This window comes from Pocillopora verrucosa, chromosome 1, assembly GCF_036669915.1.
Source record: "Pocillopora verrucosa isolate sample1 chromosome 1, ASM3666991v2, whole genome shotgun sequence".
NCBI lineage: Eukaryota > Metazoa > Cnidaria > Anthozoa > Scleractinia > Pocilloporidae > Pocillopora > Pocillopora verrucosa.
In genome coordinates this window covers 27,288,080-27,360,168 of record NC_089312.1, presented here as the reverse complement: position 1 = coordinate 27,360,168, position 72,089 = coordinate 27,288,080, and the positions used below count along the sequence as shown (strand labels likewise).

At 37.6% G+C, this 72,089-nt stretch overlaps 1 protein-coding gene across 1 annotated transcript; it reads right to left on the bottom strand.

The window, feature by feature from the left end:
• Nucleotides 1–33,164: 33,164 nt before the first annotated feature.
• Nucleotides 33,165–56,028, bottom strand: LOC136279061 (phospholipase A2 inhibitor beta-like). Its single transcript, XM_066162436.1, has 6 exons — nucleotides 55,963–56,028; nucleotides 49,057–49,128; nucleotides 47,807–47,878; nucleotides 41,308–41,379; nucleotides 40,275–40,346; nucleotides 33,165–33,252 (listed from the first exon to the last, which is right to left on the bottom strand). The coding sequence occupies exons 3-6, from the start codon at nucleotides 47,824–47,826 to the stop codon at nucleotides 33,165–33,167; spliced, it is 252 nt and encodes an 83-aa protein (XP_066018533.1). The 5' UTR covers nucleotides 47,827–47,878; nucleotides 49,057–49,128; nucleotides 55,963–56,028.
• Between the last annotated feature and the right edge of the window lie 16,061 nt (nucleotides 56,029–72,089).

Sequence of the window (72,089 nt, the reverse complement as noted above, 5' to 3'; positions counted from 1 at the left end):
GCCAGGAAGTATTTTTTCACAGGTATTCGACAATTTTTCATTGTATAAATTGTAACTCGTGAAATGAGGTTAGGAATCCTTTTGCGATAGAGGACCAGTCCTCTAACATCTTGAATTGAACGCGATGCTCAACGAATTTTCTGGAAATATGCTATTTCCGCAGTCCCAATTGTTCTCGCGGTTTAAAAATCTGGTGCCGAAATTGCGTCTCAAGAACGAGGCTAAGAGCGAAGTCGCTCTCGTCGTTAGAAAAAATGAAGTGCTGTGCTGGCGAAAATGAGCGACTGTTTCACGAAATTTAACGTGATGGAGTGAGTAATTATTAGTGAGAGAGAGGCTATCAGCTAAGTAATGGCGGCAAAAGAAAGAAAAAAAAAAGGTGTAACTGTCGTATTTCCGGGTGCCTCCGTTTGCACGAGTTTCTTAAGCTAGTTAACTCAACCAGTCCACAAACTAAATAATCTTAAATTTGTTAACGGGACTATGGTTAGCCTAACCTTGGCAGAGACGACATCCTAAGAAGTATTTTTTCACAGGTATTCGACAATTTTTCATTGTGTTAATTGTCACTCGTGACAATGAGGTTGGGAACCTTCTGCGATAGAGGGCCAGTCCGCTAACGTCTTGAACTGAACGCGATGCTCAACGGATTTGCTTGAAATGGGCCATTTCCGCAATTCCCAGTGTTCTCACGATATTTAAGAAATTTGGTGCTAAAATTACGTCGCGAGAACGAGGCTAAGTAGAAAGTCGCTCTCATCGGTAAAAAGAATAAAGTGCCGTGTGAGTGAAAATGAGCGAAACTTTTTAGAAATTCAATGTGGAAAAGAGAAAAGTAATTTGTGGGATGGAAGATATCAGTTGAGTGATGGTCGCAAAGGAAAGAAAAAAGGGAGAACTGTTCCATTTATGCATTACAGCAATAAAGCAAATAAAAGTAACCGCCTCTGGAAAAGACCACTAAACGTTGTTAGATGCTTAGACGTACGCCTTCTTTGACATTTCAAATTTCTTGTTTAGCGTCTGCATGCAGCCTTGCTTCAGTTGTTTTCATGTCATTATTTATCATATTATTACAATCAAACGAATTAAGGTACAGACAACAGGATAGTACTAAACAAAAGTAACTAAATGAGAATAAAAGAGTAACGATTTAAAAAGAAACCAAGACAATTTGTAAATAAGATCGTTTCGCTATAATACTGTAATAATAACACGAGAAGTTCTATGACCGAGACTATTGAAAAGGCTGATGATTCTGTGACTTAATTAAAACAAAGAAAAGACCTACGTACTTTGGTTGACGAATCGCACTAAAAAAATAGCAAAGACACTTGAGATAGCGGTAGCTTGGATCCCACTGATCGTAGCAAAGGTAGCGCTGTGGCCTCAACCAACTTCTCCTTTTTTTAAACGGTGCGCGTTGCACTTTTATAGTTTATGCTGCGTGAAGAAAGCTAAGGCGTTGCAAAAAGTAGCGCCCACAATACGAACTATTTCCTAGGCAGCAAAGATTCCAAAGTTGTGATACAATTCCAGGAAAGCTCGATTTCTACCGACGCCTTCATTGTAGATCACGTAATTGACTACATAATAACTAAATATAAATCAAAAGGAAGTTTGTAGGAAATTAGTAGAAATAAACGGCGTTTCGAAACTAACAGTCTTATGTACCCATCGTAATCAGAGTTTGCATACTCAACGACTGAGAAGCATTCCAAATGCAGCTCATTCGCAGTCCATTCGGAACTCATAAAAGAATACTCCTGTAACGCTAAGGGTTTGCTGCAATATCGTTTATCCGTCAATGATATAAATATTAATCAACTGGTTCTCAAAGATCTATTTTCTTTAAAAGACATGTATTTTTGTCTAACCAAATTGTCCCGTTACAGGGCGTTATCCATATCTTTCATCATTTTCGATTACATCGTAACTTCTAAGGCTGTTTTCATTGAGAGACGATAACTTTTCCCAGCAGGACCAGATGTAGATTCGAGTTTCCTTTGCATAGTTGCAACCATCTCCAACCTACGGAGCCGTTTGTGTTTCTCAGGCCCGTGAATGAAGCAGTCCGGTAAACCAGTTGTAGTTGGCAGTGCTCGAAAGGTACGAAATGGATGCTTAGTTTCTCTTATAGCAGCAGTTGTGTGCAACATACTGCTCGTTGAATTCTTAATAATAAGCATCACCTGAACTAAGTTGCGAAGTACGAGTGTGATTCTTAGTATGTGTTGTCACTAAGCCCAGGGTTAGGTTTTTTATCAAACTATAGGTGTCCAAATACAGCATGAGCCACTAGAGCTCAGATAAAAACATTGAAAGTTTTGTCGAACATGATTGGTTATTGATAAGCTGATCTTTAACACGAGTCCTATAATAAAATATGAAACGAGTCAAAAAGAAACCGCACTAAAGTCCAATGCAAATAATTGATTCGAAACAGTCATTTTTTTCCGACATGTGTCTCCTGGCATAAAACGCACCAGTCCAGTGCAGGTTTCGCCTCTACTGGTTTCATTAACTACGATGTATTTTTTCTAAATCATTGATCAGAATGTTTCATTTTCACTCGACTGTTCACTATGCTGCATCAAGCTTGATCAAAATGTACAGGGTCGAGAGAAATATCTTGACACGATATGAACAAAACTCCATAAAAAGCGTATTTTCCTCAGTTCTGGTCTTTTGTCCTTACAGTCTCAAAGTATGTATCGATATATCGATAACCCGCCATCCTTTTGCACGAGTTTCTTAAGCTAGTTAACTCCATCAGTCCAACAAACTAAATAATCTTAAATTCATTAACGAGACTCTTATAAGCCTAACCTTGGCCGAGACGACCAGCCAGGAAGTATTTTTTCACAGGTATTCGACAATTTTTCATTGTGTTAATTGTTACTCGTGAAAATAAGGTTGGGAATCCTTCTGCGATAGAGGGCCAGTCCTCTAACATCTTGGATTGAACACGATGCTCGACCACAAGACGTTGTTGGATGCTTAGACGTACGCCTTGCTTGAGTTGTTTTCATCTCACCATTTGAATGCTGCTTTTTTTTCCTTGTTGATTCTTACGAAGCGGGGGCCTACTGTAATTTTCGAAACGAAACAGGACGAAACGTTTTGGAAATCTATAATTTGCAAAATAAACATCTTGTTTTTTTCGAAATGAAGATCTGTATTTGCGAACAGAGAATACTCAGCCTAGCAGCATGACAAATGCAGCTTCTAAGCAACGCATTTAAAAAGGAGAAAATAATTCCCAGGTAACACTTAAAAACTTTCCGCAGATATTGCTGACTTTTCAGTGATGTTAATTCAATTTTTCTCGAATATTTACCTCCTTTGAAACTCATTTTTTTTACGCGACTAAGTTGTCCGATCCCTTGGCGCTATCAATTTCTATTCTGCAGTTTTAATTTAATCACGTAGGTAACAATCTCTTAGTCAGATTTCCAGCCTCAGATATAACAGTTTATTGGAGATATAGGAAGTTGGAGATGATGAGTTATCACCCAGGAGGAAAGTGCACATCGTTTCAGTTAAGTGTAATTGTAATTACATGATACATGTGGACTACGAATATTATGTGAGGTTTTCCATACATTTCACCTGTTTGTATTCTCCGACGTTGCAAATGTATTTAGGCAGAACGTCTCCCAATTGAAACAAAAAAATTGATTGCTGTAGTTATATATGGAAAGTTTTCGGTAACTCATAGTTTATTGCTTTTATTTCACAGGAGCTCACAATGTACCCTAATCATATCTTTTGATCTGCAAAGCTGGATCATGGTTTATATAGCATCGTACTGCTATCACGATCACGATTTTTAAGTCAAAGTAGAAATCTGCGTTCATGATTCCTGTAAATACTTAATCTTTTAATACTAGTGAACACGCATGTAACAAGAAAAGATGCTTACTCTCGTTCATCAATCAATTAATCAGTTGATGTATACTTACAGTCTATTTAAGCTGGTCAGGTTGTCAAATATTCCCTTCTGCAACGTCTGGAGCTCGTTTTCGTTGACGCCTCTATAGTTGGGTTAAAAAAAAAAGCTTCACAAGTCTCGATTAAAGCAATCTATACTCTCTCCAACAATAGGTAGACCAGCTTATTCTCAGTTAAGATCGACTCTAAAAGCTGCATGTATTTGTTCACTACCCGCTGGTAAGGTTATGACTGACGTCCTTGCTTCTACACATTATTCCAATAATTATTTCAAGAATTATTCAGTTGTTCATTGTCAGGCTTGAATGAAATGATATTTGGTCAATTTCCAAATGGAGTATGGAGACTACATGGCAATCCATTTCCCCATAGTTGCACACAAAAAGAAAGTGAGGAACAGGTAAGTATGAACGAGTACAATTTATTTGAATCAACTGTCATCAGATTCTTTTTACGACAATGAAGAGCCCTCTAAAATTTGCCGCGCTCTCGACACTTAACCCTTGTCTCTCAGTTGGTAGCAGCAACCAAGCTCTATCTGGTAGCACGAGTTTGATTCCTGTCGCAGTGTGAATATCTTTGAGAGCTTCTTTTTTGAAATTTCTTTGAGCGTACGGTCAACTTGCAAGGATCATATCGTAAGGTATTTCTTATCCATCAATCAAAATCAAATTCATTTCATTTAATTGTAACCAATTTAATAGACTGCTCAGTTAATTCAGTCCTACATAAGGCTACGAAAAACAACCGACATGTTACATTTGTTTGTTGACAATGATCAGCAGACTCACTCAAAGGATAAATGATAAGTTTAGTAAACAATACTTCACAATTTTTACCAAGGTTACAATTGAAAATATTTAAGTCAAGTCTTTCAGAGAGAAACAACAAAAACGCCATACGAAACGTTTATTATATATATGTAGTGTCGATTATTGTGACAGCTTGTTGAACTAAATAGTTTGCGTCATTCAAATTTCACTTGGAGAGTGTGTTGTTGATAAAATTTTTCGCGTTGTCTCTTTCTACCTCTCTCCGCCATTTTTGTTCTGAACAAATATTTGTTTTGAAGAATTAATCCTGAGGAGTCGTAACTCTTTCCCTTTAGCGGAGTCTTTCTTTGCTCCCTGTGGGTGACACGTTGTGTAGATAGTGAACTGGAATGTCTCTGTTGGTTTAAAGTGGTTTCTTAAATCGAGAACTGACTCCCTATTCAATCCTTCACCCCTGTAGATAGTTGTGTCTGAGAAAGTAGTTTCTGGTATTTCAGCCGTTTTGATTGATGGATGGTGTTTATTAACTTGGTCAATGAACTGGTGGATGACATCGTCAATCGCGAAAATTAAGACCCGCCAAAATGGCAAGGTAAGTTAAGTAAATTTCAAGCTAAAATCATTATCAAACATAGATACATATCAACAATGTCTGAAAAAATCTGAGAGAATCTTTCACATAAATCTAATACTGCAATCAAGGACAATTTAGAATTGGCTCTGTTCCTGATTTTAAGCAGCCAGAGAGTGCTACTCACAAGTGCTGCAGTCGAGTCAATCCATCAAAAACGTTTGGTGGTAGTTCTTTTAACTGATTACCATGTAACTGCCTGTAATAAAGGATGTCAATGGAAGGTTAGCAATAACTATGACGATAATTATGGCAATTTATTTGTTTATTTTTTTTTCCTTACTACTTTCCATTAAACATATTTGCTAACAGGGAAACGTTTCACATAATTGAAAGGCACTCGACATGTTTTTTGCTTTACTTTATTGTGCTCATCCAGTATTTTCTAATGAACTAAATAATAAAATGAGTAAATACCTACAGAGAAAGCACTTTGATATTGTGCTTATATAGATTCGGGGACTAAAATTTTAACGATCGCTTTCTATAATTTACAAAAAAAAAGTAAAAAAATATTCCCAGATGAAAGCTGCTTAGTTTGTTGTTGTAAAGGGACCTGTCATTTGAAAAGTTGTCAATCTTCTTTTCAAAAACGCATACGGCCACCTTTGTTATCTGTTATGAAGCAATGTCAAAAAACCTGGCTTTTCATTGTTATATTCAGCGCAATCAGAGTTTTAAAACTCAACGATTGAGTAGCATTACAGATGAGTAGCATTATAAACGTAGCCTATTTCTAACGACTGTTTACCATGCTGTCATCAAATTTGATCAAAATGTTCAAGGTGAAGAGAAATATCTTGACACTGTATGAACAAAAATCCATAAAAAGCCTATTTTCCTCAGTTCTGGTCATTTGGTCTCAAAACTTTGAAATATATATCGATATTTCAAGCTCTTTTTAAGTTTCCGTCACAAGTTTGAGTTATTGAAAGACGACAGTATTAGTGTCTTTTTTGCCATCCACACGACGAGGATACATTGCACAGAGACTACTCAGTGTAATTGCGCCCTATTTACAACGTCAGGTCTCCGACACGTTTCCGCCAACCTTCATACCATCTATGCGAACCTAATGTAGTCGAAGTTAAGGGACTTTAAATGAAGGACCTACTATAATGATATGCGTCACCCTTACTTTTTCTAATTGTTCTTTATTATTTCGATGACTCACTAGTCCATTTTGATAAACCGTTCGGTTATATACGAATACCTGGCCGAGTACCAAGCGTCCTTTATTCAAAATAGCTTCCAGGTCGCTCAGAGTTTTCTTTAAATTTCACTCTGATAAGATGAGTTTGTTTCTCGATAGAAAGGATACGACCACTTTTTCGAGTTAAATGGAGGCTGTTTTCCCAGAAAGAAACTTTCATTCAGCTCTCAGAGAGAAGAGAGAGAAAGAGAGTCTTGTTCGAGTAACTACAATGATCTGTACCAGGACTTGAACCCGATCTTTTCGATCCCCGGTCTAACGAGCTAATAATGATAAGGCCACAAGGTCACGCGTAAATATTCGTTGATTTTACCTTTCATATCTTGCATAATGATAAAATGCTTATCAATCAATTATAAATTGTGCAGTGTTCTACCAACTGAGCTAACGAGCCAACTGGGAGCTGGTCATCGTGTTTGTTCGTAATAAACCCGTAAAGTGATGAATCAATGAGTGTGAACATATGGAAATCATATATGTAAACTGCGGTTTAATTAATGGAATTGAAAGAGATCTTCGCAGTAACGAACACCACTTAAGCAGTGATAAAAACAAGGCCTGAAAAATAAATTCGGAATCGACCAAATTCAGAATGACCAGCTCCCAGTTGGCTTGTTAGTTCAGTTGGTAGAGCCTTGCACTGGTTAACTTCAGTCAAATAAGATTTCAGATACTTATTTTAATATCAATTATCACTGAACTCAAACGAATTTGTTTTTCTTCCGTGTAAAATAATAGAGATGGAAACAGATGCGTGTAAAAGTCATGAGCTGATGGAGATTGCCCTTTGGGAGGCGAATCCAGATATGTAAGTAAGTGAGTGACTGACTGATCATAAATAATTTAAAAAAATGCGATCTTCACCCGATTTTGACCCCATATCACTTATTCAGTATCTTCGTAGATCGACATTCGCACTATAAATATTGGGTCCTATTTATTTTTAGTAGAGAAGAAAGCCTTTGAAGCAAATTATTTTGTGCCTAAAGAAACCCAACATTTCACTTTTCAGTTCTTGGTGTCACAGAAGACTACAGAAGACGAGAAAAATCTCGCAGTCATTTTAGGATGGCTCATAATTAGAAACCAAACTTTTTCATGCAGAAATATCTAAATAGAGATGATGTGCATATCGCGTAAACTTTGAGGAAACTTTTTTTTTTGGAAGAGAGAGCATTTTACCGTTTGAATCAGCGACCCATGTTCCAAAGGGCGAGCAAGGTCCGAAGTTAAACAGACGAATGATGGAACGGAGGAATAATAGAATGGTGCAATAACCTTAAACACAGAATAACGGAGTATCCTAAAGCTTGGAATACCTTGTTATATGAAACAGAAGTCTCACAAAAATGGAATTGCAATGTAATAAGTAAACAATTTATAATTAACTGCAAACTTAAAGGAAGCATAGTTATAGTCGTTTTTGGAGCCTAGAGGAACCGTGAGATTCTCGAGCTAGCCCCTATAAATCATCACTTTTACTATTGTTTATTATTTTATATTATTATTAGCTTTATACTATTATTATTGTCGTTAATATCATTATTTGTTACCATTTAATCATTGGTTGAACTTCAAATAGTAACTTTTTTCTTGTATCATCTTTCACCCGTGGAACAGGGTTCTCACGAAAATGTGGGATCCGGTAGGTTTTCTGTTTTGCATTTTAGGTAAATCTTCTGAAACAACTACCTTCTAGTGTCTTCATAAAACCTCTAGTTCTTTTCAATGCCATAAAAATTGTGCTATGTTAGTAGCCACATGTAGTCTGAGACTGCTGATTTTTTCTTTATTGCTTTGCAAAAAATAATCTTAGCTCAAAAACGATTTTAGTGAAGCAAGTACCGAGTCAAGCATAGTTTTATATTAATATGTCTGATAGAATTTGAACAAATATCGCAATTTAAGGAAAAAATAGTATTGGCCTTATTCCGGATTTTACCTAGTCTTAATATCCATATCATTAGGAATCCAGAGAGTGCTACTCACAGTAAGTGCAGCCGAGTCAGTTTATCAAAAATCTTTGGTGGTAGTTCTTTTAACTGATTGCCATTTAACCACCTGTGATAAAAGATGTCAATTGCAAGTTAGTTATAACAATGACATAAAGTATTGAGATTTATGAAATCAACAATATTTAAACTTCCCATTTGTTTATTTTCTTTCCTTGCTGATTTACATAACGTATATTTGCTATCAGGGGAACGTTTCACTCAATTAAAACCCTTCCATTTGTTACATCCTTTCCTTTGATCTGATCATCCAGTATTTAAAAATGGCTACTATCTTACAGTGAAGCATTGTGCATACAATTATTTTTTGCACCGCTAATACAAGTTATTGAATGAGTTGCCAGTAATCGGAACTTGCGTTTTCGCAAAGATTTCTGGGATCGCCACGGGGCGAACATTGTAAGTTGCTAGAAGAAAATATATGGCGAAAGGTTGTTTCGACGTCCAAAAAACGATTTTGGAGAGAGATCAATGCTTTTTCGTCACAGTTTTATTATAGATCGATAAAGATGATGTCGATACGAGGGAAGAGTAAGTTTTTGATAGAGTTACCACAAAATATGTTATAAGATGCACCGAGAAATTAAACTTCTCTCCATGCGCAAGGTCTGTAGTGAAATCGTCATCGCTTAGCTGTCTCCAAATATTACAAAATCAGCCATAAATCGCTCGGAAATGACCCATATGACTAATATCTATGTACAGCATGCGTTCATACTTGTTAACGTTTGAAATACAGCAAATTCGAACGTCTGAAAATATACCTCCTTAAAGGAGAGAAGTCGTTGTCAGCAAGCTAGCCCACTAAGGTCTAAGAAGCTGTATAAAACTAATGCCAACTAATGCCCTCCACTTCAAGTTGTAACAATTCCTAGAATAAAATTGCTCACTAAAAAATTTACTCACTAAATGAGGCGATGTTTGCGACAAAGTTTGCTCTGTTGGCACTAATTGATAAGGTAATGCAAATTAATGAATAACCTGTGACTTCAAGCAAATCGTAGCTATTTCGTATTTCACCCCCATAACTCGGCGAACTGCTCCAACAGCAGAAGAACTTGGATTTAAGTATGAAAAATTATCTGAATCTTTTCAAATGCGAATCACTGAAACAGGAAGGGAATTGAATAAATCAAATTATCAAAGTCGCATTCAGTATGACATGCCTTTTTAGAGGTATATCAAAATCCCAAAGAGCTCCACTTTATGTAGACTAGATAAGCAAAGTGTTTATCGTCTCCTGTTATCGTCTATAGGTAAAATTAAAAATAAGAGTGCAAGAAAGCCCCCAAGCCCGTCTACAGCAACCATGTGCTTTTTCTAATCATTCATTCATCATTTCCTGTGGATCACTATTTAACAAGAAAAATCTTCCTGAGGCAAATTTTTACTTAACTTCGTAATGTTATGGCTAATTCACAGCTCTTTATTTTGGCGACTAAAAAATCATATTTACCAACGGCCTGTCGCCTTATTACGAATTTGTGTCATATTTTGTTTTGTAAACTACCACACTATTTCGCATAATTAAGGCAACGGGACGAGAAAAATGCGTTGCTTCGGATAGCCGAGTTAGCGCGATTCTCAAAAATCTAAAATTCTGGCAGAAATCGTCCTCCCCACTTACTCAAAGGGCGGATAGCGCTATCTAACAGATAAATCGTTATCGAGTGGATAAGTGATGAAAAAACGTTCTGCACTATCCAACGGACAAAGATTTATCAATTAACGCAGATTTTAGATGAAGAGGTAGATGTAAATGATGGGTTGGAAGATAGATAGATTGATACAGATAGATAGATAGATAGATAGATAGATAGATAGATAGATAGATAGATAGATAGATAGAGTTACAGATAAATAGATAGATGAACAATTTAATAGATATGATCGTTTCCCTCAATTACCCGTTCCTCTTATTTCTTTGGTAAAGAGGGGACGATTTCTTCATATATAATTCAGTGAATCGCATCAAGATTTTTTACCATCGTTACAACTGAGTTCATCTGACTTTGAGCGTTTCTATCAGACTTTAAGTATCTAGCATGCATAAATGAATACAATTATTTTCCAGTACTGGTAACCAACGATTCTCCGCCAAGTGACTAAATTTGCCTCTGGTATCAGTATGTTTACCGGGTTTTAATGTACATTTCGTACCTACCACTACTACCACTACTACTACTATACTACTACTAGTATATAAATAATCTAAAAAAATAATTATAATAATTATTGTAATGTGTTAGAGCCTTTTGAAATCCTTGTTAGACTAACATGGAGAATGATAAAGCCGATCAGAACAAACCAATGGAGCAATGAAGAGATGAGAACGAGCGGCAGGTGCTGACAAGACTACTGGAGATAAACCGGCAAGAATTTCGCAGTTTCCTCAATCAACAAGGAACGCTCAACCTACCAGGTGCTGCGAAGGAGCACAAAGAGCGCGAACTTCATCCGCGACGTGTTTTCTCCGATGCTATTCATGCGGCGGCCGACGAGCCAATATTTTCTACTCCTTACATTAAAACCGCGACCACTTAAAAAATTTTCAAGGGCTTTAAGATCTTGAATATTTCTGGATAAAGACTGTTAAGTTTGTTTTCGTAGATATACCTTTGATTTAATCGGAACGACTGTCAAAAACGCAAACAACACTCTTTTTTTACTGTTATGAAGCAATTAAAAAAAAAAAACCGGCTTCTTTTGGGTAATTTTGTGCACGAAAGGTAATCTGAGATTTAAAAGTTAACCCCTTAATAGCATCATGAGTTCAGCCTATAACAGCATGGTTGGAATTTAGAGGTATAGTGAATAAAAAGTTTATTAAGACTGGATAGCCCTTTCAGCTCGAAGGCTGGTATCCGTAGGTGCCATGTATCAAATTACAATTATGCTTACAATACATTAAAACTTAAATAATGTTTAAAATCGAATCTAGTTACCAGAAAAAGTCTTTAAAAATTAGATCCGCATAAAACACTATTTTGCGCGACGACAGAACGTCTGTACGTCCCCGGCTTTCCTAATGTTTGTAAGCATCTCATTGAGAGTTTTCAATCCATTGAAGAGAAGAGTCTTATACCCAAAATTTGTATTTGCCCTCGGTAACCATAATCCACTGCGCTGTCTCTTAGAATGGTTATGAATGTCAAAAAATCTACTGAAGAACGTTGACAAATCGGCTGAGCTAACGAGTTTAGACAGCAGAAAAGAAGTTTGGCACTGTGATGAGAGCGATTATTTGAAAGTCACGACCAGCAAGAAAGAGTCATTGCATCTGATCGAGTAGCGCGTACAAACCATAGTTGTTTGGGTGGATATATGTTTCATACGCCGTAGCCTATCCTGGTCTTGTAGAGAATTACCTCAGCGATATCGTAGAAATTGAATAAAGGGTAGGCTATTGTGTTGTAGACGGGTGTTGATACTTTTCATTTGTCACGAAACCTCTAATGCGGCTCCTGCACGAAGTACTTGCGTCCATGTGCCTAACATATTTTTTTAATGAAGTTCCCATATAATGCGTGCTGTTGTTGGTTGAAAGAGCTTGTTCTATCAGAGAACAAAGCATAGAGCTGAGCTAAAGCTGTCACGCCATCTGCCAAATTTTATCATTTCCGATCTTTTCCAGGACTTCCCTCTAGCTTTTTTTTCGTTAATTGAAGTGAAATTTTGGAACAAGAAAGCCGGAAAGTAGCAACAGAAAAACCAAAGAAGGGTTTGTAAACACGCCAAGCGCTGTAATTTACATCATTATAACGTCGGCAGAGACAAAAATCCTCAGCGAGAAAAAGAAATGAACAGTCCGAGTTTTAAAGATTTTCACCCTCAGTTAGATTGTAAGCTTACGTACAATAAGAAATATCAAACACAGCTAAAACTCTTATAGTATATATAGATTCGTGTTAAGAAAAAAAAAACAGAACAAACCAGAAGTGATGAAAAATACAGCGAAACTGGCATAACTGTTAGTATTTGTAATAATCATGACGGTGCCAGAGCGACTGCGATCATGCTGAGGTCCATCGCGGCTAGCTCATCATCCCGATCTCCGCTCATCGCAATGAAGAAAGCCTCAGATATTACATCGGCCGCCCTTCGAGTGAACAACTACGAGCTTGCTCTGATATCCTTTCCGATGCGTTGAGTTGAAGGCGCTGTCATCCCAAGCAATCTTCATGTTCCCGTCATTTGGGCTCTTTTTCATTCATAAAATACACGCCTTGAGCAGTTTGTTTTCTAATTGTCATGTGAAAAAACCTGCGTGTTTTTATGAGCCACAATTCGGCCAGATTTCACTGAACATTTCACTTTCAGATTCTGTATTAGAGACTAAAAGAAAATTCAGGCAAACGTGTTAAATTCGACCAGTCGAACTATTGCAGATTGTGAACTTTCATGGCTTTAAAATTGAAAGTAATGCGTGGGAAATTTGAAGGATTCTTTACTATGAGACAAATAGAGAAGCCTTATCTGTGCTCTGTTGTGTGGAAAACCACTCAGAGGTGCTACGTCTCATTTGATATCCGTAAGTAAATACAATTCCAAACAGTTTCAGGAATGTGGGTTATCGTGATAGTTATGTGTCAGAAATCCTTAATGTTGATTTTTTAATGCACGACGGACAAGATCAGAAATACTTTTTGAGCAAAACTGCTCTTAAAAAATTTGGTTTATCCCTTTCAATATACCGAAATATGGTCGGGATTAAACTCTTGACGCACGTTTTTTTCTCATTGGCTGCTCGGAGATGAATAGAATTTGCTATTCACCTCCGAACTAGCCAATCAGTACACGCGAAAAGCACTGTTTACTTGTGTGGTATATATTAACACTAATCAGCTTAAATCATTAGTTTGTCGGTACGCATCGTGGGGCTGGAGATAGTTGCGAGACGCGGAGATGGGATCGTAATTTGTATCTTTTAGTCGCTAAAAGGGTGAGGCATTCTACCCTCAGCCTTCGCCAAGTAAAACTTGTTACCTTTCGTTTTCTTTTAATTCATTACTTTTTTTATGTATTGTCATGTTGGCACCTTGTTTCAGTTTTATGTCTACTCATATCCTTCCTTGATAAAATTACTTTTTATCATGTGCACACCATGTTTTACATGGAACGCCTGAAGTCCTGACCGTGACACCACTCAGAACTACCTTGCTGAAGATGACACTACTACCTTGGTCGAGGTCACCCGTTCCCCTTTTTCACACCTGCTGGCTTTTGGGTATTTCGTGTCCGGCTTTGATGCATTTAGTCTTCCTCAATCTCAACATACATTTTGAGAATATGGAAGCTGCCGCAATGATTCGATTTGGCGCCCGGATATATATAGCATGGTGGCTTGGCTGGACAACACATTAGGACATCATTACTGTGTGTGACTGTAGAGTAGCAGAGACAAAATGGTCATAAAGGCATGTTAAATGTGTATTAGCCCTCGTTAGGCATGCTCTTGATCTCATACTCAATTCAGAATTGCGATCGATTTTTTTGTCCATCTTCGAAGGCTTTTACTATATTCATACTTGGATTCAGCCGGTGCGTCATTTGACAAGGTTTACGTATTATTTTATGGTTTCCTTCTTCTACAGACAGTACCCTTGAGCAGTTTCGACTAACCAAAGAAATAAAATATACAGTGCAATTAGCTTTTCAGTAAATGTATTGTTACATCGCCTAAAATATCATAACGTAGCTGGTTGCAATCTTAAAACAAAAAACCCGACTTTCTTTGTGTGGTCTCAAGCACGCAATCCAATCATAGTCTACAACCCCAACGCCTTAGTAGCATCATAAATTGCAGCACATTTGGAGCTTAGAAATAGGTAAATTAAAACTTAATTTAGATAGGATAGCCCTTTCAGCTCGAAAGCTGATATCCATTGGGGCCATGTATTGAAGAACAATTATGATTACAATATATTAAAACTTAAATTATGTTGAGAGCTATTGACCGTAAATACCGAGAATCCGCCGACAATTGAGAATTTCGTAATTCAGTTTATTTTTTCTAGAGGACCCTTTTCATGAAACTTTTTCTGATGAACTTTTTTTTGTCGATGAACCTTTAATCCACTGTTCGAACCTTTGATCTACTGTTCTGCCTTGTTCTGCCTTGCACAGTAGTTATGAATGTCAGAATGTACGAATGTTTTTTTCAGCAAGGCTGGAGTCATTGCTTTGGCGTTGCTGTAAAAATAAGATTTCATTTAGCTGATTCGTGAGTTTCACAGCTCACTGCCGCTAACTGAACACTGAAATGGCACCCTACGTAATTTGGCAACAGTGTCCATTTTTTGACCTTACTGGAATGAAACTTTGCCCTTTATATTATAAACGAGTAATCGCATGTTTCGTCGTTCAATATTAGGATCGATGAAACTAATGTTTTCAGAAGTTGACGAAGTCGCTGCATGGCTCGGGAAATTTCTGCACCTTCTGAAAACCACCGTAATATTAATCTTTTATTTTGTTCGGCCCTATTCGATTACCTTTACAGAGTGGGACTATAAATATTATGCAAGGTAAATTTTGAATTTAATACACTTCGCCAACATAGCAAATGAATTTTAGCTGCACGTCTGCGAATCGAAACAAAAGCTTAATCATTGCAATTATGGAGAGTTTTTTGTAAGTTAGTATTTACAATATTTACGCCACACAAGGTTGCACTCTACCCCCTTTCACAATCTTATCTGAGCTGTATGTTGGATGATTTGGCAGCGTAAAGCTATTGCGATCACACAGCTATCGGAATGATGTAATAAGTTTACATCTCTCTTTTGTCTCGGTCGAGACACTCAACTTCGTTCATTGCAGTTCAGTCAATGTTAAAAAAAGGACTCTGGACGGATTTCCACGAGCAGACCACGTAGAAAAAAAAAATGACTTGTCACAACCAAAAGTTCATTAAGTTAAGTTCATTCAAACAAACCAGTTCAGTGGCCTTGACGTCTCATCCCTCCATAAATAATTTTCTGAGTATTTGGCTGGCAGCCGCATTCATTTTAATTCTTCATCGCAAAGCAATTTAACACTAGAGTAACGTAAGCTTAGGTGATACCCAGCCAAGTCATTATAAAAGATAATTATATATCAACTACCTCTGATAGATAATTGATAGAACGTTTGCAGGTCAATTCAATTTTAATTGTCTGCATTGTTCGGAATATAGAGTGAACTACTATGAGTAAATTTAACAAAAACGTTTGGTGATAGTTCTTTGAACTGTTTGAAATCTAACCGCCTGTGATAAACAATGGCGATGGCAGGTTAGTACTAACAATGATATTATAACATTGAGATTTTTGAAAATTGACCGTAGTTACATTTATTTCCTATTTGTTTATTATTTTTCCCCGCTGCTTTCTATTGAGTATATTTGCTAAAAGGGCAGCGTTCACCCATTTTAAAGCACTCGACAAGTTATATTACATCTGCTCAGGCAGTATCTTCTAATGAACTTGTTATGAGCTACTAAAATTAGAAGTCTTTGGGAACTACTAAAATCGAGAATGTTCCCACTAAGTATTAGGGAATTGTTTAGGCCTGTTAGATGATCTTTAAATCCTTGTACGAGTCCCATGAGCTTTGGTTTTTTCTGTGCCGCAAGACCACACATTCATTTTTACCTTTTGAGTGTGTGTCTTTGACAGTTGAAATAGGGCTTAATTCTCGTACAATAATCGTCATTGCTGGTCATGTTTGGGTTAGTCCTTGACCTTGCTTAGGGTCCCCATCGGAAAGTTCTCTTTAGGGTTTCAGTTCTCGAATTTTAGTCGTTATTGAAGTACTTTGTTGTTCATTTCGAATGTCTAGTGAAATTATTTGGGTTAGCGTTTTAAAAATATGTTCACTCTGCCAAGGTCAGTTGTCGCGTAAGCCCAAACATACCTATAATGATAGGATATTTAAGAGCGTGTACTGAGGGCTAAATTTGACAAAAAGACTCAGTCTTTCAGATGAAGAGCCATTTAGAGTCATTGGGCAGAGAGGGAATGAAAGTTCTTGATCAAACTCCCGGTTCCTCCGTTTGCACGAGTTTCTTAAGCTAATTAACTCCATCAGTCCAACAAATCAAACAACCTTCAATTCGTTAACGGGACTCTGATTGGCCTAAGCTTGGCCGAGACGACCAGCCAGGAAGTATTTTTTCACAGATATTCGACAGTTTTTCCTTGTATAAATTGCAACTCGTGAAAATAAGGTTAGGAATCTTTCTGCGATAGAGGGCCAGTCCTCTAACATCTTGAATTGAACGCGATGCTCAACGAATTTTCTGGAAATATGCTATTTCCGCAGTCCCAATTGTTCTTGCGGTTTAAAAATCTGGTGCCGAAATTACGTCTCAAGAACGAGGCTAAGAGCGAAGTCGCTCTCATCGTTAGAAAAAATGAAGTGCTGTGCTGGCGAAAATGAGCGACTGTTTCACGAAATTTAACGTGATGGAGTAAGTAATTATTAGTGAGAGAGAGGCTATCAGCTAAGTAATGGCGGCAAAAGAAAGAAAAAAAAAGGTGTAACTGTCCCATTTCCGGGTGCCTCCGTTTGCACGAGTTTCTTAAGCTAGTTAACTCCACCAGTCCACAAACTAAATAATCTTAAATTTGTTAACGGGACTATGGTTAGCCTAACCTTGACAGAGACGACATCCCAAGAAGTATTTTTTCACAGGTATTCGACAATTTTTCATTGTGTTAATTGTCACTCGTGACAATGAGGCTAGGAACCTTCTGCGATAGAGGGCCAGTCCTCTAACGTCTTGAACTGAACGCGATGCTCAACGGATTTGCTTGAAATGGGCCATTTCCGCAATTCCCAGTGTTCTCACGATATTAAAGAAATCTGGTGCTAAAAATTGCGTCGCGAAAACGAGGCTAAGTAGGAAGTCGCTCTCATCGGTAAAAAGAATAAAGTGCCGTGTGAGTGAAAATGAGCGAAACTTTTTAGAAATTCAATGTGGAAAAGAGAAAAGTAATTTGTGGGATGGAAGATATCAGTAAAGTGATGGTCGCAAAGGAAAGAAAAAAGGGAGAACTGTTCCATTTATGCATTGCAGCAATAAAGCAAATAAAAGTAGCCGCCTCTGGAAAAGTACACTAAACGTCGTTGGATGCTTAGACGTACGCCTTCTTTGACATTTCAAATTTCTTGTTTAGCGTCTGCATGCAGCCTTGCTTCAGTTGTTTTCATGTCATTATTTATCATATTATTATAATCAAACGAATTAAGGTACAAACAACAGGAAAGTACTAAACAAAAGTAACTAAATGAGAATAAAAGAGTAACGATTTAAAAAGAAACCAAGACAATTTGTAAATAAGATCGTTTCGCTATAATACTGTAATAATAACACGAGAGGTTCTATGACCGAGACTATTGAAAAGGCTGATGATTCTGTGACTTAATTAAAACAAAGAAAAGACCTACGTACTTTAGTTGACGAATCGCACTAAAAAAATAGCAAAGACACTTGAGATAGCGGTAGCTTGGATCCCACTGATCGTAGCGAAGGTAGCGCTGTGGCCTCAACCAACTTCTTCTTTTTTTAAACGGTGCGCGTTGCACTTTTATAGTTTATGCTGCGTGAAGAAAGTTAAGGCGTTGCAAAAAGTAGCGCCCACAATACGAACTATTTCCTAGGCAGCAAAGATTCCAAAGTTGTGATACAATTCCAGGAAAGCTCGATTTCTACCGACGCCTTCATTGTAGATCACGTAATTGACTACATAATAACTAAATATAAATCAAAAGGAAGTTTGTAGGAAATTAGTAGAAATAAACGGCGTTTCGAAACTAACAGTCTTATGTACCCATCGTAATCAGAGTTTGCATACTCAACGACTGAGAAGCATTCCAAATGCAGCTCATTCGCAGTCCATTCGGAACTCATAAAAGAATACTCCTGTAACGCTAAGGGTTTGCTACGATATCGTTTATCCGTCAATGATATAAATATTAATCAACTGGTTCTCAAAGATCTATTTTCTTTAAAAGACAAGTATTTTTGTCTAACCAAATTGTCCCGTTACAGGGCGTTATCCATATCTTTCATCATTTTCGATTACATCGTAACTTCTAAGGCTGTTTTCATTGAGAGACGATAACTTTTCCCAGCAGGACCAGATGTAGGTTCGAGTTTCCTTTGCATAGTTGCAACCATCTCTAACCTATGGAGCCGTTTGTGTTTCTCAGGCCCGTGAATGAAGCAGTCCGGTAAACCAGTTGTAGTTGGCAGTGCTCGAAAGGTACGAAACGGATGCTTAGTTTCTCTTATAGCAGCAGTTGTGTGCAACATACTGCTCGTTGAATTCTTAATAATAAGCATCACCTGAACTAAGTTGCGATGTACGAGTGTGATTCTTAGTATGTGTTGTCACTAAGCCCAGGGTTAGGTTTTTTATCAAACTATAGGTGTCCAAATACAGCATGAGCCACTAGAGCTCAGATCAAAACATTGAAAGTTTTGTCGAACATGATTGGTTATTGACAAGCTGATCTTTAACACGAGTCCTATAATAAAATATGAAACGAGTCAAAAAGAAACCGCACTAAAGTCCAATGCAAATAATTGATTCGAAACAGTCATTTTTTCCGACATGTGTCTCCTGGCATAAAACGCACCAGTCCAGTGCAGGTTTCGCCTTTACTGGTTTCATTAACTACGATGCATTTTTTCTAAATCCTTGATCAGAATGTTTCATTTTCACTCGACTGTTCACTATGCTGCATCAAGCTTGATCAAAATGTACAGGGTCGAGAGAAATATCTTGACACGGTATGAACAAAACTCCATAAAAAGCGTATTTTCCTCAGTTCTGGTCTTTTGTCCTTACAGTCTCAAAGTATGTATCGATATATCGATAACCCGCCATCCTTTTGCACGAGTTTCTTAAGCTAGTTGACTCCAGCAGTCCAACAAACTAAATAATCTTAAATTCATTAACGAGACTCTGATAAGCCTAACCTTGGCCGAGACGACCAGCCAGGAAGTATTTTTCCACAGGTATTCGACAATTTTTCATTGTGTTAATTGTTACTCGTGAAAATAAGGTAGGGAATCCTTCTGCGATAGAGGGCCAGTCCTCTAACATCTTGGATTGAACACGATGCTCGACCACAAGACGTTGTTGGATGCTTAGACGTACGCCTTGCTTGAGTTGTTTTCATCTCACCATTTAAATGTTGCTTTTTTTTCCTTGTTGATTCTTACGAAGCGGGGGCCTACTGTAATTTTCGAAACGAAACAGGACGAAACGTTTTGGAAATCTATAATTTGCAAAATAAACATCTTGTTTTTTTCGAAATGAAGATCTGTATTTGCGAACAGAGAATACTCAGCCTAGCAGCATGACAAATGCAACTTCTAAGCAGCGCATTTAAAAAGGAGAAAATAATTCCCAGGTAACACTTAAAAACATTCAGCAGATATTGCTGGCTTTTCAGTGATTTTAATTCAATTTTTCTCGAATATTTACCTCCTTTGAAACTCATTTTTTTTACGCGACTAAGTTGTCCGATCACTCGGCACTATCAATTTCTATTCTGTAGTTTTAATTTAATCACTTAGGAAACGATCTCTTAGTCAGATTTCCAGCCTCAGATATAACAGTTTATTGGGGATATAGGAAGTTGGAGAAGATAAGTTATCACCCAAGAGGAAAGTGCACATCGTTTCAGTTAAGTGTAATTGTAATTACATGATACTTGGGGACTATAAATATTATGTGAGGTTTTCCATACATTTCACCTGTTTGTATTCTCCGACGTTGCAAATGTATTTAGGCAGAACGTCTCTACCCTCTTGTAAGGGCATGACTGACGTTCTTGCTTCTTCTCGTTATTCCAATACTTATTTCAAGAATTATTCAGTTGTTCATTGTCAGGCTTGAATGAAATGATATTTGGTCAATTTTCATATAGAATATGGAGAATACATAGCAATCCATTTCCCCATAGTTGCACAGATAAAAAGAAATTGAGGAACAGGTAAGTATGAACAAGTGCAATTTATTTGAATCAATTGTCATAAGATTCCTTTTACGATAATGAAGAGTCCACTAAAATTTGCCGCGCTCTCGACGCTTAACCCTTGTCTCTCAGTTGGTAGCAGCAACCAAGTACTATCCGGTAGCACGAGTTTGATTCCTGTCGCAGCGCAAATATTTTAGAAAGCTTCTTTTTTGAAATTTCTTTTAGCATACGGTCAACTTGCAAGGATCATATCGTAAGCTATTTCTTATCCATCGATCAAAATCAAATTTATTTCATTTAATTGTAACCAATTTAATAGACCGCTCAGTTAATTCAGTCCTGCATAAGGCTACGAAAAACAACCGACATTTTACTTTTGTTTGTTGACAATGATCAGCAGACTCACTCAAAGGATAAATGATAAGTTTAGTTAACAATACTTCACAATTTTTACCAAGGTTACAATTTAAAATACTTAAGTCAAGTCTATAAGAGAGAAACAACAAAAACGCCATACGAAACGTAACTGTCGATTATTGTGGCAGCTTGTTGAACTAAATAGTTTACGTCCTTCTAGTTAACTTCGGAGAGAATGTTTTTAATAAAATTTTTCGCGTTGTTTCTCTTTGCGTCTCTCCGCCAGTTTTGCTCTGAACAAATATTTGTTTTGAAGAATTAACCCTGAGGACTCGTAACTCTTTCCCTTTAGCGGAGTCTTTCCTTTCCCCCGCTGGGTGACACGTTGTGTAGAAAGTAGCTTCTGAAAATTCAGCCGTTTTGATTGATGGGTGGTGTTTATTAACTTGGTCCATGAACTGGTGGATGACATTTTCAATCGCCAAAATTAAAACCCGCCAAAATGGTAAGGTAAATTAAGCGAATTTCATTACCATCCTTATATCTAACGCACAATTGTGGACTGGCCGTTAACTATACGTACAACTGTACGTAAGTAACATGACATGTGTGCTGTAACAAACTGCATCTTAACCGTCAGTTTAGCTGCCAGTTCCTACAAACAAAATCCTACGAACACTTGGTCATGCGAGTTCAGTAAAAAAAACTAGATCATCCGGGTCCATCAAAATACCAGTGTTGTAGCCGCCCAAGAGAAGACCTTTGCCCCTCGAGTAACGCTTCTCTCGTGCTCTCCAAACCTTCTGCGTGTATTCATACTTCGATATATGCACAATTACCATCAAAAATTTTGCCCGTGAAGAAGGAGAATGTTGAATAAATTTTGATTTAGAACTAACCTAGGAATCCATCAAACACAATGTTGAGGGGGGCATTTCAAGTATATGTGGTTGTACATGCTCAACTAACATGATGTTGGACAAAAAATGTTTGATCAGGACTAGAGTATATAGTTGTGACTCAGGCGTAACTATCCCTTACTTGACTGAGCTCGGCCTTCACCCTAGACTCTTCAATTTCCATCCGATCATGTCAATGATCCTTAAAATAAAGAAATTTACACCCAGCTCCCAGGCAGAATAGAAAAGAGAGTCTCAGCTAGGTCCAACGCGCCAAAAATTAGCCATTAGCCATAATAACGATAAGACCGATGTCTCATCCCTCCACGATTCATTTTCTGAGGTTAGTGGCTTATAGAAACTTTAACTTTTTTCTTTATTGCTGCGCAAAAAATAATCTAGTAGTTTAGCTCGGAAACAATGCAAGGTCAGTGAATACCAAATGTTTTATTTGACCGAAGTTATAATTCCAATTGTTTTGGTTAGCTAGGCGTTACCATCCTTATATTAAACGCACGATCGTGGACCAGCTATTAACTATACGCACAACTGTACGTAAGTAACATGACGTTTGAGTTATAACAAACTACATCTTTACCGTCAGTTTAGCTGCCAGTTCCTTCTAACAAAATACTACAAACACTTCGTCATTTGAGTTAAAAAAAAACTAGCTCATCCGGGTCTTCCAAATTGGTATTACTGTCCATCAAAATACCAGTGTGGTAGCCACCCAAGAGAAGACCTTTGCTCCTCGAGCAACGCTTCTCTCGTGCTCTCCAAACCTTCTGCGTGTATTTATACTTCGATATATGCACAATTGCCACCAAAAATTTTGCCCGTGAAGAAGGAGAATGTTGAATAAATTAATGATTTAAAACAAACCTAGGAATCCATCAAACACAATGTTGAGAGGGGCATTTCAAGTATATGTGGTTGTACATACTCCACCAACATGATGTTGGACAAACATGATCAAGACTAGAATATACAGTTGTGACTCAGACGTAACTATCCCTTACTTGGCTGAGCTCAGCGTTCACCTTAGATTCTTTAATTTCCATCCGATCATGTCAATGATCTTTAAAATAAAGAAATTATTTTGCATCCAGCTCCCAGGCAGAATAGAAAATAGAGTCTCTGCCAGAACTCAAACCCGCACCCTTCTATCCCAGGTCCAACGTGCCAAACATTAGCCATAATAACGATAAGACCACATGGTCACGCGTAAATATTCGTTGATTTTACCGTCCCTATGTTGCATCATGATAAAATGTTTATCAACCGGTTTACAATTATTGGTAACCAAACTAACTGGAAGGTGGTCATCATATTGGTTTGTAATAATCCCGATAAGGGATGAACCGATGATTGCGATCATTTCTTAAACCACAGTTGCCAAAACCAGACACTCATTATCGATGTCTCCTCCCTCCACGATTTATTTTCTGAGGTTTCTGGCTCATAGCAACTCTAACTTTTTTCTTTATTGCTGCGCAAAAAATAATCTACTAGTTTAGCTCGGAAACAATGCAAGGTCAGCGAATACCAAGCTAAATCATCATCGAAAATTGTTATATATTAGTTATATCTGATAGGAACTTGAGAAAATGTTTCGTTTGAAATCAAGAAAAGATTTAGAATTGCCCCTTTTTCTGATTTTATCCAGCCTTGTGAATAACCGCATTATTCATAGAGCCAAAGAGTGCTACTCACAATTCCTGCAGCCTGGTCAGTTTATCAAAAATGTTTGGTGGTAGTTCTTTTAACTGATTACCATCTAACCACCTGTAATAAAGGATGTCGATGGCAGGTTAGTAATAACAATGACATAAATTATTGAAACTTGTGAAATCTACCATATTTACATTTTCTCTCAGTATCGTCATTTTTTCCTTGCTGATTTGCACGAAGCATATTTTGCTATAACAGGACAACGTTTCCTTCCATTGGAAAGCACTTTACATGTTTTATCCTTCCCTATGATCTGCTCACCCACTGTTTTCTAATGTTACTGTAATTTCTTTCCGCATAGCATGTTGGTGATGTCGATCTCACAGTCGTGTTTCTATCTGATTATGCACAGCTCATACAAGGTAATTCAGTGTAGACGTAAGAGCATTTATGACGATTACAATGAATAAAGGGAAATACATTTTAAAATTAATTATGTACTTAATTTATTTCATTGCACTCTCCCTATTACATATACCTGCTAAGAAAATAATTACGGTATTACGCGAATTCTAATCTGCTAACTCGATAATTATGTGGATCAACATTATTTGGCTCGTGATAACAAAAGCGAAGAAAATAAACAACACAAAAATGCAATATACTTGTTTTCGCAATATCCTGTGTAGGTTATTACGCCAGTAAACTGGTTGAACAAACAGTCTACTGCTAAACTGAGCTTTCAACCGCCGAAAAAACAAAAACGTAAATCTTTACCCTTCACTTAATTTTTTTAGAGACAATAGAAGAAAAGACGAACGCTTTGCTTCAGTAATTGGTCTCTTAAATGCTGATTACCATGCTTTAAATGGTTGCATTCAAGGTGAACTGAACAAGAGACATGCTTTTGAATACACAGTTGAAAAAGAAATTGCCACCCTTTGTGATTGATCTCGTAAACTATCCCTTCAAAGTAATAAATAGCGATCTATTGCCCACGAGTTGCACAGGATAAAAACGATCGAAGAATGAGTAACTATAAACAAGTACGATTTATTTCAATAAGTTGCGATCAGATTCACCTACGAGAATGAAGAGCCCACTAAAAGTTGCCTCGTTCCCAACACTTAGCTTCGTCGCTCAATTAGACTGATCAGCATAGTCACCTTAATACTGAGAAATGATGTAATAACTTTGCATCTTTTTTTTTGAGAAAGTCTCGGCCGGGCAGAGTCTCCCCTCCACGTCAATTTTGTTCATTTCACTCACTCGATGTTAAAAAAGTATACTGGATGGGCTTTGTGGGAGTACAACGCATTGATAAGCACGACTTGCCATAACCAAAACCAGTGGCCTCGAGTCTCATACCTACCTAATTTTGTAAATAAACCCTTTCGAGCGGCCGGTAAAGTCCACAGCTGAGATATTGACCGAAAAATGAATATTCGGCCGAGGAGTGAAGCTAGAAGGAAAACTTGAAATTTTGAGGACAATCTCTCAGCCAAGGACATTATCAGCCAACATATACCACAAAATCAGAAAGGGGTTATTCATTTTATAGCCCTCCCATTAACTTTCATCTCACACGAAAGCCACTCGTCTAAAGGCAAGTGTTTATCTTATTGCAGATACGTTTTGTAATGTTAATTATTGCTGGACTCAAAGGACTTTGTTTTTCGTCCGTGTAAAATAATAGAGATGGAAACGGATGCTTTAAAAGTCAGGAACCGGGAATGGGCAAGTAGAAACGGTAATCTAGGACCGCAGTAGAGTCGATCGTAATCTGCATATCAATTCGAAATGCAGTACTCTACCAACTGAGTCAACAAGCCAAGTGGGAGCTGGTCATCATGTTGGTTCGTAATAAAACCGTGTAGTGATGAATCAATGACTATGAGTATATGCAAATTATATATATGTAAACTGCGGTTTAAGAAATAACATTGAAAGCGATCGTCGGAGCAACATCTTTTTTCAGAAAGGAGTTCTTTCAGTGGTGAAAATAAGGCTCGAAAAAAAATTCAGAATTGACCAAATTCGGAATGACCAGCTCGCAGTTGGATTGTTACTTCAGTTGGAAGAGAGTTGCACCGGTAAACTTGACCTCCGTCAACACTGATTTTATTTCTGAATTGTGAGTACGGGACCATTAAGTTCATATATTTCCACATCAGGTTAAAATAACCACCGAACAAACGACCACTTAATTTTAAGCTGAACATTATCAACGAAGGAAAGTAGCGGGTCACTTGTGACGCCCTACTTTCCCTCAGCCGAGCAGAGTCTCCCCACCACGTCAACTTTGTTCATTCCACTCACACGATGTTAATAGAGAATACTTCATGGGCTTTGTGGGAGTATAACCCATTGATAAAACGCGACTTGTCATAAACATAACCAGTGGCCTTGAGTCTCACTACTCCAAAATTCAGTTCCTTAATGAGTTTGTAAATAAACCCCTTCAAGCGGTTAGTATGTCGGCGGATAAAGTCCACGGCTCGAAAATTGACTGAGAAATCAATATTAGGCCGAGAAGCGAAGCTTCGAGGGATACCTTGAAATTTTGAGGACACTATCTCATGCCCAGCAAAGGACATTGTCAGCCAACACATACTATAAAACCAGAAAGGAGTTATTCATTTTATAACCCTCCCATTAATTTTCATCTCGCGCGAAAGCCACCCGTAAAAAAGGCCAGTGTTTATCTGATTGCAGATGCGTATTTTAATATTAATTATCACTGGACTCAAACGACTCTGTTTTCCTTCCGTGTAAAATAATAGAGATGGAGAGAGGTGCTTTTAAAGTCAGGAACAGGGAACGGGCAACTAGGAAAGGTATTCTGGGACCGAAGTAGAGTCGTTACCCGCATGTAAATTCAAAATATTAGACGACGACGCGGAAAAGCAGTCTCAGCATCAGTTATAACTCTTTATGGTAGCGATCTTCGAACTTTATTCCACGTCAGGTGTCGAAGTCAGTAACCAGCATTAGGACTAGGAGGACCACCTTACTTGCCCTTGCATCATGTCATTCTTGAAATATGTCAATAAATGCCACAAATTCTCCCTGCTATCCTATTTTTCCTGATCCCTGTATAGCAAACGAAACATTAACTACAACTGTAATTAAGTTTAGTGAGAATTATAGTTTCACATACAGTTCTTGGAGAATGCTAAGGTTGGCAAGCAAGTCAGATGGTAGCTCCTCCAAATGGTTGCGACTCAGGTCTCTGAAAGAAACGAATACATTTACAACAGCGGGAAAAACCTATAAAAAACTCTGATTAATTTCAGAAGTAATTAACCTTTACGAAGCCAAAACATGTAGCACGCAGACCAAAAATGATAAAGTCTTGTACCATATAACGCAAAATTTTTTCACTTTCTTCTTAAAGAATAGGAGAGATGGTAATTTTTTGTCCCTCGCCGTCTTTTCAGTTGCTTGCCAGTTGATCATTTACTAATTGTATTTAATTTTCCTCATTTTTCATTTTATTTTATTTAATTTTCCTCAGTTCTGGTCTTTTGTCCTCAAAAGTTTGAAATATATATCGATACATCGATATTTCAAGCTCTTTTTAACTTCCCGTCGCTTTTTCTCTTTTTAAACGGTGCGCGTCGCACTTTTATAGTTTATGCTGCGTGAAGAAAGCTAAGGCGTTGCAAAAAGTAGCGCCCACAATAAGAACTATTTCCTAGGCAGCAAAGATTCCAAAGTTGTGGTACAATTCCAGGAAAGTTCGATTTCTACCGACGCCTATATAAAATATATATAAATCAAAAGGAAGTTTGTAGGAAATTAGCAGAAATAAACGGCGTTTCGAAACTAACAGTCTTATGTACCCATCGTAATCAGAGTTTGCATACTCAACGACTGAGAAGCATTCCAAATGCAGCTCATTCACAGTCCATTCGGAACTCATAAAAGAATACTCCAGTAACGCTAAGGGTTTGCTGCAATATCGTTTATCCGTCAATGATATAAATATTAATCAACTGGTTCTCAAAGATCTATTTTCTTTAAAAGACATGTATTTTTGTCTAACCAAATTGTCCCGTTACAGGGCGTTATCCATATCTTTCATCATTTTCGATTACATCGTAACTTCTAAGGCTGTTTTCATTGAGAGACGATAACTTTTCCCAGCAGGACCAGATGTAGGTTCGAGTTTCCTTTGCATAGTTGCAACCATCTCTAACCTATGGAGCCGTTTGTGTTTCTCTGGCCCTTGAATGAAGCATTCCGGTAAACCAGTTGTAGTTGGCAGTGCTCGAAAGGTACGAAACGGATGCTTAGTTTCTCTTATAGCAGCAGTTGTGTGCAACATACTGCTCGTTGAATTCTTAATAATAAGCATCACCTGAACTAAGTTGCGATGTACGAGTGTGATTCTTAGTATGTGTTGTCACTAAGCCCAGTGTTAGGTTTTTTTTTCAAACTATAGGTGTCCAAATACAGCATGAGCCACTAGAGCTCAGATCAAAACATTTTTACCATCCTTATATCTAACGCACAATTGTGGCCTGGCCGTTAACTATACGTACAACTGTACGTAAGTAACATGACATGTGTGCTGTAACAAACTGCATCTTAACCGTCAGTTTAGCTGCCAGTTCCTACAAACAAAATCCTACGAACACTTGGTCATGCGAGTTCAGTAAAAAAAAACTAGATCATCCGGGTCCATCAAAATACCAGTGTTGTAGCCGCCCAAGAGAAGACCTTTGCCCCTCGAGTAACGCTTCTCTCGTGCTCTCCAAACCTTCTGCGTGTATTCATACTTCGATATATGCACAATTACCATCAAAAATTTTGCCCGTGAAGAAGGAGAATGTTGAATAAATTTTGATTTAGAACTAACCTAGGAATCCATCAAACACAATGTTGAGGGGGGCATTTCAAGTATATGTGGTTGTACATGCTCAACTAACATGATGTTGGACAAAAAATGTTTGATCAGGACTAGAGTATATAGTTGTGACTCAGGCGTAACTATCCCTTACTTGACTGAGCTCGGCCTTCACCCTAGACTCTTCAATTTCCATCCGATCATGTCAATGATCCTTAAAATAAAGAAATTTACACCCAGCTCCCAGGCAGAATAGAAAAGAGAGTCTCAGCTAGGTCCAACGCGCCAAAAATTAGCCATTAGCCATAATAACGATAAGACCGATGTCTCATCCCTCCACGATTCATTTTCTGAGGTTAGTGGCTTATAGAAACTTTAACTTTTTTCTTTATTGCTGCGCAAAAAATAATCTAGTAGTTTAGCTCGGAAACAATGCAAGGTCAGTGAATACCAAATGTTTTATTTGACCGAAGTTATAATTCCATTTGTTTTGGTTAGCTAGGCGTTACCATCCTTATATTAAACGCACGATCGTGGACCAGCTATTAACTATACGCACAACTGTACGTAAGTAACATGACGTTTGAGTTATAACAAACTACATCTTTACCGTCAGTTTAGCTGCCAGTTCCTTCTAACAAAATACTACAAACACTTCGTCATTTGAGTTAAAAAAAAACTAGCTCATCCGGGTCTTCCAAATTGGTATTACTGTCCATCAAAATACCAGTGTGGTAGCCACCCAAGAGAAGACCTTTGCTCCTCGAGCAACGCTTCTCTCGTGCTCTCCAAACCTTCTGCGTGTATTTATACTTCGATATATGCACAATTGCCACCAAAAATTTTGCCCGTGAAGAAGGAGAATGTTGAATAAATTAATGATTTAAAACAAACCTAGGAATCCATCAAACACAATGTTGAGAGGGGCATTTCAAGTATATGTGGTTGTACATACTCCACCAACATGATGTTGGACAAACATGATCAAGACTAGAATATACAGTTGTGACTCAGACGTAACTATCCCTTACTTGGCTGAGCTCAGCGTTCACCTTAGATTCTTTAATTTCCATCCGATCATGTCAATGATCTTTAAAATAAAGAAATTATTTTGCATCCAGCTCCCAGGCAGAATAGAAAATAGAGTCTCTGCCAGAACTCAAACCCGCACCCTTCTATCCCAGGTCCAACGTGCCAAACATTAGCCATAATAACGATAAGACCACATGGTCACGCGTAAATATTCGTTGATTTTACCGTCCCTATGTTGCATCATGATAAAATGTTTATCAACCGGTTTACAATTATTGGTAACCAAACTAACTGGAAGGTGGTCATCATATTGGTTTGTAATAATCCCGATAAGGGATGAACCGATGATTGCGATCATTTCTTAAACCACAGTTGCCAAAACCAGACACTCATTATCGATGTCTCCTCCCTCCACGATTTATTTTCTGAGGTTTCTGGCTCATAGCAACTCTAACTTTTTTCTTTATTGCTGCGCAAAAAATAATCTACTAGTTTAGCTCGGAAACAATGCAAGGTCAGCGAATACCAAGCTAAATCATCATCGAAAATTGTTATATATTAGTTATATCTGATAGGAACTTGAGAAAATGTTTCGTTTGAAATCAAGAAAAGATTTAGAATTGCCCCTTTTTCTGATTTTATCCAGCCTTGTGAATAACCGCATTATTCATAGAGCCAAAGAGTGCTACTCACAATTCCTGCAGCCTGGTCAGTTTATCAAAAATGTTTGGTGGTAGTTCTTTTAACTGATTACCATCTAACCACCTGTAATAAAGGATGTCGATGGCAGGTTAGTAATAACAATGACATAAATTATTGAAACTTGTGAAATCTACCATATTTACATTTTCTCTCAGTATCGTCATTTTTTCCTTGCTGATTTGCACGAAGCATATTTTGCTATAACAGGACAACGTTTCCTTCCATTGGAAAGCACTTTACATGTTTTATCCTTCCCTATGATCTGCTCACCCACTGTTTTCTAATGTTACTGTAATTTCTTTCCGCATAGCATGTTGGTGATGTCGATCTCACAGTCGTGTTTCTATCTGATTATGCACAGCTCATACAAGGTAATTCAGTGTAGACGTAAGAGCATTTATGACGATTACAATGAATAAAGGGAAATACATTTTAAAATTAATTATGTACTTAATTTATTTCATTGCACTCTCCCTATTACATATACCTGCTAAGAAAATAATTACGGTATTACGCGAATTCTAATCTGCTAACTCGATAATTATGTGGATCAACATTATTTGGCTCGTGATAACAAAAGCGAAGAAAATAAACAACACAAAAATGCAATATACTTGTTTTCGCAATATCCTGTGTAGGTTATTACGCCAGTAAACTGGTTGAACAAACAGTCTACTGCTAAACTGAGCTTTCAACCGCCGAAAAAACAAAAACGTAAATCTTTACCCTTCACTTAATTTTTTTAGAGACAATAGAAGAAAAGACGAACGCTTTGCTTCAGTAATTGGTCTCTTAAATGCTGATTACCATGCTTTAAATGGTTGCATTCAAGGTGAACTGAACAAGAGACATGCTTTTGAATACACAGTTGAAAAAGAAATTGCCACCCTTTGTGATTGATCTCGTAAACTATCCCTTCAAAGTAATAAATAGCGATCTATTGCCCACGAGTTGCACAGGATAAAAACGATCGAAGAATGAGTAACTATAAACAAGTACGATTTATTTCAATAAGTTGCGATCAGATTCACCTACGAGAATGAAGAGCCCACTAAAAGTTGCCTCGTTCCCAACACTTAGCTTCGTCGCTCAATTAGACTGATCAGCATAGTCACCTTAATACTGAGAAATGATGTAATAACTTTGCATCTTTTTTTTGAGAAAGTCTCGGCCGGGCAGAGTCTCCCCTCCACGTCAATTTTGTTCATTTCACTCACTCGATGTTAAAAAAGTATACTGGATGGGCTTTGTGGGAGTACAACGCATTGATAAGCACGACTTGCCATAACCAAAACCAGTGGCCTCGAGTCTCATACCTACCTAATTTTGTAAATAAACCCTTTCGAGCGGCCGGTAAAGTCCACAGCTGAGATATTGACCGAAAAATGAATATTCGGCCGAGGAGTGAAGCTAGAAGGAAAACTTGAAATTTTGAGGACAATCTCTCAGCCAAGGACATTATCAGCCAACATATACCACAAAATCAGAAAGGGGTTATTCATTTTATAGCCCTCCCATTAACTTTCATCTCACACGAAAGCCACTCGTCTAAAGGCAAGTGTTTATCTTATTGCAGATACGTTTTGTAATGTTAATTATTGCTGGACTCAAAGGACTTTGTTTTTCGTCCGTGTAAAATAATAGAGATGGAAACGGATGCTTTAAAAGTCAGGAACCGGGAATGGGCAAGTAGAAACGGTAATCTAGGACCGCAGTAGAGTCGATCGTAATCTGCATATCAATTCGAAATGCAGTACTCTACCAACTGAGTCAACAAGCCAAGTGGGAGCTGGTCATCATGTTGGTTCGTAATAAAACCGTGTAGTGATGAATCAATGACTATGAGTATATGCAAATTATATATATGTAAACTGCGGTTTAAGAAATAACATTGAAAGCGATCGTCGGAGCAACATCTTTTTTCAGAAAGGAGTTCTTTCAGTGGTGAAAATAAGGCTCGAAAAAAAATTCAGAATTGACCAAATTCGGAATGACCAGCTCGCAGTTGGATTGTTACTTCAGTTGGAAGAGAGTTGCACCGGTAAACTTGACCTCCGTCAACACTGATTTTATTTCTGAATTGTGAGTACGGGACCATTAAGTTCATATATTTCCACATCAGGTTAAAATAACCACCGAACAAACGACCACTTAATTTTAAGCTGAACATTATCAACGAAGGAAAGTAGCGGGTCACTTGTGACGCCCTACTTTCCCTCAGCCGAGCAGAGTCTCCCCACCACGTCAACTTTGTTCATTCCACTCACACGATGTTAATAGAGAATACTTCATGGGCTTTGTGGGAGTATAACCCATTGATAAAACGCGACTTGTCATAAACATAACCAGTGGCCTTGAGTCTCACTACTCCAAAATTCAGTTCCTTAATGAGTTTGTAAATAAACCCCTTCAAGCGGTTAGTATGTCGGCGGATAAAGTCCACGGCTCGAAAATTGACTGAGAAATCAATATTAGGCCGAGAAGCGAAGCTTCGAGGGATACCTTGAAATTTTGAGGACACTATCTCATGCCCAGCAAAGGACATTGTCAGCCAACACATACTATAAAACCAGAAAGGAGTTATTCATTTTATAACCCTCCCATTAATTTTCATCTCGCGCGAAAGCCACCCGTAAAAAAGGCCAGTGTTTATCTGATTGCAGATGCGTATTTTAATATTAATTATCACTGGACTCAAACGACTCTGTTTTCCTTCCGTGTAAAATAATAGAGATGGAGAGAGGTGCTTTTAAAGTCAGGAACAGGGAACGGGCAACTAGGAAAGGTATTCTGGGACCGAAGTAGAGTCGTTACCCGCATGTAAATTCAAAATATTAGACGACGACGCGGAAAAGCAGTCTCAGCATCAGTTATAACTCTTTATGGTAGCGATCTTCGAACTTTATTCCACGTCAGGTGTCGAAGTCAGTAACCAGCATTAGGACTAGGAGGACCACCTTACTTGCCCTTGCATCATGTCATTCTTGAAATATGTCAATAAATGCCACAAATTCTCCCTGCTATCCTATTTTTCCTGATCCCTGTATAGCAAACGAAACATTAACTACAACTGTAATTAAGTTTAGTGAGAATTATAGTTTCACATACAGTTCTTGGAGAATGCTAAGGTTGGCAAGCAAGTCAGATGGTAGCTCCTCCAAATGGTTGCGACTCAGGTCTCTGAAAGAAACGAATACATTTACAACAGCGGGAAAAACCTATAAAAAACTCTGATTAATTTCAGAAGTAATTAACCTTTACGAAGCCAAAACATGTAGCACGCAGACCAAAAATGATAAAGTCTTGTACCATATAACGCAAAATTTTTTCACTTTCTTCTTAAAGAATAGGAGAGATGGTAATTTTTTGTCCCTCGCCGTCTTTTCAGTTGCTTGCCAGTTGATCATTTACTAATTGTATTTAATTAATCGTTCAGCAATGTAAAAGCATAACTTCAATTATTCGATATTTCAAGCCTCTCCAGGAGCCTTCTTCCATCTCATTCTGTTCCTTATTCAGGCAAAGCTTTGCTTTTAGACAAACAGATATGATAATATAACTGTACGTAAAGATCTATGAGTCTTCCTGACTTTGGAAATAAGCCGGGAGGTAGTTAAAACGAAGCGGATAAAAAGTGTCGGGGCTAGTATTTCAAAGTGATAACCCCGCTATGAGCCTGTTTACAAACTTACTTTTACAAAATTAAGTTCATTTCATTTAAATGAAAGCAATAAACAGAACGCTCAGTTAACTCAGTCCTACATAAGGCTAAAAAAGCAACCGACATGTTACTTTCGTTCCATGACACTGATCACAGACTCATTCATAGTACAAATAATAAGCCTAGTATAAAATACTTTATAATTTTTTAACAAGGTTAAAATTTAAAATACTTATACTGAGTCTATGAGAGAGAAACAGCAAAAACGCTTTGTGAAACGTATCTGTCGATCACTGTGGCAAGCTCGTTGAACTAAAAAGTTTACGTCCTTCAAATTTCAATATCTACACAAGGTGTCACCCACAGGGTACTAGAATGTCTCCGTTGGCTCGAAGTTGGTTCTTATAACAAGAACTGACTCACTGTTGAATCTTTCACCCTTATAGATGGTTGTGTCTGAGAAAGTAGCTTCCGATATTTCAGTCGTTTTGATTGTTGTATGGTGTTTATTAACTTGGTCAATGAACTAGTTGATGACATTGTCAATCGCGAAAATTAAGATCCGCGAAGATGGTGAGATAAGTTAACCGAGTTCCGAGCCAAATCATTATCAAAAATAGTTTAAGATCAACAACGTCTGACAAAATCTTTAGAGAATTTTTCACATGAATTTAATACTGCAATCAAGGACAATTTAGGATTGGTCCTGTTCCGGATTTTAAGCAGCCAGAGAGTGCTACTCACAAGTTTTTCAGCCGAGTCAATTCATCAAGAAGTTTTGGTGGTAGTTCTTTTAACTGATTCTCATGTAACCACCTGTAAAAAAGGATGTCGATGGTAGGTTAGTAATAACAATGACACTAACTATTGCAATTTACGAAATCAAGCATATTAATGTTGACTTCCCATTTTTTTATTTTGATTTCCGTTCTGCTTTCCATTGAGCATATTTGCTGACAGGGAAACAGGGAAACGTTGCACACAATTAAAAGGCACTCAACGAGTTTTTTTTCCTTTACTTTATTCCGCTCACCCAGTCTTTTCTAATGAACTAAACAATCAAGTCAATAAGTATCTACAGCACTCTGATGGTGCACTTACATTCGGTCGCTTTACTTTCGAATAAAAGTCGCTATGACACAAATTTTAGCGGTCGATTCTTAGAATTTACGACAAAAAAAAGGACACAACCACTCACAAAAGTTCCAAGGACTTTAAGGTCTTGAATATTCCCGGATGAAGGTTGCTTAGTTTGTTGTTGTAAAGATACCTGTGATTTGATTTGAACAATGGTCAGACTTCTTTTCAAAAACACAAACAGCCACCTTTGTTATCTGTTATGAATCGGAGTTTTTAAAAAAACTCGACGACTGAGTAGAAATGCAGCTTATTAGCTGCTCATTCAGAACTCAGAAAAGAATCATTAAGTTACGCTGAGGCTTTCTTGCAATATCGTTTGGTTTCGATATCCTATACAAAACCTAGCTTTCTTCACGTGGTCTTTGTGATTGTGAAGATTCTGGAGGTTGCGGCTTACTCAAATCCTCAACAACTACAAGGGTGGCGCGGTACGAGGCTACAATAATTCAAACTCCACTTGGTAGATTTAAATTGATTTAATGGCAGATCCAAAGTTCAAAGGTCTAGATCAATCAGTTGCATTTGACATGAGGGGTCATAAAGATGGCGAAGATCGAAGATCGTTGATCTTAGTAACAGTAGCGGTAGAAAAAATAGTAGTAGCTGTAGGTGCAAATTAAGTGGTAGGTTCGAACTGAAATACGATAATTAAAATAGAGTCTAACTTTGATAAGGCTAAAGAGAAACGGTAGACTATTAAGAGATATACAACAGCAATAAACTAGCGAACTCTTAGAGTGAAATGAATAGACGTGATAATTCCAGGAAATCTCTATTTCTACCAATGCAATTGTAATTACATGATACTTGGGGACTATAAATATTATGTAAGGTTTTCCATACATTTCACCTGCTTGTATTCTCCGACGTCGCAAATGTATTTAGGCAGAACGTTTCCCAATTGAAACAAAAAATTGATCGCTGTAATTATATATGGAAAGTTTTCGGTAACTCATAGTTTATTGCTTTTATTTCAAAGGATCTCCCAATGTACCCTCATCATAACTTTTGATCTGCAAAACTGGATCATGGTTGATATAGCATCGTACTGCTATCACGATCACGACTTTTAAGTCAAAGTAGAAATCTGCGTTCATGATTCCTGTAAATATTTAATCTTTTAATACTAGTGAACACGCATGTAACAAGTAAAGACGCTTACTCTCGTTCATTAATCAATTAATCAGTTGATATATATACTTACAGTTCAGTTAAGCTGGTCAGGTTGTCAAATATTCCCTCCTGCAACGTCTGAAGCTCGTTTTCCTGGACGCTTCTACAGTTGGGTTACAAAAAAAGAAAAAGAAATCAGAATTCCAGATTAAAGCAATCTATACTCTCTTCTACAATGGGCAGACCAGCTTTTTCTCAGTTAAGATCGACGCTAAAAGCTGCATCTATTCGTTCACTACCCGCTTGTAAGGGTATGACTGACGTTCTTGCTTCAACTAATTATTCCAATACTTATTTCAAGAATTATTCAGTTGTTCATTGTCAGGCTTGAATGAAAATGATATTTGGTCAATTTCCAAATGGAATATAGAGAATACATAGCAATCTATTTCCCCATAGTTGCACAGATAAAAAGAAATTGAGGAACAGGTAAGTATGAACAAGTGCAATTTATTTGAATCAATTGTCATCAGATTCCTTTTACGATAATGAAGAGCCCACTAAAATTTGCCTCGCTCTCGACACTTAACCCTTGTCTCTTGTAGCAGCAACTAAGCGCTATCCGGTAGCACGAGTTTGATTCCTGGCGCAGCGCGAATATCTTTGAAAGCTTCTCTTTTGAAATTTCTTTGAGCGTACGATCAACTTGCAAGGATCATATCGTAAGTTATTTCTTATCCATCGATCAAAATCAAATTCATTTCATTTAATTGTAACCAATTTAATAGAACGCTCACTTAATTCAGTCCTACATAAGGCTACGAAAAACAACCGACACTTTACTTTTGTTCTGTTGTAAAGAGACCTGTGATTTGAAGAGTTGTCAGACTTCTTTTCACAAATGCATACAGCCACTTTTGTTATCTGTTATGAAGCAATGTCAAAAAACCTGGCTTTTCATTATTACATTCAGCGCAATCAGAGTTTGAAAACTCAACGACTGAGTAGCATTACAGATGAGTGGCATTATAAACGTAGCTTATTAGTAGCGACTGTTCACTATGCTGTCATCAAATTTGATCAAAATGATCAGGGTGAAGAGAAATATCTTGACACTGTATGAACAAAAATCCATAAAAAGCCTATTTTCCTCAGTTCTGGTCTTTTGTCCTCAAAAGTTTGAAATATATATCGATATATCGATATTTCAAGCTCTTTTTAACTTCCCGTCGCAGGTTTGAGTTATCGAAAGACGACAGTATTAGTGTCTTTTTTGTCATCCATTCGACCAGGATACATTTCACAGAGACTACTCATTGTATTGCGCCCTGTTTACAACGTCAAGGCTCCGACACGTTTCTGCCAACCTTCATACCATCTATGCGAACCTCCGCGTCAAGTAAAGTGTCGGTTGTTTTTCGTAGCCTTATTATTCTGCGTCAAGTGTCGAAGTCAATAGCCGGCATTAGGTAAATACATAAATATGTAAATAAATGCCACAAATTCTCCCTGCTATTCTATTTTTCCTAAACCCTGTATAGCAAACGAAACATCAACTACAACTGTAATAAACTGTCACTCAGGTCTCTGTAAGAGCGAATCTATTTACAACAGCGGGAAAAACCCATAAAAAACTCTGATTAATTTCAGAAGTAATTAACGTTTACGAAGCCAAAACATTTAGCACGCAGAGCAAAAATGATAAAGTATTTTACTATGTAACGCACAATTTTTCATTTTCTTCTCAAAGAATAGAAGAGATGATAATTTTTTGTCCCTTGCTGTCTTTTCAGTTGGTTGCCAGTTGATCATTTACTAGTTGTATTTAATTGATCGTTCAGCAAAGTAAAAGCATGACCTCAATTATTTGATATTTCATGCCTCTCCAGGAGACTCCTTCCATCTCATTCTGTTCTATATTCAGGCATAACTTTGCCTTTAGACAAACAGACATGATAATATAACAGTACTGAAGATCTATGAGTCCTCCTGACTTTGGAAACAAGCCGGACGGTAGTTAAAACGAAGCGGATAAAAAGTGACGGGGCTAGTATTTCAAAGCAATAATCCCGCTTTGGGCCTGTTTAAAAACTTATTACGATGGCTGTTTTTTATTTTAATACAAGTAGAAGGCGTTTACCACTTGTCTAAAATGACCCCAGGCCGACTAAACGTATGAATGAATAAATATCATTTTAAGAGCTTTCATGAGATTACCATAAGAATAAAGAATATTTCAATGATCGGGGCAGACGGTTTTGATATACAACGGTCATGTTACAATTCATTATTAATGACCTGGTCTGGTCTGTCGCTTCCAACCAAGGCGTTTTTTCCCGCCTGTATGTTAATTAACGCCTTTGTATGCAGCTTGAAGTTGAGGACTATTCTGACATTGCTAGCTTGACTCGGGTACGGAAACGCATGGAGGACAAACAGTTAAATTGCTGTCGATGGTTCCTACATCAGGGTTTGGTCATGATTTATGAGCACATAGCCAGGTCGAACAAAATTATTACGATAGCGTTTTTGTTAGCTTGTTTGTTTTTGTAATTCAATTAAAGCGATTACCATTTGTCCAAAGTGGCCCTCGGGCCGACCCAACATGATCATCTACAGTTTCCGCATTGTTTACGAGAACTATACGAGAATAGAGAGTAATTAAATGATTAGAGCAAACTATTTTGATACTCAAAAGACATGCTTCAGTTTAGTGCGAATGAACTAGTCTGGCCTGTCAGAGGCAACAAAGGCGTTGATTCTGTCCGTTTATTGATTAACGCCTCTATATGCAGGGTGAGGAGTGCACAGTGACTAGTGCATAGTGAGGACTGTGCTGTGACATTTAATTGCTTGCTTTGACTCGAGTAGAAACACATTTAGCGCCCGGATATATATAGCAAGGTGGCTTGGCTGGCCAACGCACTAGGATATCATTACCGTGTGTGACTGTAGAGCAGCAGAGGTAAAATGGTGAAAACATCCGGTGATGGGAAAACCATTTACATAAAACTTCATGTTAAATTTGTATTAGCCCTCATTAGGCATACTCTTGATCTCATACTCAATTCAGAATTGCGATCGATTTTTTGTCCACCTTCTGAGGCCTTTTACCATATTCACACTTGGATTCAGCCGATGTGTCATTTGACAAGGTTTTACGTGTCATATTGCGCACTTTAACCGAGTGCCATTTTAATGGCTGGCGCGCTCTTTTTCTCATTTGAGTCGTGTGCCAGTTTACTCAAAAGCGTGTCATTTTACATGTTGCCGTTCTCGACAAACTAAATGAGAGATCGAAATTAACAAGCAACGAGGAAACTTGAGAGGTCAGCAAACACATTTCTGAACATCATCGACTTACAACCACAATATTGACTGCGACTCTGCGCAATGCTTAACCTACAGCGCCAACTGCTTTCAACGAATGATTCTGGAAAGCTGGTTTACTTAATTAGAACACACGACTCATTCACGATATTAACATTACGGACGAACAGTGCGACATAACTTAACGACCTAACTTTACCGACGGATCCAGACCGACCAATCACGACCGACCTACGCCACTTGAGTCTTACAGCCAATAACATCACGGCAAAACTGACCAATCAGTTTATACGAGGGGGACTTAGAACATTTGACTGACAAGAACTATTCACTTGACTCGGATGAAGACTTCCGCTCAGGTTGATGAAACGTCAGTCACTTCTAACGACAACAGTCCTTCTCAGGACCACACTCACCCGAACGATCAAAATACACTATTAAACTTAGTATTGTTCGTCTTGACACACGCCTTTGTTTTTATCGTGCCATGTAAACAAAGGAGAGATTTTAATAAGTAGTGCTATCGGACATGCACGCCGCTCAGAAGCCGCCGTGTCATTTGGCACTAAAGTGCCTATCGTGTCATTTCACCATTCCCTTGCGTTCACCTTTAAAAACGTTTTCCCATGTAGAATCACATTTGATACTTTTTACAAAATTTCACTTATTAAAGTATTTCTTCGGGCTAGAAAAGAAATCATTGAGTTTGAAAAGGTTTCAGACGTCAATGAGGTTTAGGTGTGTGGGGGAGGGGTAAATGCTCGACACTCCCATCATAAAGACATCCGTAAATGAGCAACTTCCGACGGCTTCTTATCTGTTAATGTTAATTGCAATTTTAAGCACACGAAAGCAAAGCCATGTTCGTTTTCTGTCATAAATTTTTAATTTAGGTTAGCAGCTTCAAAAAGGGATAATTCGCTAGTTGATGATACAACTTAAATTACTTTATACTTACAGTTCTTTTAACTCTTTCAAGTTGTTGAATATTTCCTTTGGTAACATCTTCAGTTCGTTTCCAAACGCTGATCTATGAAGACGATAAAAACTACAAATTATAGCTCGGAAAAGTTTTGATTATTATGCTACTGATCCTTCTTTGCCTTATTCTATTGAAACATGTTTCAAATTTTTCACTGTTGTGTTAATTACAGAGCTTTGTCCTGGTTTGTGAAACCAAAAAAAAAACCTTAGTCTTAATTTTTCCAATTCGTCACGTGACCTGTGTTAATCTTTGCGATCCTTGACCTTCTGGTTTTTTCTGGCCTCTTTAGTTTTTTGCTGCATTCATAAAGTACTGTATTATTTTATGGTTTCCTTCTTCTACAGACAGTACCCTTGAGCAGTTTCGACTAACCAAAGAAATAAAATATTTGCTGAAGTGCTTTTCACTATCTGTTTATCTAAAGAAAATTGGCATGGGGAGTCACGATAAGTGGCAGCGCAGTGCCATTACCTTTTCAATAAATGTATTGTTACACTGCCTAAAGTATCATAATGTCGCTGGTTGTTGTTTACCGCTGGCTCTAAACGATGACTGCAGCGACGAAGGCGTAGTTATTTGTAAATTGCTCATTAGGTTATCCATTAAAATTTGAAATGTTTATGATAACTTTGGGGAAAAGAAACAACGTAAACGCCATACTAGAAGTATCTGCCGATTATTGTGGCAGCATGGTAAACTAAAAATTCTTTTATTCAGATTGTTTGATTCCAGACCTCTTCAAAATAATTGTTCCACAGAAAGAGAACAAAATAGCGTATTGTTGTTAACAAATTCTTGGCCCCAGCAACTCCTACATCGACCAAACTGTCCCAATCAACTTAGCAATCATATCAATAAATAACAAAATCGAAAGGAGCCCTTACATAGTAAATTGCAAATAAGTCAATATATTTTCAAATAAAAGTGTGCGTGACTAGAAACTTTACCAAATAATTTCTACTCTTAGAAAATAAAAAAATAATAATAAAAAAACACAACCACTCACAAAATTTCCAAAGACTTTAAGGTCCTGAATATTCCTGGATGAAGACTGCTTAGTTTGTTGTTGTAGATATACCTGTGATTTGATTGGAACGATTGTCAAAAACGCAACTAGCGCTCTTTGTTTTCTGTTATGAAGCAATCTTAAAAAGAAACCCGACTTTCTTTGTGCGGTCTCAAGCACGCAATCCAATCATAGTCTAAAACCCCAACGCTTCGGTAGCATCATGAATTGCAGCACATTTGGATCTTAGAAGTAGGTAAAGTAAAACTTAATTTAGACAGGATAGCCCTTTCAGCTCGAAAGCTGATATCCATAGGGGCCATGTATCGAAGAACAATTATGATTACAATATATGAAAACTTAAATTATGTTGAGAGCTATTGACCGTAAATACCGAGAATCCGCCGACAACTGAAAAATTCGTAATTCAGTTTATTTTTTCTAGAGGACCTTTTTCATGAACCTTTTTCTGATGAACTTTTTTTTCCGATGAACCTTCAATCCACTGTTCAAACCTTTGATCTACTGTTCTGCCTTGTTCTGTCTTGTAGAATAGTTATGAATGTCAGAATCTACGTATGTTTTTTTAGCAAGGCTGGCGTCATTGCTTTGGCGGTGTAAAACAAAATTTCATTCAGCTGATTCGTGAGTCTTACAGTTCATTGCCGCTAACTGAACACTGAACTGACTCCCTATGTAATTTCGTAACAGTGTCCATTTTGACCTTACTAAAATGAAACTTTGCCCTTTATATTATAAGCGAGTTATCGCATGTTTCGTCGTTCAAATATTAGGATCGATGTAACTAATTTTTTCAGAAGTTGACGAAGTCGCTGAAAGGCTCGGGAAATTTCTGCACCTTTTGAAAACCACCGTAATATTAATCTTTCATTTTGTTCGGCCCTATGCGATTACCTTTACAGAGTGGGACTATAAATATTATGCAAGGTAAATTTTTAGTTTAACACACTTCGCCAACATAACAAATGAATTTTAGCTGCACGTCTGTGAATCGAAACAAAAACTTAATCACTGCAATTATGGAGAGTTTTTGGTAAGTTACTATTTCAAATATTTACGCCACACGAGGCTGCACTCCACCCTCTTTCACAATCTGATCTAAGCTGTATGTTGGATTATTTGGCAGCGTACAGCTATTGCGATCACACAGCTTTCGGAATGATGTAATAAGTTTACATCTCTCTTTTGTCTCGGTCGAGACACTCAACTTCGTTCATTGCATTTCGGTCAATGTTAAAAAAGGACCCTGGACGGATTTCCACGAGTAGACCACGTAGAAAAAAAAATGACTTGTCACAACCAAAAGTCATTAAGTTAAGTTCATTCAACCAAACCAGTTCAGTGGCCTTGACTTCTCATCCCTCCATAAATAATTTTCTGAGTATTTGGCTGACAGCCACCTTCATTTTATTACTTCATTGCAAAGCAATTCAGCACTAGAGCGACGTAAGCTTAGGTGATACTCAGCCAAGTCATTGTAAAAGATAATTATATATCAACTACCTCTGATAGATAATTGAGAGAACGTTTGCAGGTCAATTCAATCTTTAATGTCTGCATTGTTAGGAATGTAGAGGGAACTACTCGCAAGTACTATGGCTGAGTCAATTTATCAAAAACATTTGGTGATAGTGCTTTTAACTGTTTGAAATCTAACCGCCTGTGATAAATAATGGCGATGGCAGGTTAGTACTAACCGGCAATGGTATTATAATATTGAGATTTTTGAAAATTGACCGTAGTTACATTTACTTCCTATTTGTTTATTATTTTTCCTCCGCTGCTTTCTATTGAGTATATTTGCTAACAGGTCAGCGTTCACCCATATTAAAGCACTCGACAAGTTATACTACATCTGCTCAGCCAGTATCTTCAAATGAAATTGCTATTAGCTACTAAAATTAGAAGTCTTTGGGAACTATTAAAATCGGGAATGTTCCCACTAAGTATTTGGGAATTGTTTAGGCCTGCTATATGACCTTGAAATCTTTGTGCGAGATCCATGAGCTTTTGTTTGTTCTGTGCTGCAAGACCACAAATCTATTTTTACATTTTGAGTGATGTGTCTTTGACAGTTGAAATAGGGCTTAATTCTCGTACAGTAATCGTCATCGCTGATCATGTTTGGGTTTGTCCTCGATCTTTTTTATGGTTCCCATCGGGAAGTTTTCTTTAGGGTTTCAGTTCTCGAATTTTAGTCGTTTTTGAAGTACTTTGTTGTTCATTTCGAATGTCTAGTAAAGTTATTTGGGTTAGCGTTCACTCTGCCAAGGTGACTTGTCGCGTAACTCTAAACATACCTATACCAATAGGATATTTTTACTGAGGGCTGAATTAGACACAAAGACCCAGTCTTTCAGATGAAGAGCCATTTAGAGTCATTAAGCAGAGAGGGAATGAAAGTTCTTGATCAAACTCCCAGTGCCTCCGTTTGCACGAGTTTCTTAAGCTAATTAACTCCATCAGTCCAACAAACCAAACAACCTTTAATTCGTTAACGGGACACTGATTAGCCTAAGCTTGGCCGAGACGACCAGCCAGGAAGTATTTTTTCACAGGTATTCGACAATTTTCATTGTATAAATTGTAACTCGTGAAATGAGGTTAGGAATCCTTCTGCGATAGAGGGCCAGTCCTCTCACATCTTGAATTGAACGCGATGCTCAACGAATTTTCTGGAAATATGCTATTTCCGCAGTCCCAATTGTTCTCGCGATTTAAAAATCTGGTGCCGAAATTACGTCTCAAGAACGAGGCTAAGAGCGAAGTCGCTCTCGTCGTTAGAAAAAATGAAGTGCTGTGCTGGCGAAAATGAGCGACTGTTTCACGAAATTTAACGTGATGGAGTGAGTAATTATTAGTGAGAGAGAGGCTATCAGCTAAGTAATGGCGGTAAAAGAAAGAAAAAAAAAAGTTGTAACTGTCCCATTTCCGGGTGCCTCCGTTTTCACGAGTTTCTTAAGCTAGTTAACTCCACCAGTCCACAAACTAAATAATCTTAAATTTGTTAACGGGACTATGGTTAGCCTAACCTTGGCAGAAACGACAACCCAAGAAGTATTTTTTCACAGGTATTCGACAATTTTTCATTGTGTTAATTGTCACTCGTGACAATGAGGTTGGGAACCTTTTGCGATAGAGGGCCAGTCTGCTAACGTCTTGAACTGAACGCGATGCTCAACGGATTTGCTTGGAATGGGCCATTTCCGCAATTCCCAGTGTTCTCACGATATTAAAGAAATCTGGTGCTAAAATTACGTCGCGAGAACGAGGCTAAGTAGGAAGTCGCTCTCATCGGTAAAAAGAATAAAGTGCCGTGTGAGTGAAAATGAGCGAAACTTTTTAGAAATTCAATGTGGAAAAGAGAAAAGTAATTTGTGGGATGGAAGATATCAGTTAAGAGATGGTCGCAAAGGAAAGAAAAAAGGGAGAACTGTTCCATTTATGCATTGCAGCAATAAAGCAAATAAAAGTAGCCGCCTCTGGAAAAGACCACTAAACGTTGTTGGATGCTTAGACGTACGCCTTCTTTGACATTTCAAATTTCTTGTTTAGCGTCTGCATGCAGCCTTGCTTCAGTTGTTTTCATGTCATTATTTATCATATTATTATAATCAAACGAATTAAGGTACAAACAACAGGACAGTACTAAACAAAAGTAACTAAATGAGAATAAATGAGTAACGATTTAAAAATAAACCAAGACAATTTGTAAATAAGATCGTTTCGCTATAATACTGTAATAATAACACGAGAGGTTCTATGACCGAGACTATTGAAAAGGCTGATGATTCTGTGACTTAATTAAAACAAAGAAAAGACCTACGTACTTTGGTTGACGAATCGCACTAAAAAAATAGCAAAGACACTTGAGATAGCGGTAGCTTGGATCCCACTGATCGTAGCAAAGGTAGCGCTGTGGCCTCAACCAACTTTTTCTTTTTTTAAACGGTGCGCGTCGCACTTTTATAGTTTATGCTGCGTGAAGAAAGCTAAGGCGTTGCAAAAAGTAGCGCCCACAATAAGAACTATTTCCTAGGCAGCAAAGATTCCAAAGTTGTGGTACAATTCCAGGAAAGTTCGATTTCTACCGACGCCTATATAAAATATATATAAATCAAAAGGAAGTTTGTAGGAAATTAGCAGAAATAAACGGCGTTTCGAAACTAACAGTCTTATGTACCCATCGTAATCAGAGTTTGCATACTCAACGACTGAGAAGCATTCCAAATGCAGCTCATTCACAGTCCATTCGGAACTCATAAAAGAATACTCCAGTAACGCTAAGGGTTTGCTGCAATATCGTTTATCCGTCAATGATATAAATATTAATCAACTGGTTCTCAAAGATCTATTTTCTTTAAAAGACATGTATTTTTGTCTAACCAAATTGTCCCGTTACAGGGCGTTATCCATATCTTTCATCATTTTCGATTACATCGTAACTTCTAAGGCTGTTTTCATTGAGAGACGATAACTTTTCCCAGCAGGACCAGATGTAGGTTCGAGTTTCCTTTGCATAGTTGCAACCATCTCTAACCTATGGAGCCGTTTGTGTTTCTCTGGCCCTTGAATGAAGCATTCCGGTAAACCAGTTGTAGTTGGCAGTGCTCGAAAGGTACGAAACGGATGCTTAGTTTCTCTTATAGCAGCAGTTGTGTGCAACATACAGCTCGTTGAATTCTTAATAATAAGCATCACCTGAACTAAGTTGCGATGTACGAGTGTGATTCTTAGTATGTGTTGTCACTAAGCCCAGTGTTAGGTTTTTTTTTCAAACTATAGGTGTCCAAATACAGCATGAGCCACTAGAGCTCAGATCAAAACATTGAAAGTTTTGTCGAACATGATTGGTTATTGACAAGCTGATCTTTAACACGAGTCCTATAATAAAATATGAAACGAGTCAAAAAGAAACCGCACTAAAGTCCAATGCAAATAATTGATTCGAAACAGTCATTTTTTTTTCCGACATGTGTCTCCTGGCATAAAACGCACCAGTCCAATGCAGGTTTCGCCTATACTGGTTTCATTAACTACGATATATTTTTTCTAAATCCTTGATCAGAATGTTTCATTTTCACTCGACTGTTCACTATGCTGCACAAAGCTTGATCAAAATGTACAGGGTCGAGAGAAATATCTTGACACGGTACGAACAAAACTCCATAAAAAGCGTATTTTCCTCAGTTCTGGTCTTTTGTCCTTACAGTCTCAAAGTATGTATCGATATATCGATAACCCGCCATCCTTTTGCACGAGTTTCTTAAGCTAGTTAACTCCATCAGTCCAACAAACTAAATAATCTTAAATTCATTAACGAGACTCTGATAAGCCTAACCTTGGCCGAGACGACCAGCCAGGAAGTATTTTTTCACAGGTATTCGACAATTTTTCATTGTGTTAATTGTTACTCGTGAAAATAAGGTTGGGAATCCTTTTGCGATAGAGGGCCAGTCCTCTAACATCTTGAATTGAACACGATGCTCGACCACAAGACGTTGTTGGATGCTTAGACGTACGCCTTGCTTGAGTTGTTTTCATCTCACCATCTGAATGTTGCTTTTTTTTCCTTGTTGATTCTTACGAAGCGGGGGCCTACTGTAATTTTCGAAACGAAACAGGACGAAACGAATTGGAAATCTATAATTTGCAAAATAAAAATCTTGTTTTTTTCGAAATGAAGATCTGTATTTGCGAACAGAGAATACTCAGCCTAGCAGCATGACAAATGCAGCTTCTAAGCAGCGCATTTAAAAATGAGAAAATAATTCCCAGGTAACACTTAAAAACTTTCCGCAGATATTGCTGACTTTTCAGTGATTTAAATTCAATTTTTCTCGAATATTTACCTCCTTTGAAACTCTTTTTTTTTTACGCGACTAAGTTGTCCGATCACTAGGCGCTATCAATTTCTATTCTGCAGTTTTAATTTAATCACCTAGGTAACGATCTCTTAGTCAGATTTCCAGCCTCAGATATAACAGTTTATTGGAGATATAGGAAGTTGGAGAAGATGGGTTATCACCCAAAAGGAAAGTGCCCATAGTTTCAGTTAAGTGTAATTGTAATTACATGATACTTGGGGACTATAAATATTATGTGAGGTTTTCCATACATTTCACCTGTTTGTATTCTCCGACGTTGCAAATGTATTTAGGCAGAACGTCTCCCAATTGAAAGAAAAAAATTGATTGCTGTAGTTATATATGGAAAGTTTTCGGTAACTCATAGTTTATTGCTCTCATTTCACAGGAGCTCGCAATGTACCCTAATCATAACTTTTGATCTGCAAAGCTGGATCATGGTTTATATAGCATCGTACTGCTATCACGATCACGATTTTTAAGTCAAAGTAGAAATCTGCGTTCATGATTCCTGTAAATACTTAATCTTTTAATACTAGTGAACACGCATGTAACAAGTAAAGACGCTTACTCTCGTTCATCAATCAATTAATCAGTTGATATATACTCACATTTTAGTTAAGCTGGTCATGTTGTCAAATATTCCCTCTGGCAACGTCTGGAGCTCGTTGTCCGAGACACTTCTATAGTTGGGTTACAAAAAAAGAAAAAGAAATCAGAAGTCCAGATTAAAGCAATCTATACTCTCTTCTACAATGGACAGACCAGCTTTTTCTCAGTTAAGATCGACTCTAAAAGCTGCATCTATTCGTTCACTACCCTCTTGTAAGGGCATGACTGACGTTCTTGCTTCTTCTCGTTATTCCAATACTTATTTCAAGAATTATTCAGTTGTTCATTGTCAGGCTTGAATGAAATGATATTTGGTCAATTTCCATATAGAATATGGAGAATACATAACAATCCATTTCCCCATAGTTGCACAGATAAAAAGAAATTGAGGAGCAGGTAAGTATGAACAAGTGCAATTTATTTGAATCAATTGTCATAAGATTCCTTTTACGATAATGAAGAGTCCACTAAAATTTGCCGCGCTCTCGACGCTTAACCCTTGTCTCTCAGTTGGTAGCAGCAACCAAGTACTATCCGGTAGCACGAGTTTGATTCCTGTCGCAGCGCGAATATTTTAGAAAGCTTCTTTTTTGAAATTTCTTTTAGCATACGGTCAACTTGCAAGGATCATATCGTAAGCTATTTCTTATCCATCGATCAAAATCAAATTCATTTCATTTAATTGTAACCAATTTAATAGGCCGCTCAGTTAATTCAGTCCTGCATAAGGCTACGAAAAACAACCGACATTTTACTTTTGTTTGTTGACAATGATCAGCAGACTCACTCAAAGGATAAATGATAAGTTTAGTTAACAATACTTCACAATTTTTACCAAGATTACAATTTAAAATACGTAAGTCAAGTCTATAAGAGAGAAACAACAAAAACGCCATACGAAACGTAACTGTCGATTATTGTGGCAGCTTGTTGAACTAAACAGTTTACGTCCTTCTAGTTTAACATCGGAGAGAATGTTTTTAATAAAATTTTTCGCGTTGTTTCTTTTCGCGTCTCTCCGCCAGTTTGAACTGGTGCATGACATTGTCAATCGCCAAAATTAAAACCCGCCAAAATGGTAAGATAAATTAAGGGAATTTCAGCTAAAATCATTATCAAATATAGTTACATATCAACAATGTCTGAAAAAATCTCGAGAGAATCTTTGACATAACCTTAATACTGCAATCAAGGACAATTTAGGATTGGCCCTGTTCCTGATTTTAAGCAGCCAAAGAGTGCTACTCACAACAACTGCAGTAGAGTCAATCCATCAAAAACTTTTGGTGGTAGTTCTTTTAACTGATTACCATGTAACCGCCTGTAATAAAGGATGTCGATGGTAGGTTAGCAATAACTATGACAATAACTACGACAATAATTATGGCAATTTATTGGTTTATTTTGTTTTCCTTACTGATTTCCATTGAGCACATTTACTAACAGGGAAACGTTTCACATAATTGAAAGGCACTCAACATGTTTTTTGCTTTACTTTATTCTGCACACCCAGTCTTTTGTAATGAACTAAATAATAAAATTAGTAAATAACTACAGAAGCAGCACTTTGATATTGTGCTTACATACATTCGGTCGCTCTATTTTTGAATAAAAGTCACTGTGACGATTTCTATAATTTACAAAATTATACATATATATCAATATTTCAAGCTCTTTTTAAATTCCGTCACAGGTTTGAATTATCGAAAGACGACAGTAGTAGCGTCTTTTTTGCCATACATTCGACCAGGATACATTGCACAGAGACTACTCCGTGTATTTGCGCCCTGTTTACAACGTCAAGTCTCCAACTCGTTTCTGCCAATCTTCATACCATTCATACCATCTATGCGAACCTACCTGTGGTCGAAGTTAAGGAACTTTAAAAGAAGGACCTACTATAATGGTATGCGCGCACTCTTTTTTTTCTAATTGTTCTTTATTATTTCGGTGACTTATTAGTCTATTTTGATAAACCGTTCGGTTATATACGAATACCTGGCCGAGTACTGAGCGTCCTTTATTCAGAATGGCTTCCAGGTCGGTCAGAGTTTTCTTTAAATTTCACTCTCATAAGATGTGTTCACTTCTCGATAGAAAGGATACGACCACTTTTTCGAGTTAAATGGAGGCTATTTTGCCAAACAACACAGCATGTGCTTGTCGTATGTATCTAATTCCTCTAAAGCCATAATGATTTTGATCGCTCTATCAGATTCATGGCATCGGTTATTGCACTTCCAGTGTTCAGATTGGGTCACTCAATTTACTAAAGTGTTGCTCGCTGAATTCTTTTTCACGATCACTTCCTCCGCTCGGTTCCACGAAACAAAAAACTTGTTCAAAAGGCTGTGCACAACTTCATTGCATCAGTTGTCAATGAGCTAAAATTCCAACGTAATTGAATGCTTGTCTAAGAAGTATTCCTCCTCCTCTCGTATTCTTGAAAACTTCTTGGATTTTAAATTGTTGAATTCATTTAAAAATATCCAGAACAGACTGTGTAAATTGATTGACACTGGAAATTGATTCAGTTCCGGTCGCATGTCGCATAGCAATACCTCTGTTTAACAAATAGATTCCAATTTGCCGTGCGTCTGTTCAGTAATAGATCACAGATGACGTCAAAATGTGATATGAACAAAAAAGTGGCACACGAGGCGCAGCCGAGTGTGTCACCGATGTTCTTACCACATAGAGAATTGAAAAAAAGTTTTAATGATGACGTCATCTATACGTCTGTCCTCCAATAGATCATAAGTGAGAACCAATCAGAGTGCGTGCATAACTGAGCTTATTATATAGTTTATGATTTTTTTCCGCTTTGACAATAGAAAGAAGCAGTGACTTCATTTAGTTTTAAATTTCAAAAAAAAGGTTTAGAGTGAAAACAAATTAAGTAAGCGATCGCAGCAAAATTTATAAGCGTTTTATTTGACCGAAGCTATAATTCCATTTCTTTTGGTTGAATACGTGACCGGTCACAGCTAGCTTGGCGCTACGCCTTTCTTTGCTTTTTACCATCCTTATATCTAACGCACAATTGTGGCCTGGCCGTTAACTATACGTACAACTGTACGTAAGTAACATGACATGTGTGTTGTAACAAACTGCATCTTAACCGTCAGTTTAGCTGCCAGTTCCTACTAACAAAATACTACGAACACTTGGTCATGCGAGTTCAGTAAAAAAAACTAGGTCATCCGGGTCCATCAAAATACCAGTGTTGTAGCCGCCCAAGAGAAGACCTTTGCCCCTCGAGTAACGCTTCTCTCGTGCTCTCCAAACCTTCTGCGTGTATTCATACTTCGATATATGCACAATTACCAGCAAAAATTTTGCCCGTGAAGAAGGAGAATGTTGGATAAATTTTGATTTAGAACTAACCCAGGAATCCATCAAACACAATGTCGAGGGGGGCATTTCAAGTATATGTGGTTGTACATGCTCAACTAACATGATGTTGGACAAAACATGTTTGATCAGGACTAGAGTATATAGTTGTGACTCAGACGTAACTATCCCTTACTTGACTGAGCTCAGCTTTCACCCTAAACTCTTCAATTTCCATCCGATCATGTCAATGATCCTTAAAGAAATTTACACCCAGCTCCCGGGCAGAATAGAAAAGAGAGTCTCAGCCAGGTCCAACGCGCCAAACATTAGCCATTAGCCATAATAACGATAAGACCGATGTCTCATCCCTCCACGATTCATTTTCTGAGGTTAGTGGCTTATAGCAACTTTAACTTTTTTCTTTATTGTTGCGCAAAAAATAATCTAGTAGTTTAGCTCGGAAACAGTGCAAGTTCAGTGAATACCAAATGTTTTATTTAAACGAAGTTATAATTCCATTTGTTTTGGTTAGCTCGGCGTTACCATCCTTATATTTAACGCACGATCGTGGACCAGCTATTAACTATACGCATAACTGTACATAAGTAACATGACGTTTGAGTTGTAACAAACTACATCTTTACCTTCAGTTTAGCTGCCAGTTCTTTCTAACAAAATACTACAAACACTTCGTCATTTGAGTTAAAAAAAACTAGCTCATCCGGGTCTTCCAAATTGGTATTACTGTCCATCAAAATACCAGTGTGGTAGCCGCCCAAGAGAAGACCTTTGCCCCTCGAGTAACGCTTCTCTCGTGCTCTTTTGCGTGTATTTATACTTCGATATATACACAATTGCCATCAAAAATTTTTCCCGTGAAGAAGGAGAATGTTGAATAAATATATTTGATTTAGAAAAAACCTAAGAATCCATCAAACACAATGTTGAGAGGGGCATTTCAAGTATATGTGGCTGTACATACTCCACCAACATTTTGTTGGGCAAAACATGTTTGATCAAGTCTAGAATATACAGTTGTGACTCAGACGTATCTATCCCTTACTTGGCTGAGCTCAGCGTTCACCTAAGATTCTTTCATTTCCATCCGATCATGTCAATGATCTTTAAAATAAAGAAATTTACATCCAGCTCCCAGACAGAATAGAAAAGAGAGTCTCTGCCAGAACTCAAACCCGCACCTTTCTATCCCAGGTCCAACGTGCCAAACATTAGCCATAATAACGATAAGACCACAAGGTAACACGTAACTATTCGTTGATTTTACCGTCCCTATGTTGCATAATGATAAAATGTTTATCAACCGGTTTGCAATTATTGGTAAATAAGCAAACTGGAAGCTGGTTATCATATCGGTTCGTAATAATCCTGATAAGTGATGAACCGATGATTACGATCATTTCTTAAACCGCAGTTGCCAAAACCAGACACTCATTATCGATGTCTCATCCCTCCACGATTGATTTTCTGAGGTTACTGGCTCATAGCAACTTTAACTTTTTTCTTTATTGCTGCGCAAAAAATAATCTAGTAGTTAAGCTCGGAAACAATGCAAGGTCAGCGAATACCAAGCCAAATCATTATCGAAAATTGTTATATATTAATTATATCTGATACGAACTTGAGAAAATGTTTCGTTTGTAATCTAGAAAAGATTTAGAATTGCCCCTTTTTCTGATTTTATTCAGCCTTGTGAATAACCGCATTATTCATAGAGCCAAAGAGTGCTACTCACAATTTCTGCAGCCTGGTCAGTTTATCAAAAATGTTTGGTGGTGATGAAGGATGTCCAGGGCAGGTTAGTAATGACAATGACATAAATTATTGAAACTCGTGAAATCTACCACATTTACATTTTCTCTCAGTATCATCATTTTTTCCTTGCTGATTTGCACGAAGCATATTTTGCTGTAATAGGACAACGTTTCCTTCTATTGGCAAGCACTTTACATGTTTTATCCTTCCCTATGATCTGCTCACCCACTCTTTACTAATGGTACTGTAATTTCTCTCCGCATAGCACGTTGGTGATGTCGATCTCACAGTCATGTTTCTACCTGATTATGCACAGCTCATACAAGGTAATTCAGTGTAGACGTAAGAGCATTTCTGACGATTACAATGAATAAAGGGAAATACATTTTAAAATTAATTATGTACTTAATTTATTTCATTGCACTGTCCCCATTACATATAGCTGCTAAGAAAATAACTACGGTATTACGCGAATTCTGATCTGCTAAACTCGATAATTATGTGGATCAACATTATTTGGCTCGTGATAACAAAACCGAAGAAAATAAACAAAACAAAAATGCAATATACTTGTTTTCGCAATATCCTGTGTAGGTTATTAAGCCAGTAAACTGGTTGAACAAACAGTCTACTGCTAAACTGAGCTTTCAACCGCCGAAAAAACAAAAACGTAAATCTTAACCCTTCACTTAATTTTTTTAGAGACAAGAGAAGAAAAGACGAAAGCTTTGCTTCAGTAATTGGTCTCTTAAATGCTGATTACCATGCTCTAAATGGTTGCATTCAAAGTGAACTGAACAAGAGACATGCTTTGAAGACACAGTTGAAAAATAAATTGCCACCCTTTGTGATTGATCTCGTAAACTATCCCTTCAAAGTAATAAATATCGATCTATTGCCCACTAGTTGCACAGGATAAAAACGATCGAAGAATGAGTAACTATAAACAAGTACGATTTATTTCAATAAGTTGCGATCAGATTCACCTACGAGAATGAAGAGCTCACTAAAAGTTGCCTCGTTCCCAACACTTAGCTTCGTCGCTCAATTAGACTGATCAGCATAGTCACCTTAATACTGAGAAATGATGTAATAACTTTGCATCTTTTTTTTGAGAAAGTCTCGGCCGGGCCCTCCACGTCAATTTTGTTCATTCCACTCACTCGATGTTAATAAAGTATACTGGATGGGCTTTGTGGGAGTACAACGCATTAATAAGCACGACTTGCCATAACCAAAACCAGTAGCCTCGAGTCTCATACCTACCTAGTTTTGTAAATAAACCCTTTCGAGCGGCCGGTAAAGTCCACAGCTGAGATATTGACCGAAAAATGAATATTCGGCCGAGGAGTGAAGCAAGAAGGAAAACTTGAAATTTTGAGGACAATCTCTCAGCCAAGGACATTATCAGCCAACATATACCACAAAATCAGAAAGGGGTTATTCATTTTATAGCCCTCCCATTAACTTTCATCTCACACGAAAGCCACTCGTCTAAAGGCAAGTGTTTATCTTATTGCAGATACGTTTTGTAATGTTAATTATTGCTGGACTCGAAGGACTTTGTTTTTCGTCCGTGTAAAATAATAGAGATGGAAACGGATGCTTTAAAAGTCAGGAACCGGGAATGGGCAAGTAGAAACGGTAATCTAGGACCTAAGTAGAGTCGATCGTAATCTGCATATCAATTCGAAATGCAGTACTCTACCAACTGAGTCAACAGGCCAAGTGGGAGCTGGTCATCATGTTGGTTCGTAATAAAACCGTGTAGTGATGAATCAATGACTATGAGTATATGCAAATTATATATATGTAAACTGCGGTTTAAGAAATAACATTGAAAGCGATCGTCGGAGCAACATCTTTTTTCAGGGCCTTATTTTCAGTGGTGAAAATAAGGCTCGAAAAAAAATTCAGAATTGACCAAATTCGGAATGACCAGCTCGCAGCTGGATTGTTACTTCAGTTGGAAGAGAGCTGCACCGGTAAACTTGACCTCCGTCAACACTGGTTTTATTTCTGAATTGTGAGTACGGGACCATTAAGTTCATATATTTCCACATCAGGTTAAAATAACCACCGAACAAACGACCACTTAATTTTAAGCTGAACATTATCAACGAAGGAAAGTAGCGGGTCACTTGTGACGCCCTACTTTCCCTCAGCCGAGCAGAGTCTCCCCACCACGTCAACTTTGTTCATTCCACTCACTCGATGTTAATAGAGAATACTTCATGAGCTTTGTGGGAGTATAACGCATTGATAAAACGCGACTTGTCATAAACATAACCAATGGCCTTGAGTCTCACTACTCCAAAATTTAGTTCCCTAATGAGTTTGTAAATAACCCCTTCAAGCGGCTAGTATGTCGGCGGATAAAGTCCACGGCTCGAAAATTGACTGGGAAATCAATATTAGGCCGAGAAGCAAAGCTTCCAGGGATACCTTGAAATTTTGAGGACACTATCTCATGCCCAGCAAAGGACATTGTCAGCCAACACATGCTATAAAACCAGAAAGGAGTTATTCATTTTATGACCCTCCCATTAATTTTCATCTCGCGTGAAAGCCACTCGTAAAAAAAGCCAGTGTTTATCTGATTGCAGATGCGTATTTTAATATTAATTATCACTGGACTCAAACGACTCTGTTTTCCTAATAATAGAGATGGAGATAGGTGCTTTTAAAGTCAGGAACAGGGAACGGGCAACTTGGAACGGTATTCTGGGACCGAAGTAGAGTCGTTGCCCGCATGTAAATTCAAAATAGCAGACGACGACGCGGAAAGTAGTCTCAGCATCAGTTATAACTCTTTATGGTAGCGATCTTCGAACTTTATTCCACGTCAGGTGTCGAAGTCAGTAAATAACCAGCATTAGGACTAGGAGGACCACCCTTACTTGCCCTTATATCATGTCATTCTTGAAATATGTCAATAAATGCCACAAATTCTCCCTGCTATCCTATTTTTCCTGATCCCTGTATAGCAAACGAAACATTAACTACAACTGTAATTAAGTTTAGTGAGAATTATAGTTTCACATACAGGTCTTGGAGAATGCTGAGGTTGGCAAGCAAGTCAGATGGTAGCTCCTCCAAATGGTTGCGACTCAGGTCTCTGAAAGAAACGAATACATTTACAACAGCGGGAAAAACCTATAAAAAACTCTGATTAATTTCAGAAGTATTTAACCTTTACGAAGCCAAAACATGTAGCACGCAGACCAAAAATGATAAAGTCTTGTACCATATAACGCACAATTTTTTCACTTTCTTCTCAAAGAATAGGAGAGATGGTCATTTTTTGTCCCTCGCCGTCTTTTCAGTTGCTTGCCAGTTGATCATTTACTAATTGTATTTAATTAATCGTTCAGCAATGTAAAAGCATAACTTCAATTATTCGATATTTCAAGCCTCTCCAGGAGCCTTCTTCCATCTCATTCTGTTCCTTATTCAGGCATAGCTTTGCTTTTAGACAAACAGATATGATAATATAACTATACGTAAAGATCTATGAGTCTTCCTGACTTTGGAAACAAGCCGGGAGATAGTTAAAACGAAGCGGATAAAAAGTGTCGGGGCTAGTATTTCAAAGCAATAATCCCGCTTTGGGCCTGTTTAGAAACTTATTATGATGGCTGATTTTTTATTTTAATACAAGTAGAAGGCGTTTACCTTGTCTAACCGTATGAATGAATAAATATCATTTTAAGAACTTTCATGAGATTTTGTGAGCTTTCATGAGATTACCATAAGAATAAAGAATATTTCAATGATCGGGGCAGACGGTTTTGATATACAACGGTCATGTTACAACTCATTATTAATGACCTGGTCTGGTCTGTCGCTTCCAACCAAGGCGTTTTTTCCCGCCTGTATGTTAATTAACGCCTTTGTATGCAGCTTGAAGTTGAGGACTATTCTGACATTGCTAGCTTGACTCGGGTACGGAAACGCATGGAGGACAAACAGTTAAATTGCTGTCGATGGTTCCTACATCAGGGTTTGGTCATGATTTATGAGCACATAGCCAGGTCGCACAAAATTATTGCCATAGTGTTTTTGTTAACTTGTTTGTTTTTGTAATTCAATTAAAGCGATTACCATTTGTCCAAAGTGGCCCTCGGGCCGACCCAACGTAAGAATGAAAAAAGTTTTGTTTATCATCTACAGTTTCCGCATTGTTTACAAGAACTATACGAGAATAGAGAGTAATTAAATGATTGGAGCAAACTATTTTGATACTCAAAAGACATGTTTCAGTTTAGTACGAATGAACTAGTCTGGCCTGTCAGAGGCAACAAAGGCGTTGATTCTGTCCGTTTAATGATTAACGCCTCTATATGCAGGGTGAGGAGTGCACAGTGACTAGTGCATAGTGAGGACTGTGCTGTGGCATTTAATTGCTTGCTTTGACTCGAGTAGAAACACATTTAGCGCCCGGATATATATAGCAAGGTGGCTTGGCTGGCCAACGCACTAGGATATCATTACCGTGTGTGACTGTAGAGCAGCAGAGGTAAAATGGTCCTAAAGGCATCCGGTGATGGGAAAACCCATTTACATAAAACTTCATGTTAAATTTGTATTAGCCCTCATTTGTCCTTGATCTTGTTTATGTTTCCCATCGGGAAGTTTTCTTTAGGGTTTCAGTTCTCGAATTTTAGTTGTTTTTGAAGTACTTTGTTGTTCATTTCGAATGTCTATTTCCGCAGTCCCAATTGTTCTCGCGGTTTAAAAATCTGGTGCCGAAATTACGTCTCAAGAACGAAGCCAAGAGCGAAGTCGCTCTCATCGTTAGAAAAAATAAAGTTCTGTGCTAATGAAAATGAGCGAAAGTTTCACGAAATTTAACGTAATGGAGTGAGTAATAATTAGCGAGAGAGAGGCTATCAACTAAGTAATGGCGGCAAAGGAAACAAAAAAAAAGGTGTAACTGTCCCATTTCACGGTGCCTCCGTTTGCACGAGTTTCTTAAGCTAATTAACTCCACCAGTCCAACAAACTAAATAATCTTAAATTGGTTAACGGGACTCTGACAAGCCTAACTTTGGCCGAGACGACCAGCCAGGAAGTATTTTTCTCAGGTATTCGACAGTTTTTCATTATGTTAATTGCCACTCGTGACAATGAGGTTGGGAGTCCTTCTGCGATAAAGGGCCAGTCCGCTAACATCTTGAATTGAAAAATAAGCGAAACTTTCTAGAAATTCAATGTGGAAGAGAGAAAAGTAATTTGTGGGATGGAGGATATCAGTTGAGTGATGGCGGCAAAGGAAAGAAAAAAGGCAGAACTGTTCCATTTATGCATTGCAGGAATGAAGCAAATAAAACTAGCCGCTTCTGGAAAAGACCACAAAACGTTGTTGGATGCTTAGACGTACGCCTTCCTTAACATTTCAAGGTTCTTGTCCAGCGTCTGCATGCAGCCTTGCTTCAGTTGTTTTCATGTCATCATTTGAATCTTGCTTTTTTTTCTTCCTGATTCTTACGTAGCGGGGGCCTACTGCCTACTGTAATTTTCGAAACGAAACATGACGAAACGAATTGGAAATCTATAATTTGCAAAATAAAAAGCTTTATTTTTCGAAATGAAGATCTGTATTTGCGAAAAGAGAATACTCAGCCTAGCAGTATGACAAATGCAGCTTCTAAGCAGCGCATTTTAAAATGAGAAAATAATTCCCAGGTAACGCTTAGAAACTTTCCGCAGATATTGTTGACTTTGTGGTAGTTCTTTAACTGATTACCATTGAAACGCCTGTAATAAATGATGTCGATGGTAGGTTAGCAATAACTATGACAATAGTTATGGCAATTTATTTGTTTATTTTGTTTTCCCTACTGCTTTCCATTGAGCATATTTGCTAACAGGGAAACGTTTCACATAACTGAGAGGCACTCAACATGATTTTTGCTTTACTTTATTCTGCTCACCCAGTATTTTCTAATGAACTAAATAATAAAATTAGTAAATACCTACAGAGAAAGCACTTTGACATTGTGCTAACAGAGATTCGGTCACTCTATTTTTGAATAAAAGTCGCTGTGACTAAAAAATTTTAATGATCGATTTCTATAATTTACAAAAAAAAAGAGGGAAAAAAATATTCCCGTGGCCTCCAGTCTCGTAACTCCACAATTTATTTTCTAAATTATATTCGTCATAAGAGTTAAAAAAAAACTAGCTCATCCGGGTCTTCCAAATTGGTATTAATGTCCATCAAAATACCAGTGTTGTAGCCGCCCAAGGGAAGACCTTTGCCCCTCGAGCAACGCTTCCCTCGTGCTCTCCAAACCTTCTGCGTGTATTCATACTTCGATATATGCACAATTGCCATCAAAAAGTTTGCCCGTGAAGAAGGAGAATGTTAATTAAATATATATGATCTAGAACAAACCTAGGAACCATCAAACACAATGTTGAGGGGGGCATTTTAAGTGTATGTGGTTGTACATGCTCCACCAACATGATGTTGGACAAAACATGTTTGATCAGGACTAGAGTATACCGTTGTGACTCAGACTAAACTATCCCTTACTTGGCTGAGCTCAGCGTTCACCTTAGATTCTTCAATTTCCATCTGATCATGTCAATGATCTTTAAAATAAATAAATTTACATCCAGCTCACAGGCAGAATAGAAAAGAGTCTCTGCCTGAACTCAAACCAGCACCTTTCTATCCCAGGTCCAACGCGCCAAACATTAGCCATAATAACGATAAGACCACAAGGTCACGCGTAAATATTCGTTGATTTTACCTTTCATATGTTGCATAATGATAAATGTTTATCAACTGGTTTACAATTATTGGTAAACAAGCTAACTGGAAGCTGGTCATCATGTTGGTTCGTAATAATCCCGATCAGTGATGAACCGATGATTGCGATCATTTCTTAAACCGCATTATCAATGTCTCATCCCTCCACGATTCACTTTCTGAGGTTAGTGGCTCATAGCAACTTTAAATTTTTTCTTTATTGCTGCGCAAAAAAAAATCCAGTAGTTTAGCTCGGAAACAGTGCAAGGTCAGCGAATACCAAGCCAAATCATTATCGGAAATTGTTATATATTAATTACATCCGATACGAACTTGAGAAAATGTTTCGTTTGCAATCAAGGAAAGATTTAGAATTGCCCCTGTTTCTGATTTTATCCAGCCTTGTGAATAACCGCATTATTCATAGAGCCAAAGAGTGCTACTCACAATTTCTGTAGCCGAGTCAGTTTTTCAAAAATGCTTGGTGGTAGTTATTTTAACTGATTGCCCTTTAACCACATGTGATAAAGGATGTCGATGGCAGGTTAGTAATAACAATGACATAAATTATTGAAACTCGTGAAATCTGCCATATTTACATTTTCTCTTAGTATCATCATTTTTTCCTTGCTGATTTGCACGAAGCATATTTTGCTATAACAGGACAATGTTTCCTTCTATTGGCAAGCACTTTACATGTTTTATCCTTCCCTATGATCTGCTCACCCACTCTTTTCTAATGGTACTGTACTTTCTTTCCGCATAGCACGTTGGTGATGTCGATCTCACATTCGTGTTTCTACCTCATTTATGCACAGCTCATACAAGGTAATTCAATGTAGACGTAAGAGCATTTATGACGATTACAATGAATAAAGGGAAATACATTTTTTGAATTAATTTTATACTTAATTTATTTCATTGCACTGTCCATATTACACTGCTAAGAAAATAATTTGATATTACGCGAACTCTGATCTGCTAACTCGATAATTATGTGGATCAACCTTATTTGGCTCGTGATAACAAAACCGAAGAAAATAAACAAAACAAAACAAAAATGAAAAATACTTGTTTTCACAATATCCTGCGTAGGTTATTAAGCCAGTAAACTGACAGAACAAACAGTCTACTGCTAAATTGAGTTTTCAACCGCCGAAAAAATTGAAAACGTTGAACCTTACCCTTCACCTAATTTTTAGAGACAAGAGAAGAAAAGACGAGCGCTTTGCTTCGGTAATTGGTTTCTTAGATGCTGATTACTATGCTTTAAGTGGTAGCGTTCCAAGTGGAGTGAACAAGAAACATGGTTTTGAAGACACAGTTGAAAAAAAATTGCCACCCTTTGTGATTGACCTCTTAAACTTTCCCTTCAAAGTAATAAATAGCAATCCATTGCCCACGGGGTTGCACAGGATGACGATCGAAGAATAAGTAACTATAAACAAGTACGATTTATTTCAATAAGTTGTGATCACATTCATTTACGAGAGTGAAGAGCCCACTAAAAGTTGCCTCGCTCCCAACACTTAGACTGATCAGCATAGTCACTTTAATACTGAGAAATGATGTAATAACTTTGCATCTTTCTTTTGAGAAAACCTCGGCCGAGGAGAGTCTCCTCTCCAAGTCAACTTTGTTAATTCCACTTACTCGATGTTAATAATGGATAAGCTTTGTGGAAGTACAACGCATCGATAAAACACGACTTGCCATAATCAAAACCAGTGGCCTCGGGTCTCGTAACTCCAAAATTTATTTTCTAAATTATTTTGTAAATAAACCCCTTCAGGCGGCTAATTAAGTCCACGGCTGAGATATTGACCGAAAAATGAATATCCGGCCGAGAAGCGAAGCTTCCAGGGAAAACTTAAGATTTTGAGGACAATCTCTCGTCCAAGGACATTATCAGCCAACATTTAGAAACGCGGAAAGAATCCCCAGGTGACGCTAAGAACTCTCCGCAGATATTTTTGACTTTTCAGTGATTTTAATTCAATTTTCCTTGAATATTTTCTTACTTTGAAACTCATTTTTTTATACGACTAAGTTGTCCGATCGCTGGGTGCTATCGATTTCTTTTCCTGCATTTTTAATCACATCGGTAAGGATCTCTTAATCAAATTTCATGTTTCATTTATTAAAATTTATTGTTCAAATTGGAGAAAATGAGGTATCACCCGATAGGAAAGTACACGTCGCTTTAGTTAACTTAGTGCGATTGTAATGACATGATACTTGGGGACTATAAATATTATGTAAGGTTTTCCATACATTCCGCCTGTTTGTATTCTCTTACGTCGCAACTATATTTGGGCAAAACTTCTTTTATATCACAAAGAGCCCGTAATGTAACCACATCATAACATAATCTGCAAAGCTGGATCATGGTTAATATAGCATCATACTGCTATCACGATCACGATTTTTAAGTTAAAATAGACATTTGCGTTCATGATTTCTGTAAGTACTTTAGAGCGACGGTCAGGAAAATATCGACCATTGAGTGGCAAGAGTTGAAAAATGAAATTCGCTTTTTTTCTGACCAAAAAAAGCTACTAAGAATAGAAGAAATTTAATGTATTTCTTTTTCTTCCGGAGCGCTTTAATTCTGAGAAAACTGAGAAAAACAAATTTGACTCGCGACGATCCCGAAAGGTCCCGCAAGCAAGTGTGAAATTGATATTTTAAACTGACTTTTGGTCTTCAAGGAAAAACGATTCAAAGGATCATGACACCGTATTTTGATAGAGTGAGTGCCGTACTTTCCCAGAAACTATATGACTTATCTTTATTGTTGTTCATAAATAGCAAACAACGCGCAGGAAAGTGCTGTGTTTTCAAACGTGAAAAATCTCGCAAATACCTCCTTAATTCAAATATTTTTTTCACTATGTAACATAATTCAGATTTTCCTTTTAACTATGTCATTAGAGGAATTTAAGGTTGTCCTTGATAATATGTTAGAATCAGCATGGGGTTTCTTTACAGCGCCTCACGCGAAGGTTTTGAGATGACAGTAATTCATTCAAATTTTTTACAACGGCTGAGTAAACAATTCTTGTTGCGTGACCGTAACGTCAAGCGGAGTTTTTACACAGCGAAAGCGTACTGAAAACGATTCTGGTGTGAGCTTTTGGTCCTTTTTTATTGAAAAAAAGGTAATCGGCCAAAGAGAGGTTATTTTTCTCATTGTTAAGGTGGAAGTTTTCCTTTTCAGTGTAAGATGTTTTCCCTGATAAATATCAGGATGTAATTTGATTAGCTCTCGGCTAACCTGTTTAACTTTTATACTTGTTTTTTTCGCTTCCTTTGGTTTCAGAAGAATCGGAACACAAAGACAAAAATCATAGATACTTTTTAAATTGATATTTTCTTCAATTGTGAGGATTCATTTTCATTATTTGTTGAAGAAATGACAGAGTTGGCTAAAGCTCGAAGCAGTTTACTAGCCGTAGTAAATTGAATTAGTCAATTAAATGCAAAGAGGGAAAATTTAATTAGCGAAGTTGGAGTGGATTTGTTTTGCCAGTTTTGTGTCATCATTGACGTTAAGTGCTCTTTTAGCTCCTTAGTCGGCGGTTCTTGCTCTTATGACCCCAGAGATAGGAGCAGATCAACTGAGGTTATTCCATTTCTGAACTGCAAAAGAGACATCGCGGGTCCTAAGTCTTCCTTGTCAATAACTGACGTAGAAACCGACATCGAACTTATTTTGGGAAGAGTATCTACATCCTTTTCTTCGGGGTTAGACCTTTCGGAATTAACGATTTGTCCCCGGCACCGCTCATCCCTTGGTATTGGGTGGCGTCGAGGATCGAATCTGTGCCGAGTTCCTCCACCAATCTCGAAGCACGGCGGACAAGCCCCAAAAAACGTAAAAGCAGAAAGAGGACTTGGCAAAAGTGCTTGTTATTTGATATGGAAGAAACTGGGAATTTTTATTCCAGTTGGTTCAGGTCGCTTTTGCTCTAAAGGAATCTTCTAGTAAAAGAAGAACAGTGATTCTGTTGAAATAAAGTGTCCAAATTTCTCCGTGCGACTTTGTTTGCGAACGAGAGGCAAGTTGATGTATGCAAATTTCACGTAAATGATTAGCCAATTTTGTGACTCCGACCACAAAAACCGATATTCTAATTTTTCTAAAAAATAAAAAGCTTTTGGCGAGAACAATTCACATCAGGTATCTTATCTAACTAAAAGCTATTTATGGACAAAAAACCAAAGAAAGCGATTTTTCAACTCTTGCCACGAAATTAAGATTTTGGTCGATATTTCCTGACCGTCGCTCTTAATCTCTTAACACTAATGAACACGCATGAAACAAGTAAAGACGCTTACTCTCGTTCATCTATCAATTAATCAGATGATATCAACTTACAATCTAGTTAAGCTGGTCAGGTTGTCAAATATTCCCTCTGGCAACGTTTGGAGCTCGTTGTCCGAGACGGCACTATAGTTGGGTTGAAAAGAAGAAAAAAATCAGAAGTCCAGATTAAAGCAGTCTATTCTCTCTTCAATATTAGGTAGACCAGCTTCTTCTTCGTCGTGATCGATTCTAAAAGCTGCAGCTATTCATTCATTGCCCGCATGTTAAGTTACGACTAACGTTCTTGCTTCTACTCATTATTCCAATACTTATTTCATCGATTACTCTGTTGGTTATTGTCAGGCTTGAAGAACAGGTAAGCACGAACAAGTACAATTTATTTGAATTAATTGCCATCAGATTCCCTTACGATAATGGCGAGCTCACTAAAATTTGCCACGCTCTCGACTCTTACTGTCTCACGGTTGGTATAGTAGCGACCAGGCACTATTCGGTAGCACGAGTTTGATTCCAGTCGCTGCAATAATATTTGTCAAGTCTTCTTTTTTAAAAATTTCTATAGACGCACGGTCAACTTGCAAGGATCCTGCCGTCAGTTATTTATCATCCATTGGTCAAAGTTTAATCATTTTCATTTAATTGTAAGCAATTAATAAACCGCTCAGTTAATTCAGTCCTACATAGGGCTAAAAAAGCAACCGACATGTTACTTTTCTTTGATGACACTGATCAGCACTCGCTCAAAGGATAAAAAATATGTTTACTATACAATACTTAATAATTTTTGATAAGGTTAAAATTTAAAATGCTTATGTTATGAGAGAGAAACAACAAAAACGCCATACGAAACGTATATGTTGATCAATGTGGCAGCTTGTTTAACTAAAATGTTTACGTCCTTCAAATTTCACTTTTTAGAGTGTGTTGTTAATGAAATTGTTCGCGTTGCCTCTCTCTGACTTTCCCTGCCAGGTGTGTTCTGAACAAAGTTTTGTTTTGAAGAATTATTTCTGAGGAGTCGTAACTCTTTGGCTCTAGCGAAGCCTTCGTTAGCTCCCGTTGGGTGACGCTTTGCGTAGAAAGTGAACTAGAATGTCTCTGTTGGTTTGAAGTAGGTCCTTATATCGAGAACTGACTCTGTTGAATCTTTCACCCTTATAGACAGTTGTGTCTAAGAAATTAGCTTCTGATGTTTAAGCCGTTTTGATTGTTGTTTGGTGTTTATTAACTTGGTCAATGAACTGTTTGATGACATTGTCAATCGCGAACATTAAGACCCGCCAAAATGGTAAGTTAAGTTAAGCGAATTCCAAGCCAAATCATTATCAAAAATAGTTCAAGATCAACAACGTCTGACAAAATCTTTAGAGAATCTTTCACATGAATTTAATACTGCAATCAAGGACAATTTAGGATTGGTCCTGTTCCGGATTTTAAGCAGCCAGAGAGTGCTACTCACAAGTTTTTCAGCCGAGTCAATTCATCAAGAAGTTTTGGTGGTAGTTCTTTTAACTGATTCTCATGTAACAACCTGTAATAAAGGATGTCGATGGTAGGTTAGTAATAACAATGACACTAATTCTAATTATGGTAATTTATGAAATCAAGCAGTAAAAAAATTAGTAAAAACAAACAGCGTTTCAAAACTAACAGTCTTATGTATCCATCGTAATCAGAGTTTGCATACTCAACGACTGAGTAGCATTCCAAATGCAGCTTATCGGCAGCACATTCGGAAATCAAAAAAGAATACTCCTGTAACGCTAAGGGTTTGCTGCAATATCGTTTATCCGTCAAACTGGCCCTCAGGTCGACCCAGCGTTGGAATGAAAAAGTTTTGTTTTTGTTTCTTTTTTTTTTCTACACTCTCGGTCGTCTCAGTGACTAGTGCATAGTGAGGACTGTGCTGTGGCATTTAATTGCTTCCTTTGACTCGGGTAGAAACACATGGAAGACCAAACGTTAGTACTGTTAGACAACATTTTTATTTAAATCACAACTGTAATGAAGTTGGCAAACGTAATTCAACGTACAATTCTTGAAGATTGCTGAGGTTGGCAAGCAAGTCAGATGGTAGCTCCTCCAAATGGTTATCACTCAGGTTTCTGTAAAATGCAATGGCATTTACAAATAACGTGTACAAGGGGAAATATCCGTGATCAACTCTGACTTTATTATTCTCAGGTGATTAGCGTTTACAAGAAGACTGAAAAACTCATTACATAGTTACAAGAATGTATAAAGAGGAGAATTTCTTTTATAAGGGTGATGAAACTCTTACATGGACCAAACTGTCCCTATAAACTTAGCAATCATATCAATAATTATCAAAATCGAAAGGCGCCCTAGCATAGTAAATTGCAAATAAGTCAATTTATTTTCAAATAAAAGTGTCCGTGACCAGAAACTTTACCAAATCATTTCTACTGTTAGAAGATAAAAAAAATTTCCAAGGACTTTAAGGTTCTAAATATTCCTAGATGAAGGCTGCTTAGTGTGTTGTTGTGGATATACCTGTGATTTGATTGGAACGATTGTCAAAGGCGTTGATACTGTCCGTGTATTGATTAACGCCTCCATATGCAGGGTGCGGAGTGTAGAGTGATTAGTGCATAGTGAGGACTGCGCTGTGGCATTTAATTGCTTGTTTTGACTCGGGTAGAAACACATGGAAGACGAAACGTCAGTACTGTTGTCGGATCTTTCCGTCCTTAGGGCTCGACAATTTATGATTACACAGCCGAGTCAAACTATTATAACTTCTAACAGAACGTTGACAAAATCCATCCACAAAATATGACTTCCTATGACACAGTTCATATATGAATCGACAAAGAGTAAATTCCCCGAAAGTCACAATTTTTCCTGCTAAACTAGGAGCTACTAAAGGAGCAGACCCAATGAAAGAAAGGTAGGTAAAGTTCACTCACAGGATCTTCAAATGTGGATTGCGATCAAATAGGGTTGGAGGAAGGTCTTTCAGCTTGTTTTTGTTCAATCTCCTATTTAGCCAGAACAGTCAAGAAGATTAGCTGTTAGCTTATCACAAGAATAACAAAGATTTATTAACGAAATCATGACCTTAGGCTCCCTGAACTTTTCCCTCCAGTCTGAAGTTCTTTTTCCTCTATGGGTTCAACGTCAATATGAACCAAAAAGAAGTCTGTCAGGACCATACCTACTTTTTTTGACCACATCATATCGATCGTGACATATTATAAATAAATGATATGACATGTTTCTTTTTCCTTACGTAACTAAGACAACATTTTTATTTAAATCACAACTGTAATGAAGTTGGCAAACGTAATTCAACGTACAATATTTGAAGATTGCTGAGGTTGGCAAGCAAGTCAGATGGTAGCTCCTCCAAATGGTTATCACTCAGGTCTCTGTAAAATGCAATGGCATTTACAAATAACGTGTACAAGGGGAAATATCCGTGATCAACTCTGACTTTATTATTCTCAGGTGATTAGCGTTTACAAGAAGACTGAAAAATTCATTACATAGTTACAAGAATGTATAAAGAGGAGAATTTCTTTTATAAGGATGATGAAACTCTTACATGGACCAAACTGTCCCTATAAACTTAGCAATCATATCAATAAATATCAAAATCGAAAGGCGCCCTTGCATAGTAAATTGCAAATAAGTCAATTTATTTTCAAATAAAAGTGTGCCTGACCAGAAACTTTACCAAATAATTTCTACTGTTAGAAGATAAAAAAAATTTCCAAGGACTTTAAGGTTCTAAATATTCCTGGATGAAGGCTGCTTAGTGTGTTGTTGTGGATATACCTGTGATTTGATTGGAACGATTGTCAAAGGCGTTGATACTGTCCGTGTATTGATTAACGCCTCCATATGCAGGGTGCGGAGTGTAGAGTGACTGGTGCATAGTGAGGACTGCGCTGTGGCATTTAATTGCTTGTTTTGACTCGGGCAGAAAACACATGGAAGACGAAACGTTAGTACTGTTGTCGGATCTTTCCGTCCTTGGGGCTCGACAATTTATGATTACACAGCCGAGTCAAACTATTATAACTTCTAACAGAACGTTGACAAAATCCATCCACAAAATATGACTTCCTATGACACAGTTCATATATGAATCGACAAAGAGTAAATTCCCCGAAAGTCACAATTTTTCCTGCTAAACTAGGAGCTACTAAAGGAGCAGACCCAATGAAAGAAAGGTAGGTAAAGTTCACTCACAGGAAATTCAAATGTGGATTGCGATCAAATAGGGTTGGAGGAAGGTCTTTCAGCTTGTTTTTGTTTAATATCCTATTTAGCCAGAACAGTCAAGAAGATTAGCTGTTAGCTTATCACAAGAATAACAAAGATTTATTAACGAAATCATGACCTTAGGCTCCCTGAACTTTTCCCTCTAGTCTGAAGTTCTTTTTCCTCTATGGGTTCAACGTCAATATGAACCAAAAAGAAGTCTGTCAGGACCATACCTACTTTTTTTGACCACATCATATCGATCGTGACATATTATAAATAAATGGTATGACATGTTTCTTTTTCCTTACATAACTAAGACAACATTTTTATTTAAATCACAACTGTAATAAAGTTGGCAAACGTAATTCAACGTACAATTGTTGAAGATTGCTGAGGTTGGCAAGCAAGTCAGATGGTAGCTCCTCCAAATGGTTATCACTCAGGTCTCTGTAAAATGCAATGGCATTTACAAATAACGTGTACAAGGGGAAATATCCGTGATCAACTCTGACTTTATTATTCTCAGGTGATTAGCGTTTACAAGAAGACTGAAAAACTCAATTCATAGTTGCAAGAATGGATAAAGAGACTGAAGAGAAAATTTGTGGGAGTATAACGCATTGATAAAACGCGACTTGTCATAAACATAACCAGTGGCCTTGAGTCTCACTACTCCAAAATTCAGTTCCTTAATGAGTTCGTAAATAAACCCCTTCAAGCGGCTAGTATGTCGGCGGATAAAGTCCACAGCTCGAAAATTGACTGAGAAATCAATATTAGGCCGAGAAGCGAAGCTTAGAGGGATACCTTGAAATTTTGAGGACACTATCTCATGCCCAGCAAAGGACATTGTCAGCCAACACATACTATTAAACCAGAAAGGAGTTCTTCATTTTATAACCCTCCCATTAATTTTCATCTCGCGCGAAAGCCACTCGTAAAAAAAGCCAGTGTTTATCTGATTGCAGATGCGTATTTTAATATTAATTATCACTGGACTCAAACGACTCTGTTTTCCTTCCGTGTAAAATAATAGAGATGGAGAGAGGTGCTTTTAAAGTCAGGAACAGGGAACGGGCAACTAGGAACGGTATTCTGGGACCGAAGTAGAGTCGTTACCCGCATGTAAATTCAAAATAGCAGACGACGACGCGGAAAAGCAGTCTCAGCATCAGTTATAACTCTTTATGGAAGCGACCTTCGAACTTTATTCCACGTCAAGTGTCGAAGTCAGTAACCAGCATTAGGACTAAGAGGACCACCCTTACTTGCCCTTGCATCATGTCATTCTTGAAATATGTAAATAAATGCCACAAATTCTCCCTGCTATTCTATTTTTCCTGATCCCTGTATAGCATACGAAACATTAACTACAACTGTAATAAACTGTCACTCAGGTCTCTGTAAGAGCGAATCTATTTACAACAACAAAAACCCATAAAAAACTCTGATTAATTTCAGAAGTAATCAACGTTTACGAAGCCAAAATATTTAGCACGCAGAGCAAAAATGATAAAGTCTTTTACTATGTAACGCACAATTTTTCGTTTTCTTCTCAAAGAATAGAAGAGATGGTAATTTTTTGTCCCTTGCTGTCTTTTCAGTTGGTTGCCAGTTGACAATTTATTAGTTTTATTTAATTGATCGTTCAGCAATGTAAAAGCATAACCTCAATTATTTGATATTTCATGCTTCTCCAGGAGACTCCTTCCATCTCATTCTGTTCTATATTCAGGCATAACTTTGCCTTTAGACAAACAGATATGATAATATAACAGTACTGAAGATCTATGAGTCTTCCTGACTTTGGAAACATGCAGGACGGTAGTTAAAACGAAGCGGATAAAAAGTGACGGGGCTAGTATTTCAAAGCAATAATCCCGCTTTGGGCCTGTTTAGAAACTTATTACGATGGCTGTTTTTTATTTTAATACAAGTAGAAGGCGTTTACCACTTGTCTAAAATGACCCCAGGCCGACTAACCGTATGAATGAATAAATATCATTTTAAGAGCTTTCATGAGATTTTGAGAGCTTTCATGAGATTGCCATAAGAATAAAGAATATTTCAATGATCGGGGCAAACGGTTTTGATATACAACGGTCAGGTTACAATTCATTATTAATGACCTGGTCTGGTCTGTCGCTTCCAACCAAGGCGTTTTTTCCCGCCTGTATGTTAATTAACGCCTTTGTATGCAGCTTGAAGTAAGCGTTCACTCTGCCAAGGTCACTTGTCGCGTAACTCTAAACATACCTTTAAAAATCTGGTGCCGAAATTACGTCTCAAGAACTAGGCTGAGAGCGAAGTCGCTCTCATCGTTAGAAAAAATGAAGTGCTGTGCTGGCGAAAATGAGCGACTGTTTCACGAAATTTAACGTGATGGAGTGAGTAATTATTAGTGAGAGAGAGGCTATCAGCTAAGTAATGGCGGCAAAAGAAAGAAAAAAAAAGGTGTAACTGTCCCATTTCCGGGTGCCTCCGTTTGCACGAGTTTCTTAAGCTAGTTAACTCCACCAGTCCACAAACTAAATAATCTTAAATTTGTTAACGGGACTACGGTTAGCCTAACCTTGGCAGAGACGAAATCCCAAGAAGTATTTTTTCACAGCTATTCGACAATTTTTCATTGTGTTAATTGTCACTCGTTACAATGAGGTTGGGAACCTTCTGCGATAGAGGGCCAGTCCGCTAACGTCTTGAACTGAACGCGATGCTCAACGGATTTGCTTGAAATGGGTCATTTCCGCAATTCCCAGTGTTCTCACGATATTAAAGAAATCTGGTGCTAAAATTAGGTCGCGAGAACGAGGCTAAGTAGGAAGTCGCTCTCATCGGTAAAAAGAATAAAGTGCCGTGTGAGTGAAAATGAGCGAAACTTTTTAGAAATTCAATGTGGAAAAGAGAAAAGTAATTTGTGGGATGGAAGATATCAGTTAAGTGATGGTCGCAAAGGAAAGAAAAAAGGGAGAACTGTTCCATTTATGCATTGCAGCAATAAAGCAAATAAAAGTAGCCGCCTCTGGAAAAGACCACTAAACGTTGTTGGATGCTTAGACATACGCCTTCTTTGACATTTCAAATTTCTTGTTTAGCGTCTGCATGCAGCCTTGCTTCAGTTGTTTTCATGTCACTATTTATCATATTATTATAATCAAACGAATTAAGGTACAAACAACAGGATAGTACTAAGCAAAAGTAACTAAATGAGAATAAAAGACTAACGATTTAAAAAGAAACCAAGACAATTTGTAAATAAGATCGTTTCGCTATAATACTGTAATAATTACACGAGAGGTTCTATGACCGAGACTAATGAAAAGGCTGATGATTCTGTGACTTAATTAAAACAAAGAAAAGACCTACGTACTTTGGTTGACGAGTCGCACTAAAAAAAATAGCAAAGACACTTGAGATAGCGGTAGCTTGGATCCCACTGATCGTAGCAAAGGTAGCGCTGTGGCCTCAACCAACTTCTTCTTTTTTTAAACGGTGCGCATCGCACTTTTATAGTTTATGCCGCGTGAAGAAAGCTAAGGCGTTGCAAAAAGTAGCGCTCACAATAGGAACTATTTCCTAGGCAGCAAAGATTCCAAAGTTGTGATACAATTCCAGGAAAGCTCGATTTCTACCGACGCCTTCATTGTAGATCACGTAATTGACTACATAATAACTAAATATAAATCAAAAGGAAGTTTGTAGGAAATTAGTAGAAATAAACGGTGTTTCGAAACTAACAGTCTTATGTACCCATCGTAATCAGAGTTTGCGTATTCAACGACTGAGAAGTATTCCAAATGCAGTTCATTCGCAGTCCATTCGGAACTCATAAAAGAATACTCCTGTAACG

Coding starts and splice junctions, on each gene's coding strand:
- LOC136279061 (XM_066162436.1), bottom strand. CDS start 47,826: ATGACCAGCTTAACTAAAAT. Junction 40,347..41,307: donor TTAAAGTCTTTGGAAATTTT/GTGAGTGGTTGT, acceptor TCGTCTTCATAG/ATCAGCGTTTGGAAACGAAC. Junction 33,253..40,274: donor TTGAAAGAGTTAAAAGAACT/GTAAGTATAAAG, acceptor CGTTTCTTTCAG/AGACCTGAGTCGCAACCATT.